Below are 72,089 nucleotides of genomic sequence, written 5' to 3' on the forward strand. Positions count from 1 at the left end.
TACACCGCAACCGTTGTGCCGCCGAACATTCTACGCAACACCCCATCGGTATGTCAGGAACCTTTTCGGACTTACTGTTTATTTCTCCAAAATATACAACCCTTTTCTAAAATCGCAACCTGGCAGCTACCCACCTGGTAAACTGCCTCACTTCCCTCAAATGACATTGCACCAGCTCTAGCTGCCTTTTCATTCAGTAAATGGCTTGAATCGAAACTGTTCTCCTAACCATTTAGAGCACTTGATTCTATTTCGATCCCGAGCTGACATAGGCTTAAAAGTTTGCCTGGCTAATATCTACAACTACCTAACAGCCAACTTCAGTAACGAACCAATCTACTAGTGCTGTAACTAAGAGGAGGCACCAAACCCAGGTATGAGTATTTATGTTACTGGCTAGGCTTCAACATCTGAAAGAGCGCTGCCGAAATGACAGATATTCAATACTGAAAAGTGGAAAGTTATTTTGCTCATCTCTTTCCATTTAATTTTTCGATAAATAATTGATAATATAAAAAGTTTGATTGATTAACGAGATTGTATCCACTGACTGCGTCTTCTTTTTAACATTCTCTTGTTCAAAGTGGTGTTGGCAATAATCATTGCTTTTGTGGGTGAGCTTCAGAACCGTTAAGTACTGAGGATACAGGACTGGAGATGCAGACTTGCCAATAGCGGCTTCCGGCGAATTGGGGGACACGGTCTTTCACAAAAACATCGACAGGGGAGCTTCAGGTATAGCGGGTCTCGTGTTGTTGGGGTGAAAGTCGCCCCGGCGAGCGTCATGCTGGGGTCCCGCCTATTGTTTCGTTTATCTCATGTTTCCGACCCGCACAGCCAAGCTGAAAGCAATCGCTGTGGATGGTGGAACTCTGCCAGTAGGATATTGGTGCATGGACCATGTTAAGAAAAGTGCATTAAGGAGAAACAGACTAGTGGCTAACCTCAAGTATAGATTTTTAGCTTTTCGCAGGACTTGGGGTGTGAGGTTAGCTACTGGGTGGGAGGACAGAGATTGGTGAAACTGATGTGGTGTCATGAGGTGGTAACAAAAGAAGGGAAGTTGAGCTCATAGTTTTCTTAACGTTTCACCTCTTCCTAGCGGGAGATTTTGTTAAAGAAGCAATAATGCCATTGGTAGACAAATACGTTTTACAGGACTGTAGGACAAGTTTTTCTTGGTGGGAAGAAAAAGGCAGTCAGTTCGTTACTGACTCAGAAGGGGCTTCATCATAGGGGTTGGGGCTGAACACATCGACTCTCCGGAGGCTGTGCTCCCATAAGGAAGCGCCGACTGGTGTACAGTATTCAAGTCCTTGGAAGAACGACTCTGCCGGATGGACTGGCCTAGCGGTTCTATGCGCTACAGTCTGGAACTGCGCGACCGCTACGGTGGCAGGTTCGAATCCTGCCTCGGGCATGGAAGTGCGTGATGTCCTTAGGTTAGTTGGATTTAAGTAGTTCGAAGTTCTAGGGGACTGATGACCTCAGAAGTTAAGTCCCATAGTGCTCAGAGCCATTTGAACCATTTTTGAAGAACGACTCTATCGTCGTACATCACAGTATCCGGATACAGTAACACCATTCGGCTCGTTTTATACTGAAGATTATTGTGACACAGCTAGCAGCTCTGGCATATGAGGGCGATCCGAAGTTCGTATTTCAGATTCATGATAGGATCTACTGTCCCTCATTCATCAGCACAGCGTCACGTGCATGGCCTTCTTCGGACTTCTGTTCAATTTGTCAGTCACTATAATGGGTGTGTATGGAGCTTAAGATAAATTTCATAAAGTCAGATGTAAGTTCAATGAAAGTACAAAATCCTCGAAGTTGCATTGAAGATTGATTTTACTTCAAATGGCGACCAGTTTTGGACTTCAGTGCATTTGAAACGTCCCCTTAGAAAAATTAGTGAATTACTCTGCTGGTAAACACCTTACGTTATTTGATTTTCAAACAGCTGAGCAAAACTGAACGTACTCAGACATTTCTGTCTTTACTTATTCTGATCATCACTAAACTGACACACAATAGTTTTAGCACAACGCAATCTGGCTTTTAATAATCCCTACAAAAGAATGGTCCTGGCTAACAATAACCTATGCCTTTCATGAATCACTTACCTCACAAAGATCTTCATTACTCGAACTACTGCAATACAGCGAGCGCCAATACTGCCAACTAAATAAAAGATTCAAACTACTGAAGGAACTAACTACTGATATGCATTGTTAGCAAATGAAAGATTTTGATAGAGAACAAACAATGTATTTACCTTAATAGTGTTCAAAAGTCATAATATATATAGCAGTTCATGACATCCAGTCCTACAAATTTACTGTCTCTGGTGGACACACGTCCAGATCATCCGCTCTCAAAACTCCGCCATCTCTCCCCCCACATCCACCACTGCTGGCGGCTCACCTCCAACTGTGCAACGCTACGCGCTGTTAACAGCCAACTGCCCAACACTACAACAGCGAATATTACAACAATGCCTACCAGCCACAGACTGCACACAGCACAGCCAGTGATTTTCATACAGAGCGCTAGGTGACGTTACCAACATAAAAACCTAAACTGCCTACTTACCCATTATCAAGCCAACCACGTAAGTCCGACCATAACAACTTAGTGTGTCTACCCTGGCCACATTGGTTGTATGAGTGGCTAAGTGCAAGGTACTTCTCGCATACGACAGTACAGTGCTGCGCGCAGCATACTGGAAGTGAGTGAGATTATTAGCAGTTCCGAATCCGAGAAACTTTGCCAAGCGATAGTTCCATTTTTCTGAAGCTCATGGTTAATTCTATTCTTTGGTAGTTACAAGACTGATTCACAAGTGTTTCCATTTAGCGCTTTCTTTTGTAATAACCCAAAGGAACCCTGGAAGATTTGCAAAACGAATAAGAAAATTTAAAGAAACTGAAAACCATAAAAATTATATTTAAAGCAAAAATAAACGACAAACAATAAAAAGGGTATTTACAGATAAGAAGCGACTAAAAAGTTCAAAACGAATGGCAGGATACTGGCCAATTCTGAAAGAAAACCTATTGCTGAGCATGACAAGAAAATGATTGACTGAAGTGGTCCAATGAAAACATAAAAGAAGAAGAAGAAACTAAAGGGATCATTCAAATCCTGTTTCATTATTACTTTTTTTAGTTTTATGATAATATACTACTTCCCCACTTTGAAATTCTTTAAGACTTGCTGATACGGCCGCAACATTCCATTGCATTAATAGTCCTTTTGCCCACAGTAACCCAGTATTGCATCTCAGGGGTGCGTCTGTATCAAGATTCAATCTGATTCAGTTAAATTCACTTACACACACGTGAGGTTTGGAACATGTGCTACTGCAATGCCTAAAGTGAACCCTATATGTCGATGGTTGCAATGTAGGAAATTATTGCAAACTCGTGATACCTAGCATTTCCCGGTCTAATACAGAAACAGGTAAATTCAGTCTTTTTGTGAAGTCTACACTCACTCCTTCAGTATTTATCAAAGCATCGCGTACACACTTAATTCATCAGAATGATAAAATAAGAGCATATGGACTATCAGACCAATTGTGTGATTGGATTGAAGAGTTCCTAGATAACAGAACGCAGCATGTCATTCTCAATGGAGAGAAGTCTTCCGAAGTAAGAGTGATTTCAGGTGTGCCGCAGGGGAATGTCGTAGGACCGTTGCTATTCACAATATATATAAATGACCTTGTGGATGATATCGGAAGTTCACTGATGCTTTTTGCGTATGATGCTGTGGCATATCGAGAGGTTGTAACAATGGAAAATTGTACTGAAATGCAGGAGGATCTGCAGCGAATCGACGCATGGTACAGGGAATGGCAATTGAATCTCAATGTAGTCATGTGTAATGTGCTGCGAATACACAGAAACAAAGATCCCATATTATTTAGCTACAAAATAGCAGGCCAGCAACTGGAAGCAGTTAATTCCATAAATTATCTGGCAGTAGGCATTAGGGGTGATTTAAAATGGAATGACCGTATAAAGTTGATCGTCGGTAAAGCAGGTGCTAGACTGAGGTTCATTGGATCCGAAGACAAAGGAAGTAGGTTACAGTACGCTTGTTCACCCACTGCTTGAATACTGCTCAGCAGTGTGGGGTCCGTACCAGATAGGGTTGATAGAAGAGCTAGAGAAGATCCAACGGAGAGCAGCGCGCTTCGTTACAGGATCATTTAGTAATCGCGAAAGCGTTACGGAGATGATAGATGAACTCCCGTGGAAGACTCTGCAGGAGAGACGCTCAGTAGCTCGGTACGGCCTTTTGTTGAAGTTTCGAGAACATACCTTGAAAGGTGGCTACACTGAGCCACAGCGCCAGAGATTGCGCCAAAGAGTATTATTCAGCCGCCTCCACTGGCAGTGCCTGTCGAGGACTCGTAATAGTCAGTGCTTGTTGAGATGTGAAGAGTGCTTGTTAAGAATTCGTAGCAGGGAGTGCTTGCTGAGATGTGATACTGAAAGGTTCTTGTTGAGATGTGGTAGTAGCGAGTCGGTGTGGAGAGATTGTAATGTTTAGAGTGCCTTTCATCAATATAAACGAAGGTAAAAAAAAAAAAAAAATTTCTTTTCTCTCTCATTATTTCAGTGTCCTGAATAATGTGTCATTACAGGTTCAGTCAACAAAGCATCTGGCTTGTGTTCTTGTATTAGAGTGTAATTCTGCTTTCCTTACGCAATTATAGTATTTCTATTTTTTTAATTACTTCAGTATAAAAGGTATTTGAAATTTCTTGTCTTGTTGAAGAAGAGCCGTGCCAGATGTGTACGTTGAGTCACACTCCCACACACAGAACAATTAAACTTGTGCTCTGGTTTCGTAGGTTTTATAGTTGCTGGGGACTTAATTAATTAATTGTGTTAACAGGAAATTTTCATTTCATTCTTTGTTGTTGTTCTATGCAGTCAGATTGCGTACTAAGACTAGTCAGGGCCAACCGTTTACGAGACACAGCGTAATCGGACATACAGCTACTAAAAACCAAAAATATTTTCATTTTTAATAATTAAGCCCCCATGCACGTGGCGACCGCTGCTTCGGATCGTCCCTTGGAATTCTTCTGATTGTAAAAATAGTACACAGTAGTATTGTTGTAGTAATTTGTAGTTTAGTAATTGTAGTCTATATTGCATGTGTAGATTTGGTAATTGGCATTCTTCTAATGGTATTTTTCAAATTTTTTTTTTTTGTTGGCTTGTCTACGGGTTTGATAATTTAGTGCAATTATTTCAATTGTTAGTTAATCGTGTTTGAGGGAAGCATATCGTGAGAATGACATTATTGATGATAAAGAGTCATCGTGTGTAATTTTCGTACAGTGACGAGTTTTGTACGATTTGTAAATGATTACGCGATCGATGAAAAAGGCAAAAATGATGAATAGCCAGAATAACGAAATTGTTAACATGGCGAACTCGCCAACAGAGGAAAACAGTGTCATGAATAATGTAGTGGAAAACAATTTAATAAGTAGGGAAAATAGTCCGGAAACAGTTCAAAATTTTTCACAATCGAAAAATTCTCAGATTGCGTGGTTAACGACAGAAGAAATGGAGCAGTTGATGGGTGCAATATTAAATTTGGGATCTCGGTTAGACTTACAAATGGGAACAATGGAGCATTTACGATCTGAATTAAAAACACAGATGGGAACAATGGAAACACGGTTAGACTCACTGGGATCACAAATAGGAACAATTAAAACAGAGATGGGAACTTTACGATCTGAATTAAAAACTGATATGGGAACAATGGAAACACGGTTTGGATCTGAATTAAAAACAGAGATGGGAACTTTGGAAACACGGTTAGATTCACGAATAGGGACATGTTTCAAAAATATGAAAGATGAATTAAAGAAAGAAATCAGAGAAGTACAACAGATTTTGAATGCTCACAATAATAGATTAGTTGCAGTAGAGATTACACAAGGACAGAGATTCGGATGATACAGCTCCATTACCATTCGCAGAAACCGAAGAGTACCAGAACATAAATAAACATGTTGAAAATCAGGGAAAATTTAATGAACGCGTCAAAAGGGAATTTGAGGCATTACGAAAGCAAGTCAAACAAATTGAAGGCGAAATCGTAGGAAAAGACAGCAAAAGAAATTTGGAATCACAGATAGCAGAGGGCTTTGAAGAAAATAATTTGTTTCATTTGCGGGATGCAACAAGAGAGCGCCCTGCGCGTGAACTTTACAATAATCGACATTCGGACTGGGACAGACGCGGTAGGTCTTTGTCGCCACGAGGCGAAAACTTTGACTATAAACACTTTTTGACTGTTCGGAAATTTAAGATCTTCCGTAACTCTAAGAATGACATACATCCATGTTCATGGTTAGATCAATTTACGTACGCACTTCCGCCAGATGTGCCACAAAGTCACAAACTAGAAATTTTGTGCGGCTATTAAAGTCCTCAGGGGATTCACTACTCTAAGTGAATATGTGCCGTAGCGAGCATAGGGCCCCGAGCTGTAGTGGTGCTATTTCTCTTTTAGTTTTCTGTACCGCTGCCTACTCTTTTACTATTCTTTGCATCTGTCAAAACCAACTCTTCGACTATCAATCTATCTAGAGAGTAAGTAAACATTAACCGGATATGACTATGTTACCCAAAAGTGATTTCGTAAATTACCGTTTGGACTTACTGTATCTTCAGCAGCATTCATTCGTAGCTTAAACGAAATTTTACCTGTTTATCTTCGTGACAATATTACTTCATATGTTGACGATATTCTTATTACTAAACATTCTTGGAGTGAGCACAACAAAATTTTGGATTCATTATTACGTATTTTTGCAAGAGTTGGCATTACAGTGAACTTGGAAAAATCTGAATTTGGTCGTTCTCAGGTGAAATTTCTCGGTCACATTATTTCTACAGAAGGTATTCTTCCTGATCCAGAAAAACTTGACGCTATTCGTAATTATGCTGTTGCTACCACAAAACGTGATGTTCGTAGTTTCCTTGGTGTCTGTAATTTTCTTAGACGCTTTGTTAGATTGGACAGTTTGGCAACACCTCGTTTTTGCGAACTATCTGGAAAGTTCTTTTTAAACTAAAATCGGTCGACAACTCTGTTTGGTTAGTTTATATTCCTGATGAGTGGGTTAATAAGCTGATTTGGTATACGCATTTCAGTTATGCACACTTTGGTCCCAGAAAATGCTTTCATAAATTACGGGAAAATTGCTACTTCAGTACCATGGAAAAACGTATTCGATCTGTTCTGGCCAAATGCAAATTATGTCAAAAGGCTAAGCCGCCAAAAATTTCTCACAGAGCACCGTTGTTTCCTATCATTCCAGTGAAGTTAAAGGACATGGCTGCAGTCGATTTGTTCGGTCCAGTGGTTCGTCCTACTAATGGTTTTTTGTACGTTTTCGTAGCAGTGGAGTTGACATCAAAATATGTGTGTTTTACACCGTTACGCAAAGCAACAGCTCATTCAGTTTCTAACGCTTTCATCAAACATTTTCTTAAAGAAGTGGGTCATGTTGATAAGGTTATATCAGATAATGTATCACAGTTTCGCTCTAAAATTTGGCTTCATACTCTACGGCGTCGTAAAATTAAACCAATCTTCATTTCACTTTTTCACCCTCAATCTAACGCTTCAGAGAGATGGATGAAGGAAATCAATAAATTGTGTCGTCTTTATTGTCATCAGAATCATAGAACTTGGGATGAGTATCTTCATATTTTTCAAAACATTCTGAATGAACTTCCTAATGACTCAACTTCTTTACCGCCTATACTGATATTAAAAAACAAAGCACCGACAAATCGCATATCTGAAATCATTCCTTTTCCGCCTTCACGGAAACTGCGGCATTCTGAGGTTGTGAACATGGCTCTACAAAATATTGCATCTGCGGCTGCTAGAAGAGAGAAATCAGCAAAACGTCCTGGTCGTTTAAAAACTTTTTCAGTTGGCCAGAAAGTGTTCATTAAGTCTCATCGTTTGTCTCACAAAGGAAAAGGCTTATGTCGCAAATTTTTTCTGCTTTATAACGGTCCATATAGAATTCGCAAAATTATTCATGATAACACTGTTGAAGTAGAAACTCTTAAATCACGACGCTCTAAGGGAATACATCATATATCTAACGTTAAAATTTTTGTGGAATGACATACTTTAGAGAAACTAACAGCTACATGTAAACATACAGAGAAGACAAGGATACCGCCGTGTGTTTTGGCGGCGGCATATACTCAAAGCAACAGTCAAGTCTGCGCGCCGCACAAGGCAGTCGTTGACCGCAAACAATTACTTCCTACGTCACGCGCCTACAGCTGATCGAGCGCTCAGTGCGAATGCACTGACAGCCGTAAACAAATACACAGTCTAATTTCTCCGACTAAATTCAGTATAAAGCTATAGTGAGTTGATGAATTATGTTATTAACGTTCAGTATTTTTCAGGATACGGTTCTATAAAATATTTAAGAACTTCAGGTAAATTCTGTGTGTCTCCGACGTTAAGAGAACGTGCTACCGAGAAAATTTCAGAAAGAATGTAATTTCCAAGAAGAAACTAATAAACTAAAAAAGGTAACTATTACTTGAGTTTATTTTTCAGGTAACATATTTCCACTTAGGTACGTACTTTAGACGTAATTTGCTGCTCGCAATTACGTGATTCATACTTTGTGCTAATTTCATGTTCTATGATTTTACTTGTGAAGCGACGTGCTTGCATACATTAACTGATTTTGACAATGATTAATGATTGAATAGGGTTGTTATTTGTATATATTATGCATCGCTTGGCTGCACTGCTTTTTCACTGATGTCATATTTTTCTATTATGTGCATGCTGTGCTTATTTATTTAAATTATAATTGTCACCTGATTAATTGTGCTAATGTGGTTAGGTATGTAAGTTATACTTTGTGATTTATCTGCTTTCGCCTTCATGTTTACTTATTAAGATTACATATGAACATTTATTTGCTTATGCTGATATGATGCTAATGAACTGTTTATTACATAAGATATATGTTTACTGCTATGCGTATGGGTTTCATATTTATACATTTCTGTTTGTTGTCATAACTACTCTTTAATTTGGTATATAGAAATGCTGATACACTGTGTACAAACATAGAGTTTAGGTCACACTATTGTATTAATTATAGATTGTTCGCTTGGCAGAGCCTCGTTGCAAGAATTGTGCTGCATCCACTTGTTGACATTCTGTTCACTACTGATATATTTACTCGCTATTGCATGTTTTGCTTACGCTCAGTGCCTTATATTTTTAAGATAAGAAAATGAACTGCTATAATTCGACGAACGACATTAGTACAAGAAACTTCATAGAAGTCACATGAGCTGAGGTTTTATGGAAGCTGTATAAATTTATGCTAATAGGAAGGAAGCTAACGACATGACATACCAAAACTAGGTTTAGACCATTGACAGTTATTACACTGCATTTTTCGTGAGCGGTTGAAATAGGAAGTGACACTTGACACAAGAAATACTCCACATGTTTGCTTCTGCCATAATTCTTGAAGTGGTGTACACACTGTAAAATATTATGATTATTCACACTCCGTAATCGTACTTAATTACTGAGAGTTATTTGAACTAAAGACTGTTAGAGGTCATGTATGCATTTCTTTTGTTTATAATTCATAATGAGTGGAAGATTTGGGTCAGATGGATTACACAGAGGTTGTGTATTGGCAATGTGTCTTCGGATTGTATAGGATGATGAGGTTTTGCATTAGGATTTTATCTGTACTTGTTCGAGGAGACTGACTAGAGGAAAGAGTTGTTATGGAAGTGAAATGATATTGGTAATAAGGTTTATATGTATCGACGTATTGAAGAGGTACTATTGAGGTATTATTGAGATTATATGAAGTTGATGATTATTGGAGTTTTTGTGGACAAGAGGTAAGGTAAATGATATTGATGATAAGATTTATATGTATCGACATAAGAGGTATTATTGAAGTATTGAGATTATGTGATGCTGATGATTATTGGAGTTTTGGTGTATAAGAGGTAAAGTAAGTGAGGAGCATTTTTTTTTTTTTTTTTTGTTGGTCTATATGGAACAAGGAGGATGAAGATAGCAGACTAGAACACTAAAGTAGAAGGAAGATTGCCTACACACACTTGTTAAATCAATAAGCAGTACATTTTTTTTTGAAGAGAGAAAGCATTTGCATATCATGGCTCACTGACAGTTGTTCAGCAACCGTACATTTTGATCTGGCTTGGCAAACATTGGTCTTGACATGATGACTATGACGTTGACTTAACTATTATTGACTGTTATACATTGCTGCCACTACTACTTGATACACATGATGAACATCAAATTTTGACAGAATTGCATTTACACAGTTAACACTATTCAATTACACAGTAGTACTTAATGTGGATGAAAGATGAGTGAGTGTGTTTTGTGTGTTTTCCTTTCCTAATCCTACTCATCTATCTCCTAAATATTATTTTATTTGTATGTAGTGGCTTGCACTGACACCCATAAATATTATAGGTTTACTGATATTTGAGTATTTGTAATAGTTCATATGACAATTATCTGATATCATTTGTGTGTTTATTAGAATTTATATGTTTAGTGTGTAAAAGCATTTGTATGTGTATTCAAACTATTGTTCATGCCTGAACAGTCTGATTCGTGATGGTGAATATTATGAACTGTTACCTGCACTTCTTCAACATAATGGGTGCCACTTAGAAATGATTAATTTCTGCTGATGAACTGTGTGATTAGTGATAGTGAATATTATGGACTGTTACTTGTACTTTTTCTACATGATTGGTGCCACTAGGACATGTTTAATTTCTGCTTATAAACTCTGATGAGCAGTGTGATCAGTGATAGTGAATATTATGGACTGTTACTTGTACTTTTTCTACATGATTGGTGCCACTAGGACATGTTTAATTTCTGCTTATAAACTCTGATGAACAGTGTGATCAGTGATAGTGAATATTATGGACTGCTCTCTGCACCTGCTCAACATTACTGGGTGCCACTGATGGACTGCTTCTACTGAAATGTTGTCACTTGTTGCTCTCTGCACCTGCTCAACATTGCTAGGTGCCACTGATGGACTGCTTGTACTGAAATAATGACTTGTTGGTGTCTGCACCTGTTCAACATTGCCGGGTGCCACTGATGGAACTGTTTCTACTGAAATGAAGTCACTTGTGGGTGTCTGCACCTGTCAACATCACTGGGTGCCACTAATGGAACTGCTTCTACTGAAATGAAGTCACCTGTTGCTGTGTGCACCTGTTCAACATTGCTAGGTGCAACTGATGGACTGCTTTTATTGAAATGATGTCACTTGTTGGTGTCTGCACCTGTTCAACAATGCTGGGTGCCTCTGACGGACTGCTTCTACTGACATAATGTCACTTGTTGGTGTCTGCACCTATTCAACATTGCTGGGTGCAACTGATGGAACTGATTCTACTGACATAATGTCATTTGTTGGTGTCTGCACCTACTCAACATTGCTGAGTGCCACTAATGGAACTGTTTCTGCTGAGTAATGTCATTTGTTGGTGTCTGCACCTGCTCAACATTACTGGGTGCCACTGATGGACTGTTTTTTGCTGAAATAATGTGACTTGTTGCTGTCTGCACCTGATCAACATTGCTGGGTGCCACTGATGGACTGCTTGTACTGAAATAATGTCACTTGTTGGTGTCTGCACCTGTTCAACAGTGCTGGGTGCCACGGACGGACTGCTTCTACTGACATAATGTCATTTATTGGTGTCTGCACCTACTCAACATTGCTGGGTGCCACTAATGGAACTGCTTCTGCTGAGAAATGTGACTTGTTGCTGTATGCACCTGTTCAACATTACTGGGTGCCACTGATGGAACTGCTTTTACTGAAATGTTGTCACTTGTTGCTGTGTGTACCTGTTCAACATTGCTGGGTGCCACTAATGGAACTGCTTCTACTGACATAATGTCACTTGTTGGTGTCTGCACCTGTTCAACATTACTGGGTGCCACTAATGGAACTGCTTCTACTGAAATGAAGTCACTTGTTGGTGTCTGCACATGTTCAACATTGCTGGGTGCCACTGATGAAACTGCTTTTACTAAAATGATGTCACTTGTTGGTGTTGGCACCTGTTGACCATCGCTGAGTGCTACTACTGGAACTAATCATTGAAAGCATTTTATGTGAACATTTGTATAAACTGATTTTTTGTGTATTGTGTGAACTATTATGTAAAGCCACATGTATGAAAGAATTTGTATTGCTTACTGTATTTCATATATTAGGTTACTGAAAGGTCAGTGCAAAGCCAAAAATTTTATCTAGTTATGTGATATTTAGGTATTAATATTATCTTTTATTTTGTCTGTATTTTTGGGGACGAATTTGGTGGTATTTTCACCACCAATGCTGGCGAAAATACCATCAAATTCTGGCCCGTGGAGGAGGGGCATATGAAAGGTGGCTACACTGAGCCACAGCGCCAGAGATTGCGCCAAAGAGTATTATTCAGCCGCCTCCACTGGCAGTGCCTGTCGAGGACTCGTAATAGTCAGTGCTTGTTGAGATGTGAAGAGTGCTTGTTAAGAACTCGTAGCAGGGAGTGCTTGCTGAGATGTGATACTGAAAGGTTCTTGTTGAGATGTGGTAGTAGCGAGTCGGTGTGGAGAGATTGTAATGTTTAGAGTGCCTTTCATCAATATAAACGAAGGTAAAAAAAAAATTCTTTTCTCTCTCATTATTTCAGTGTCCTGAATAATGTGTCATTACAGGTTCAGTCAACAAAGCATCTGGCTTGTGTTCTTGTATTAGAGTGTAATTCTGCTTTCCTTACGCAATTATAGTATTTCTATTTTTTTAATTACTTCAGTATAAATGGTATTTGAAATTTCTTGTCTTGTTGAAGAAGAACCGTGCCAGATGTGTACGTTGAGTCACACTCCCACACACAGAACAATTACACTTGTGATCTGGTTTCGTAGGTTTTATAGTTGCTGGGGACTTAATTAATTAATTGTGTTAACAGGAAATTTTCATTTCATTCTTTGTTGTTGTTCTATGCAGTCAGATTGCGTACTAAGACCAGTCAGGGCCAACCGTTTACGAGACTTGCGTAATCGGACCTACAGCTACAAAAAAATAAAAAATTATTTTCAAATTTAATAATTAAGCCCCCATGCAACCTTCACCGAAGAGTCAAGTAGTATATTGCTCCCTCCTACGTATGTCTCGCGAAGAGACCGTGAGGATAAAGTCAGAGAGATTAGAGCCCACACAGAAGCATACCGACAATCCTTCTTTCCACGAACAATACGAGACTGGAATGGAAGGGGGAACCGATAGAGGTACTCAAAGTACCCTCCGCCACACACCGTCAGGTGGCTTGCGGAGTATGGGTGTAGATGTGATTTCCTGTCAGGAAGGTCGCAGTTCGTAGTAATAAACGGCAAAACATCGAGTAAAACTGAAGTGATATCAGGTGTTCCCCAGGGAAGCGTCCTGGGACCTCTGCTGTTCCTGATCTATATAAATGACAATCTGGGTGACAATCTGAGCAGTTCTCTTAGGTTGTTCGCAGATGATGCTATAATTTACCGTCTAGTAAGGTCATCCGAAGACCAGTATCAGTTGCAAAGCGATTTAGAAAAGATTACCGTATGGTGTGGCAGGTGGCAGTTGACGCTAAATAACGAAAAGTGTGAGGTGATCCACACGAGTTCCAAAAGAACTCCGTTGGAATTCGATTACTCGATAAATAGTACAATTCTCAAGGCTGTCAATTCGACTAAGTACCTGGGTGTTAAAATTACGAACAACTTCAGTTGGAAAGACCACATAGATAATATTGTGGGGAAGGCGAGCCAAAGGTTGCGTTTCATTGGCAGGACGCTTAGAAGATGTAACAAGTCCACTAAAGAGACAGCTTACACTACACTCGTTCGTCCTCTGTTAGAATATTGCTGCGCGGTGTGGGATCCTTACCAGGTGAGATTGACGGAGGACATCGAAAGGGTGCAAAAAAGGGCAGCTCGTTTTGTATTATCACGTAATAGGGGAGAGAGTATCGCAGATATGATACGCGAATTGGGACGGAAGTCATTAAAGCAAAGACGTTTTTCGTCGCGGCGAGATCTATTTACGAAATTTCAGTCACCAACTTTCTCTTCCGAATGCGAAAACATTTTGTTGAGCCCATCCTACATAGCTAGGAATGATCATCAAAATAAAATAAGAAAAATCAGAGCTCGAACAGAAAGGTTTAGGTGTTCGTTTTTCCCGCGCGCTGTTCGGGAGTGGAATGGTAGAAAGATAGTATGATTGTGGTTCGATGAACTCTCTGCCAAACACTTAAATGTGAATTGCAGAGTAGTCATGTAGATGTAGATGTAGAAAGACTTCATACACAATATATTGGAAGCAAAATGTTTGAGGAAAATGAAGTATCACAAAACACTCACAGTGCAAAACGTATCTAAGGGAGCGCACTGGAACAGTCATGACCAAAGGGTACAGAAGGCGAGGGACTGAGAAAGGTCGCTATATTGAGAAGTCGTCGTCCTTACTGAATTGTGGTGAAGCGTTAACAAGCTGTAAATGAAAACTGAGGCCACTTCATGGGTGTAGCTCTCTTCATGTGCTGTGGACCGAGGACGCGTTAAGCCCTTTACAATGGGATGGATGGAAATGGACACAGGCAAATGCTAATACGCAGACAATGTGTCAGTGCTCACTCCCATTCGCTGGTATCTGAGAAAAAGCGTTTATACTACAGGAAAAGGAAGAGAAGACGAGATGACCATCATAGCCTATGAACACTGCGTGACGAGGTACTGGCAGAACTGAAGCTGTGAGGATGGGTCTGAGTCATGGTTGGGTAACTTAGATGGCAGAGCACTTGCTCGTGAAAGGCAAAGGTCCTGAGTGCGAGTCTCGGTCCGGCTCACAGGTTTCATCTGCCAGGAAGTTTCACATCGGAGTGAATGAGCTCACTATTGGGGAATGTGTAAATGCTGTGGCTGAAGGGTCAGTGGTTTCTAAAAAATGCTTCAAATGGCTCTGAGCACTATGGGACTTAACATCTGAGGTCATCAGTCCCCTAGAACTTAGAACTACTTAAATCCAACTAACCTAAGTACATCACGCACTTCCATGCCCGAGGCAGGATTCGAACCTGTCACCGTAGCGGTCGCGCGATTCCAGACTGAAGCGCCTAGTTCCGCTCGGCCACACTGGCCGGCTCAGTTGTTTCTGCTACGACATTTTTTCGTACGTTTGAAGTGTTTGCATGGGAAGACCCAACATGTGAATGAGTCCTTCAATAATGCTGTGTAGTGCTGTGCGCTTAAAAATACTTTCATTGCAGTTCCTGATGCTGTAATAGCTTTTAACGGTGGGAACTATCAAAGACTGACAGCTCTGTAGAAGTTATGGGTAAAATTTGGACAGAGAACTGCTAAAGGACTGCGGGGACTGAATGAGCTTTGTGTACATGAAGCAAAGTTTGATGTTCAGCATGTGGCAATAGAAGCAAGAAAGAAAAGATGAAAGCAAGCACTGGGTGATTGTGACACTGTAAGATTGTGACACTGTAAATAACACAGAATTTGGGCCAGAACAATTGTGACAGTTCTAGTGCATAAAATCTCAGGAATGTAAGTTTCTATAAGAATTTGTACTTTTTAAAAAAGAAAAAAACTTTTAAACCTCAGTATCTCGGAACTAAATTTTTGACTTAATGACCCGCTTTCTCAGAAAGTACTGCTGGTAGAGACATGACATTTTTAGAGCATGCTAAGTATGAGAACCATCACTTATGGAACGCGAATAATAAAAATACACTCCTGGAAATGGAAAAAAGAACACATTGACACCGGTGTGTCAGACCCACCATACTTGCTCCGGACACTGCGAGAGGGCTGTACAAGCAATGATAACACGCACGGCACAGCGGACACACCAGGAACCGCGGTGTTGGCCGTCGAATGGCGCCAGCTGCGCAGCATTTGTGCACCGCCGCCGTCAGTGTCAGCCAGTTTGCCGTGGCATACGGAGCTCCATCGCAGTCTTTAACACTGGTAGCATGCCGCGACAGCGTGGACGTGAACCGTATGTGCAGTTGACGGACTTTGAGCGAGGGCGTATAGTGGGCATGCCGGAGGCCGGGTGGACGTACCGCCGAATTGCTCAACACGTGGGGCGTGAGGTCTCCACAGTACATCGATGTTGTCGCCAGTGGTCGGCGGAAGGTGCACGTGCCCGTCGACCTGGGACCGGACCGCAGCGACGCACGGATGCACGCCAAGACCGTAGGATCCTACGCAGTGCCGTAGGGGACCGCACCGCCACTTCCCAGCAAATAAGGGACACTGTTGCTCCTGGGGTATCGGCGAGGACCATTCGCAACCGTCTCCATGAAGCTGGGCTACGGTCCCGCACACCGTTAGGCCGTCTTCCGCTCACGCTCCAACATCGTGCAGCCCGCCTCCAGTGGTGTCGCGACAGGCGTGAATGGAGGGACGAATGGAGACGTGTCGTCTTCAGCGATGAGAGTCGCTTCTGCCTTGGTGCCAATGATGGTCGTATGCGTGTTTGGCGCCGTGCAGGTGAGCGCCACAATCAGGACTGCATACGACCGAGGCACACAGGGCCAACACCCGGCATCATGGTGTGGGGAGCGATCTCCTACACTGGCCGTACACCACTGGTGATCGTCGAGGGGACACTGAATAGTGCACGGTACATCCAAACCGTCATCGAACCCATCGTTCTACCATTCCTAGACCGGCAAGGGAACTTGCTGCTCCAACAGGACAATGCACGTCCGCATGTATCCCGTGCCACCCAACGTGCTCTAGAAGGTATAAGTCAACTACCCTGGCCAGCAAGATCTCCGGATCTGTCCCCCATTGAGCATGTTTGGGACTGGATGAAGCGTCGTCTCACGCGGTCTGCACGTCCAGCACGAACGCTGGTCCAACTGAGGCGTCAGGTGGAAATGGCATGGCAAGCCGTTCCACAGGACTACATCCAGCATCTCTACGATCGTCTCCATGGGAGAATAGCAGCCTGCATTGCTGCGAAAGGTGGATATACACTGTACTAGTGCCGACATTGTGCATGCTCTATTGCCTGTGTCTATGTGCCTGTGGTTCTGTCAGTGTGATCATGTGATGTATCTGACCCCAGGAATGTGTCAATAAAGTTTCCCCTTCCTGGGACAATGAATTCACGGTGTTCTTATTTCAATTTCCGGGAGTGTATCCTACGTTGTTTGATTTTTATGTTCATTTATTTATAAAATTCTGCCAAAAAAGTCAATGTTCGAGAAAAAAAGATAACATGCCTCACAATACAATTTTTGCAATAATTCTAGTCAGTATATCTACAATAGTGTGTTCAGTAATTATGGAAAGTTGGTGTCTTGAAAACTTTCCAAGATAATAGGTCACAAAGTGTGATAATATAACATTGGCAGCATGGAACATAAAATGTCCTCCTAGGGGATGCTCAATGCCCTGGCTATTGCCAGCCCCTCACCTCCCAGTATGGAATGTATACACCCCAACTTTCTGCTTGTAGTGTTATTCATGTGAAGGAGAGCGAAAGTTTTCTAAATGTTTGCGAATCGTGTAACTGAGGCGGCACTGGGTACCAGCCCTGTGTTCACCTAGTGGGGTGCGGGTAACCGGCTGAAAACCACAACCTGGTTGCCTGGCACACGGACCCTCGCCGTTACTCCGCCGGGCAGGGTAGACCCGGCACCGGTGTACTTCCCCTTCCTGTAAACGGCACTTCAACATGCAAAGCTCCCCGGATGGATCACCGAGCGAGGTGGCGCAGTGGTTAGCACACTGGACTCGCATTCGGGAGGACGACGGTTCAATCCCGTCTCCGGCCATCCTGATTTAGGTTTTCCGTGATTTCCCTAAATCGCTTCAGGCAAATGCCGGGATGGTTCCTTTGAAAGGGCACGGCCGATTTCCTTCCCCATCCTTCCCTCACCCGAGCTTGCGCTCCGTCTCTAATGACCTCGTTGTCGACGGGACGTTAAACACTAATATCCTCCTCCTCCTCCGGATGGATCGACACTGGACTCGCATTCGGGAGGACGACGGTTCAAACCCGCGTTCGGCCATCCTGATTTAGGTTTTCCGTGATTTCCCTAAATCACTCCAGGCAAATGCCGGGATGGTTCCTCTGAAAGGGCACGGCCGACTTCCTTCCCCATCCTTCCCTAATCCGATGAGACCGATGACCACGCTGTCTAGTCTCCTTCTCCAAAACCAACCAACCAACCGGATGGATCAAAGCACTTCTAAGGAAGGTAATCTCTATAAAATAAGATTACTGAAGTGTGAAATTCACATTCGACCTGTCACATAGGCTACTTGATACAATCTGCTGTGTAGCGCAATCGAAGGTAAAGCTTTGTCTTTTAACATCAAAAGTCTCTGATATGACACTAATACATCAGATCCTATGAACTTAAGCAACGAGCATGATCAACTCCTTCACATATTTTTAATGTTAACCAGTTTAATAGACACACATTCGCGCTCGTTTACTTTCAAGGAAATTTACTGTGCTTTTCCTTCTAATAAAATGAATTACGAAGTTTGTGCAAAGTTTGTGCATTTTCACTCCGTTACCGGCTGAGGCAAGTATCTAGCCAATTTTTTTTCCTTTTTCGCGCCCTTAGCATGACTTTAAAGTACTTCAACAATTGTCTACCAGTCATGTAAAGGGGCGATCGAAAAGTTCCCGTTTGAAGGTGTTACAGCCACGTGCACGTAACGTAGCTCGAGCCCAATGCGGCTATGTAAGCACCAACACATAGGGATTGTGTAACGTCGAGAGTCAATACGCGATAACTTTATTGCAGTAAGGTACTTTGCAGAACAGCCCATAGCAGTGGAGCCTTTGGTTGTGAAGGAGACAGCCAGTTGTGTCTTAGCAATGACTAATTTGTACCTGTCGCTATGCTAGCCACGGGAGGAGGTATCTGTGTCACTACGAGCGACTGAATATTCAAACCCCTAAGAATCTAAATAAACTATATTAAATATTATCTAATATTGTTCAAAGTCGATACACCGCCTTTTGTTATTCAAGAGAATATGGTATAAAAATTTCAGCCTTCTATCTGTCATAGTTTCGGAGTTGGGGGAAGTTACTTAAAACAGCCCAAACCGACAATTAGACTAAAAACTCAGTTAGGAATAATAACAGTTTGTCTTTTAGTATCATTTGAAATCATTACTGGAGTTCACAAAACGTCACGTCAATTTATTTTGATTTTCAGATTTATTTATTCTCGAATCAGAAACATACAAATTTACAGTAGCCATACACATCAATAAATATGTACATATATATACACAAATTGTATTTATATTACATGTGCCCAGTACTTTGCAACCTCCAAGGCGCTTGGAGTGGCTTGCAGGAGATCAATCTTCGTGCAGGATGTAGGGCACAAAAGGCACTGGAGCATGTGGCTTGCGATTTTTTCTTGTCCACAATCACAGGATGTATCTTCTGTTATGAAGCCCCATCTCTTCAGGTTGTCTCTGGATCGTCCAACTCCTGACGTAATCTGCTTAAAGATTTCCACACCAGCCAGCTCTCGTTGTGTCCAGGTGGTAGTTCTTCAGCTTCTGGCGTCCACCCGCCCAGGTGAGGCGTCGACTTCCTCCATAACTCCAGCCTTGCCTTCTCTGGTGAAATGGTGAGCTTCTCGGGTGTTCTCAGGAAGCTCTTTCGCGATCTCAGCCGTTGCTGTGGTGGATTATGTCCGTGCAGTGGATGGGGGCTGTCCTGTTCCACTTTCAGTCTCTCCTTGTTGGCAGCCACTGTTCTGCGTACCCATGGTGGCGCTATTCCAGCCAGGCAGTAGAGCTTATCAGTTGGGGCAGGTCTTAAGCAACCTGTGATCAACCTGCAGGTTTCGTTGACAGGAGAAGCATATTCAGCAGTAGAAAAGCACAGTGCCATTGCAGAACAGCGAATAGTTTGTGGATGAGTTCCCCACTGTGTCCCCGCTAGTTTGCGAATTAGGTTGTTTCGAGCGGAGATTTTCATTTTGGTGTTCTTGCAGTGAGTTTTGAATGTCAGAGATCTATCGAGAGTGACTCCCAAGTATTTAGGTGCGTGATGATGCTGTAGTTGTATGCCTGACCATGCAATATGTAGCTCACGATTAGCTTCCCTGTTCCTTAAATGAAAGGCATACACTTGGGTCTTCGAAGGGTTTGGTCTGAGTTGGTTCCGATTGTAGTAGTTTGACAGTGTTCTAAATGCTGTTGTCAGGTTTCTTTCCACTCTTTCAAAGCATGAGCTCTGCGTAGCAAGGGATAAGTCATCTGCATATAAGAATCTCCTTGTGCCTGGGGTCAATGGCTGGTCGTTGGTATAGATGTTGAAGAGAAGTGGAGCTAAGACGCTTCCCTGAGGTGGACCATTTTTCTGCGCTCTCCAGCGACTGCGTTGTCCTTGAAATTCAACAAAAAACCTGCGGGTTTGGAGGAGGGTGCTGAGTAGTCTAACGAGGTGGGCGTTGTTGATCATATTGTATAGTTTTGCATGGAGTAACCGATGATGGACAGTATCGTATGCTGCTGTGAGACCCGCGAAGACCACGCCCGTTACTTGACGGGTTTCAAAACCATCCTCTATGGACTGAGTGATATTCAAAAGTTGCCCTGTGCAGCTTCTGTTTGGTCCAAATCCTGCTTGTTCGGGTATGAGAAGAGGGTCTATTACTGGTAGGATTCTATTCAGAATCATACGTTCGAACAGTTTATAAAGGTGACTCAAAAGGCTAACTGGTTAAAAACGTTAACTTCTTTTCATTTTCGTTAATATCCAGAAAAGATTATTATTTAATTAATATCTATTTGTTTTGTTGCTGTGGAATGAAGGAGAATGAGTGAGTGTGTGTATGTGGGACACAGGTAGAAATTGTATTGTATTGTATATTGTACCACATTACATAACTGTGTACTGGGAAAGTTGTGTTATCCCCTCATTGCTGATGACGTATGTCTAAGAGTACTTACTTTTGTAAGAAGGCAACCAGAGTAGCTGTTTGCAGAGTAATAGTTTTCTAAATAAATTCCCAGATTAGTTTTCCTTTCGTTTAGTTTTGTTAAACATTATATTAATATTTGGATATTGAAATGACGTAAATGCAGCTGGGAATGGTGATTGGCATAGGAGAGTTTTGGCGTGAGAATGATCTCGAACGATTTTTCTGATTGACTGGTCACTTTGATCAACCAATCAGAGTTTAGGAGTTCCCGCTCACTGCCAGGTAGTTACAGGCTGTGGAAGGAGCAGCAGAGGAGGAGTCGCTGGGTACCTATTGAACGCGCAGGTCATGTCGAACGTGTCCATCTGGATAATGTGTAAAATGAAGAGGTTATTGGAATTTCGCGTCCAGATTATGTTGCCATAGAAGCAGTTGCATTTACGGACAGTTTTTTGAAATTTGGAAGTTCTAGAATCGTTTTGTTGGAAAGATAAATGCGTGTGAACTGTCGGCCTTTGTAAAGTTCCGCGTGGCGTGTTTCGTATCCTTATATGGAATATTTGGCGAGCTATTTCTTTAATAGAAATTGACTGAAAAGGACTGAATGTGAAACTCAGATATAGTAGCGGAGTATTGACGGTGAAATCGCGTAATTCTTCTGGCTGCCTTGCGTGTGTACTGGGTTGCATGAACTGTGAACAGTGATGTTGTTCGCTCATTACATGTGGGCTGATGGCAGTTTTTTTTAACTGAAATGGAATAAAAGACTCGTTTCAGAATTTTGACGTCTTACTGAGAGAACGAAACTATTATATGAATTTATGGGGTAGCTTGCTAAGCAACGTAAGTATTGACGGCGTTTTCTTCAACGCTGCATTTACGTCGTCAGAGCAGTACATACGTATGCGAAGAAACGGGCTGGTGATCTGCCGCCGGACTGAGGTAGTTGAAACTTCTGCAGTGAACAGTACGACGAACGAGCTAAACTTTTACTACCCGCCCCGCCGCAATTGGTGTAGCATTCGTGTCTTTCCAACGTACGTGCGATAAATGAGGAAATAGGAACTACAACGACGTTATTACCAAATGAGTCAAAATAGGAGCAACGGGTTGTTATTCTTTCCTTGGCTGTCAAGGAAACAAGCACCAGCTGGCAGCCATCGGAAGCCGGCCGGAGTGACCGAGCGGTTCTAGGCGCTACAGTCAGGAACCGCACGACCGCTACGGTCGCAGGTTCGAATCCTGCCTCGGGCATGGATGTGTGTGATGTCCTTCAGTTAGTTAGGTTTAATTAGTTCTAAGTTCTAGGGGACTGGTGACCTCAGAAATTAAGCCCCATAGTGCTCAGAGCCATTTAAACCATTTTTGAGCCATCGGAAATCGAAGAACGTTTGTGGAGCAGTAAGTCTGTCGAAAACCACTGTCGTGCAATGGTGCGCGGCAAGTTCGGTGCTGATCGCGATTCGTCACAAGACGCCGGCCGATCATTCGTAACGCGGGAGTTACGCAGACTCAAATGGGAGGGACTTCAGCAGCCGCCCCCATAGTGTTGATAGCTTCCCATGCGATTATCACGCCTTCGGTTCTTCCAAAAAGGCCTTGACGGGTCGACGATTCATATCGTACGCGAATGTACAGCAGGCAGTTACGGATTTCTTCACGCAACAATTCACAGTGTTTTACGAAACGAGTATGTACAATCTGGTGCATCAGTGGAATGATTGACTCTGTGCTCTTGGCGCTTTTACCTGACTGGCGTACCCATTCTGGACTGTACGCCCTTCCAACATACACTTTTTGGTCGCTCCTTATATTTCGTTTCCATCGTCGTTTGTGCTGTGGATATCTGGGATCCCTCAAGCACATACGATATTTACAAGGGGTGTTCAATTAGTAATACAACTCAATTTTCTCTCGGCCAGTTTCGGTTGATAAAAATGCTGAATTTGTTGTGGGACATTAGGAATATTTCTGCTGCAGCCCCTGTACTTCCGTGAAGTTCCGACAGGTGGCGGCGCTATATATAGCCTTCAAAATGTCGTCTGCGTTCAAGCTGAGAGTTGTCATTCAGTTTCTTTTGGTGGGAAAGCCACAGTATAGCAGACATTCATAGGTGTTTGCAGAATGTTTACGGAGATCTGGCAGCGAACAAAAGCATGGTGTGTCGTTGGGCGAGGTTTCGCCATAAAGGCAACAAGGTCGTGCAAACCAGTCCGATCTCGCAGTCGCTCCCAGCCATGACTCCTGCAGTGTTGGAACATGCGGACACTGTCATTCGAGATGATCGACTGATCACAATGAGACATCTCGCTGCACATCTGGAAATCTCTCTAAGTAGAGCTCGCACATTGCAGTACTGACCTCGCCGCCCAACAGAAGACCATGAAGAGTAGCAGTTTACCATTTGTGCAGAATTGCTTGAGCGGTACGAGGCTCATCGTGGCGATCTTTTGTCGAACATGGTAGCAGGCGATGAAACATTGTTTCATCACTTCGATCCGGAAACAAAACCGCGAACCATAGAATGCACCACAAAACGTTTCCTGCGAAGAAAAAGCTCAAAGCGTCTCCCTCAGCCGGTAAAGACATCACAATAGTCTGCTGGGGCTCTGAAGGGGTTATCCTGTTTGACGTCCTCCTTCACTGTGCAACCATCAACTCTGAAGTGTATTGCGCTACCTTCAGAAAACGGAATAAACTACTTCAGCGTATTCGTCGCCATAAAAATGTAAACGAACTTCTCCTTGTACTTGACATTGCAAGGCCTTGCCCGAGTCTGTGCGCCTAGAGGAGCTCGCAAAACTTGACTGCACTGTTCTTCCTCATCCCCCCCTACAGCCCGGATGCCGCACCCTCCGAATTCCATCTGTTTGGCGCAATCAAGGATGAACACCGCGGAAAGCAGTACGTGGATGGTGCAACAAGACGTTGGCTGCGACGTCGACCAGCGGAGAGGTACCATGCCGACACACCGGCCATCCCAATAATATGGCTTAAGGCAGTCCCATTGAACGGAGATTATATTGAATAATAGGGTGAAGAATAATTTGGTATCCTACATAAAATCAACCGGAAGAAGGAAAGAAGGAAGTCTGGGTTTAACGTCCCGTCGACACCGATGTCATTAGAGACAGAGCATAAGCTCGGATTGTTTTCTTATCAAGCATGGGGGAGGAAATCTGCCTTGCCCTTTCAAAGGAACCATCCCGAATTTTGCCTGGAGCGACTTACGGGAATCACGGAAAACCTAAATCCGGATGGCCGGACGTGGGTTTGAACAGTTACCCTCCGAAATGCGAGTCCAGTGTACTAACCAGTACACCATCTCGCTTGGTCAAAATAAATCAGCTTTCAGGGAAAAAAAGTGTTGCATTACATACTCAACGCCGCTCGTATATCCTTACATCGGGAACATTACCTTCTCTTCAGTTCACTCCATTGCTCACGAAACTCGTGAGGAAGTACACAAGTAGACAAGACAACAGACGAAAGCTTCTACACTTCTAGCACCGTAACGGAGAGGATGCGAAATGCCTTTCTTGATCCATTAAAAGCCCGAGAAATAATGAAACTCGAGCGAACGCAAGTGAATGCGCACCAAACACGATCGAGTACCATTTACTAGCGCGCGCCTAGCGTTTAGACCAGAGAGAATTCAACTGCACTGTTACACGTTAGCCTGTGCTGCCTCCAGGGTAAAGTGGCTTGACTTGGAGCGTGTCGCTGGCCTGTGCTCCGAGCCTTTCCCACGTCCACCGCAGCTGGACAGAGGGGAGGCGTCCCCCGGCAGCGGCAGCGATCCGACCCGGACTGTAGTCTCGTTGTGTGTCGAGGCGACCGCCGCTGAGCACTGTGCGTGCGCCACGGAAGTCGCCCGCCCTCTCGCATTACGGGCAATCGCGCGGTAACTGCCCCTACCGTATCATTAGCCGGCAGCCAGCCTCGGCCATCAGCCGCTGCCGGCTGGGGCGCTCCCTGCCCATTTCCGTGCTTTTACCTCGGCGCTCTGTCTGCCCGTCGGGGCCCGCCCCAGGGGTGTTCCGCTAACCACCGTGATGCGGGGGGACGGCTACGAAATTCGCACCCCAAGCTCGGCCGCTCTCATCTCCTGGGTGGAAAAAACCTCTAGAAGAAAAAGTAGCTTTTAAAGGTAATGAGAAACGTCAGCTACAACGCCATTGTTTTCTGACATATAGGGTGTTTGGAAACTCCCGTTTCAGACTCCTAGGACTTCCAGAAGGTTGTGAGTAAATAATATTGAACAGGAACCCACGTCCGGAAACATACCGTTTCCCTTATACGGCGGTTTCAGTTCAGATGTGTGACACGTCCACGTGTTCTGAGTTAAAGAGGAAAGTTTGAGTTGCTTGTCCTGGTATACAGTAAGGTACACAGGATCATGTGTACTACGTCAGACGGTCACCTGACGTCACTTATCGTGTGCGTCGCTGCGATACCTATTCAACGAGTCTCCGTCATCGCTGACGTGGTTCGATACACGTCCCCGGAATACACAGGTAACGGAAAAGCTGCTCGGCGGCTGTATCACGAACGTTTTCCGTAACATAGCACGCCATCGCACAAACATTTCGCCCAAGTTACGTAGCGTCTCCGAGAATCAGGTACCTTCACCGTGAGGAGGTAGTGCCGTAGTCTCCCGTGGCAACGCCGCACTCCTCAATTTGAAGATGTATTACGTCACGTTGAACAGAACCCGTCAACGGTTACTCGTAAAATTGCGCGTCTGGGGCGTTCTGTTTGAGGAACAAACACATCCGTACCACTTACGAAAGGTAAACGCTTTGTGTCCAGCTGATTTTTCACAGCGCCTTGCGTACTGCACATGGTTCCTGCGCTTCTACCTCGACACATTCGTGTTTCCACGTCGGGTTCTGTTCACAGATGAATGTAAGTTCACTAGGAACTGTGCTCTAAATTCGCGAAGCATATGTGTTTGGCAAACGAAAACCCTCGTGCCATACATGTTACAGGATTTCAGCACCAGTTTGGTATTCACGTGTGGGTACGTATTCCGGGCGGTGATATGACTGTACTATACTTCCTTCCACTCAAGCTAACTGCTGCTACATATTTGATCTTCCTAAAAAAAATGGTTCAAATGGCTCTGAGCACTATGGGACTTAACTTCTGAGGTCATCAGTCCCCTAGAACTTGGAAGTACTTAAACCTAACTAACCTAAGGACATCACACACATCCATGCCCGAGGCAGGATTCGAACCTGCGACGGTAGCGGTCGCGCGGTTCCAGATTGTAGCGCCTAGAACCGCTCGGCTACTCTGGCCGGCTGATGTTCCTACAAAACGTATTTAACACGTTCTTGGAACCTGTGCCACTGAAGGTCCGTCAGGAAGCATAGTTTCAGCATGATGCTGCACTACCCCAGATTTTCACGTCCAGATGGAGACATCTCAACAGACGATATGGTGAAACATGGATAGGCTGAAGTGGTCCAAACGCGTGGCTTTCGCTGTCGTCAGATTTAGCTCGTATGGACTACTTCTTTTGGGTCGTATACAATGTTTCAGTTACGAGACTACTGTAGAGACAGAGGAAGATCTGCTGGTTCGAGTAGTGGTAACTGTATGAGAAACTGACTGAAGAACGACGGGCGGGATGGAGAATGTGTACAGGAACATGTTTATTTCATATTTTCTGTTACGTGTCTAGGACTTAGATATACAAAATAATTAAAACACAAGATGATAAATAAAAGTACAGTACAGTAGTACAAGGCACTGAAAATATTAACGTAATACAGCAAGACACATGCTTCGCGGCTACAGTGTGTGTAGCAACGTCTGTGGTCGCCACATCGAGCCGTGTTGTAATGCATCAATATTGTGCTGTACGTACGGTATGCTGGGTTCTATTTTTGTTTCAGAATAATGTTAAAGTGCTACTACAAACAAATGTGCTTGCGTGATAAATGGATGATTCGTTATGTTTCCTTTCGAACTGTTACCTGACGGTCGTACTGCATCGCGTCTAATTAACCCTCTCAAGCAGAAATGAACGAGGCTAGCATCTGAATTGATACCGTCGTAGAATGGAAACTGTACGCTTTAGGACATGGGTTCCCAGTAAAAACATTATGTATTCACCATCTTCTACATGTCCGAGAAGTTTGAAACGGGAATTTCCTAACATCCTGTGCAATATCCTGTAGGAAACAGGACTCCTTCTACATACGGGATGGAGAACAAATCGATAATAACGTTAGGGGGCACGTCAAATGGAGCAAAATTTTCCACATAAGTATTGCCCAAAAATGCTTCCTCTCACAGGTTTGGTCATGAAATGACAACCAATCAGTGTTGAGTGCACAGAAGCGTATAGAAATTAATCTTCAATAGTAAAAGTTTAAGCTCTGAAATAAAATCATGCAAGTGCTACCCAGTCGTCCTCACAGTAAACAGCTTTGCGTGTTATGTAACATTTTGTAGGGACTGACCGGTTTCTGCTCTGCTGGAACTCTCCACCAATTCTTCACGATGCAGTTCGACGACCTGCGCAGCGTAGTTAGATGCTATAAAACAACATTGAGAACTATTATATTTGTTGCTTAAAGTACAGGTTGTTGGTGCTTTTTCTGTGCCGACTGGCGGCTGCATTATTTGGAGAATAATCCGCTGAATCCCATAGCCGACTCATTGCTGCCACGGCCACTGTGTTGTCTTAGGGTGGAAGCCGGTGACTGCGATGCGACGGTTTTGACGCCCGCTGGCAGGAAACACATGCCCCGTCGGTAGCTCTCTTTTCGGAGACGTAGGTGTTTCGATTCACGCGCCGTTTTGCGGAGCTGTAGATCCCTCCCTCCCAGATAACTGCCCGCGTTGTGCCCTCAGGTGGACCGCGAAGTCGCGCGCCGTGTAGTAGCGCTTGAATGCAGAACTTCCCCGCCGGTACAGCGGGCCATCAGCCTCCTGCGACGCTGGGATTTAGGGCTGCTTCCGCTCTGGACCAGAGTAGTGTTGGTAGACCATCATTCTACCCATCAGCTGGAATCAGTCCGTCGTGGCTTCAGTTCGCTCGTCGTCTCGAAGGACAGCAAGTGCAAAACCAACACTACAACAATCTCACACAAGAGACATTACCATACCATAAATAGAGAATCGAGTGCGAACGACATAAACGCGATGAGTCTAACTGATTGAGAGGCAAAAGTTAGTGAGGGTGGAATATTTTATGACGCCAGTGACAGGTTCTGCTCTAAGACGCCATTCATAATGATCGAATTGATTCTGCTCTTCTCGATTCGTCAGCGTTCTTCACTTCAGCTACATTCGCTTAACGAATTTGTTACGGGGTCTTCACTTCTTAGTCAAACTCTCACTTGCGTCCTACATAGTCTCTCTTGTGTAACGTTACGGTAGTAACGAAGGTGGTCCTGTCTGCGCTGTTCTTATCAGTTTCGACGGAGTTGCTTGTAGTCTTAAAGATTGGCGAGGCGACTAACCGAATAGCGGTGTTGAAAAGTTTCTGCTGTTCGGCTGCCGACATTTCCGCTTGATTGAGTAGCGGCGGCAGGCAGATATTCTAAATTTTTACTCTTACGTTCCCGTACTAAGCCTGCGGCGTGACAATTCCTTTAGTAATTCGGCCACTGTGCGCAATGGAATACATTGTCACATTTCAATAACATCTTATTGTATTCCTGATTATTTTTATTAAACAAGAGTCACCTTTCCATGGTAGAAGTTACAGGAAGTAGAGGGCTCATAAATGGAAAATGATTTCACAATTACCACTTTTAAGCAAATTCAAAACTGGCATGGAATCTTATTGTAATGTGACCCATGAAATACAAACACAGAAAACTGACATAAAAGATTAACGTAGATTATGTGGCTCTTCCATTGAGCATCGTTCGGTAGACTGATAGGACAACAGACGCAGAGTTCCTTATCTGCACAGCTCGCATTTTCTAATAAGCAAGACAAGTAGCCCAATGAACTCCGCAGCCAAGTTGCACATGCGACTACGGAAATGCTAGCTGCTGAGCGTATGAGCTCTGAGATACGTGTAATAACTCAGGCTGCAGTAAAGTGGTGACACTCACATCTTCTAATAGCACAGTCGGCACGAGACGAGAGCCAGGAACCATATAATCAGAATTTCAGGAAATAAATCATCACTATGTCAGAAAGCAAGTGACCTCTACTCAATGTCCTCACTGCATACTCCATTGGGGGTGCGACACAGCCATGCTTGTAGCGATTATGATCAAACTAAATTATCTCAAAGCCTGCAAACAGAGAGAAATGTTGTGTGCAAATACTCAGAAACAGTTGCTAATGTTAGTTATGAGTTTGAGCGATCTTTCATTACTGATTGATGGAGTATACAGATTGTCTATGAAGTGTAGCGGAACTGATCAATAACTCATCTTTCACTACGTATAGCTCTTGTCGATACATGAAAATAAATGGATTCTTCAAGGCACACCTTAAGTTGACTATACGATATAGGCAAATCTGAAATTGTAATTTCACTTTCCCTAGTTCTAATGAAACCATGAAAATAATTTGTACACTTATATAGTGAAAATGTGTTTGGACATGGATTTAACATAAATAATACTAATTTTATTAAATTTCATAAAAACTTAATTATTTCTCATAGATTGGATTTACCCCGAAATTTAATTACTGAGTTTTATTTTCGTTCGAAATTATCAAGGTTAAAACTGTTAATTATAAATCTTAAAAAGTAACTTCGAAGAATAGATTGTCGATAAGAAACTCATTTGTTATGTAAAAGAATTTCTTTGGTAGATGTATTATCTTTGTTCTGCTGAGTTAGTTGGAAGATGGCGGGAAGTTGTTGCACTGCGTTTGTCATGTCGTATTCTGGGTCTCAGACATATTTTATGGTTGAAATTGTGATGTCTCATAATGAAAAAAATTAAATGCTCTTTCAAAAGATAAAGCGCCTGCAACAAATTACTTCAATATCACCCTGCTAACAGAAAGATACCTCTACTTGTTAACCTAATGAAGACACTGAAATACATCGAATAAAGACAATAAGTAATGAAAATTACTAAATTAATTTTTATCAAAATGTCTAATTTGTGAATAATTCATCCTCTGCTCGTATCTGTATTCAGTCGCAGAATATATCATACAAACAGGTGCAAAGAAATAATTTGTTAGGTTCAAACGACTCTGAGCACTAAGGGACTTAACTGCTGAGGTGATCAGTTCCCTAGAACTTAGAACTACTTAAACCGAACTAACCTAAGGACGTCACACACATCCATGCCCGAGGCAGGATTCGAACCTACGACCGTAGCGGTCGCGTGATTCCAGACTGAAGCGCCTAGAACCGCTCGGCTACAGCGGCCGGCCATTTGTTAGGTTTTCAACAAAAATTAAGTATTGTGTGTACAGGTGAAGAGGTCTGAAGGGGGAGGCAATATAAAGAGCTAGCTGAACAGATCTACTGCTGAAATAAGCTGAGAAATTTCTCTTGTTTCATCTGAACGGAAAGGCAGGATTCTTGTTGACATCCATTCTGAACAACTATTTGCTACATTTGAAGTTGGCACCTGGAAGGATAAGGCACCTTTTCACTCCTGCGTCGGGGATTAACTTGCGGAAATCGCAACTTCAGAATATTCCGAGTAAGCCCTGAGAACCGCCCCAGAACGCCATCCAACTTGAGCAACGCCTTTCTGTTACAATTTACAGTAGATATGGGATCTTCTAGAATCCCCAGTTTCGTATGAGAACCTTTCAGCCACCACCCAACATTCAGTACTGCCCACTATTATTTACAAAATAATTGTATCTGAACTGAACAGGATCCTGAAGCTATCGTTTCCGGTCATGTTAGGATGTTGTAACGCGTGTCAAAAATATATTTCATAATGGTCAGTAATCTAGGAATCGATAAATGTTGAAATAAGAAGGGAGTATAGAAATCATTATTAGATATATTCTCCCATTAGGGTACACAATGGGGCGCGCCCAGGGTAGAAAAACGGACAATTAGTCGGACAGAGTCGTACACGGAATTTGTCGTTTTGCATCGTCACAAAGTCTGAGAACAATTAAGACAGAGAGAGAGGAGAGGATGTCCGTAATGCTGAGCTGCGAGGTAGGGCCAGAGAGACAATCTGCAGGCTGTCTGAAGCTCTGGCCGCATCTCGCAGCCAACATGTGATTTTTGTCACACTTTTCTTGTTGGCTGTTCCGGTGGCGTGTAGGGGATTGTTGTCGATTGTGTTTTACGGTAACAAACATTTGCCGATGTGACGACTGTACACGTCACGCGGACCACAATAGTGTGTACATGAATATTGTGGTCAGTATTTAAGAAAAAAAAAATTTAAATCAACAGTAAAAATTCCAAGTATCCCCACACTGGCTATGCGACCTACACAGTGCAAATTTAAATTTCAACTTGCACCAGTTGAAGAGTGTAAAGAATGTGATTACTAAACAAATTAGTTAAAATATTGGCTTCAGCTGAACAGATGAAGCGAGAATTCTCTTCAAATTTCTGTTAATGACTGGTTACATTAGATGCGACTCATTTGTGATGTTTACTGGGTAAAGTTTGACTATTTAAATAAGTGTTCTGAAAGTGTATAATGCCATCAAGTTGTTAATATAATAAGATACATTACAGAAACAGCGCTACAATAAGATAGTCGAGTAATGTGCAACTGTAAGGGGCGAAAGTTATTGATGAAATATACAGGCTGCGTATTACAGTTTTTGCTAATGTACAGAAATCATGAATGAACTTTTAGTTCAGCAAATAAGCTAAATTACTAAGCGTTAACTAAAATAAGTATTAACTAACACGATGGCGAAGAAGAAAAAACTGCTCTTTTCTCAAATCACACCAAATACTCAATATTCTTGCCTCTATTACCGCTACAAAACTGCCACTGTGAAAGAAACTACCCGTATAGGCTTCAGAGGTGGCTACCTTTTCCATCTAGCCACATCTCACACTTGAGCAGTGACAGAGCAGACAAAACGCTAATGACAGACAGGATGTAGCAATTTCTCTCAGAATCGTAAGATCAGATAGGACAGCGATTTAAGAAGCACTACTAACTGTCTATGCTTGTTGTTTCTTTATTGGGATTCTATATCTGGAGGTGTAAAAGGAGCGTTTCGGGAGCAGACAAGAACGATGCAGCAAAAGACTATGGTGACGGTACCTCCCTTGGGACGGGCACAACGGTGTCTTTTCAGAGTTGGGCCGTGAACTCACACCAGGCAGAAAGCGGCAGGAAGGACTTTTCGTGCTGGCAGAAGGCCAGGTTCTGGATTCTAGCCAATCCTGACATAGGACAATGCTATCGGACGGAGCTACGGTGTTAAAATAACAACCTCCGTTGCTTCCACAAGCCTACAGCATAGAACTTTCGCAGGTAGACGAGAAAAACACCCTGGTGACGTGAAGGAATTAAGAGAAACATTATAAACTGATTCGATTGACCAATGTTGATGGCAAAGCGAGAGATGGGATAGAAAATTTGAGGAGGTGCGGAAAGCTATAGATAATCGCGTAGGAGAGCGTTTGTTAGAGAGATTAGCATTTGATATGGGAATTGAAGTAGAACGGACGACATTAACATTCGGATCGGCTGACTGTTACGTTTAGGACGGGGCACAGAAGTGAGCAGGCGTGCAACATCCCAGTGGTGTCGGGTGACGTCAACACAGGTGCAAAAGACCTACAGCGACGGAAGGCTCCCTCGAGCATTAAGGTTCGACACCTGCTGGCACAGCTTACGGTAAAAACACACTGCTGCAGCAGCAGGCCAGGGATAGACAGGGACAACGATTCGTTTCTTCGAATAGAAGCGGCGGCCTCCAGAACAGCCGGTCAACCCCGGTAAGAGAGTTACCCCTTCGCTGTTAATTCCTTGCCGTGCAATCACTCCGTACTTACGATGCCACTTCACTTCTTTAAGGATGATAGGATCGCATAATTTCCTGATTGATATCCTTACGTTCGATGTGATGAGTAACAGCTAGATCTCAACATAGAAAAACGTAACTTAAAGCGAATTAATAGCAAAAACAGTCCTATTGTAAGTAGGTTTTTATATTGGTAACGCCACCGCCACGTAGCGCTCTGTATGAAAATCACTGGCTGTGCTGTGTGCAGTCTGTGGCTGGGTGGAATTGTTGGAATTTGCTATTGTAGTGTTCGGCAGTTGGCTGTTAACAGCGCGTAGCTTTGCACAGTTGGAGGTGAGCCGCCAGCAGTGGTGGATGTGGGGAGAGAAATGGCGGAGTTTTGAGAGCGGATGATCTGGACGTGTGTCCATCAGAGACAGTGAATTTGTAAGACTGAATGCCATGAACTGCTATGTATATTATGACTTTTGAGCACTATTAAGGTAAATACATTGTTCTCTATCACAATCTTTCATTTGCTAACTATGCCTATCAGTAGTTAGTGCCTTCAGTAGTTTGCATCTTTTATTTAGCTGGCAGTAGTGGGGCTCGCTGCATTGCAGTAGTTTGAGTAATGAAAATTTTTGTGAGGTAAGTGATTTGTGAAAGGTATAGGTTAATGTTAGTCAGGGCCATTCATTTGTAGGGATTATTGAAAGTCAGATTGCGTTGCGCTAAAAAAAATTGTGTGTCAGTTTAAGCACAGTCATTTATAATTTTTCTAAGGGGACGTTTCACTGTAACTGTCGGTACAAAACTAACAACGTGCTGTTTGACTCAGTTACAGCAATTGCTCGTAAATATCTAGGCGTAGCGCTGCAAAGTGATATAAAATGTAATGAGTACGTCAGGTTAGTTGTCGGGAGAGCGAATGCTCGATTTCATTTTAATGAGGGAATTTTTGGAAGTGGAGCTCATCTACATTAAAAAACTAAAATTTTGTGACCACTACACCACCGCGTGGGTGAATGTCTCCTGGTGGTGTTGCGGGCACTTAATTCGGTAAGGAAAGAACATAAGCGGAGGAGGGACGAATGGGCTGTCATTACAAAGAAGATACGGGCCGCAAATGCGGAAACCCACTGATGTAAGCGCTTTTGTCGAAGGGCACATTGATGTGGCGCTGCGGCTGGAAAGGAGAATCTCTGAAACGGCGGAGCTAGTCGTCTGTTTGCGTACTAGTCTCTGAACACCTATGGAAAGTGGTTGAAAGTCGGTTAAACCACGACTAGGGCGTATGGTGTCGGACGACCATTTCTCATCACAAAAGGTAGAGTTCCGAGGATCCCCCACTGTGTAATCCAGGTTAGGCAGCGATTTCTGGAAGACCTGATGACAGATTACAATGGTGATACAGGAAAAAGTGTACCGGAGGTCACCGTTCGAAGGTCATTGTCGAAAAGTGCAGCTCCACATCACACGACAGCCCTCCTGTTCCTGAATCGACCCAACGACGTCATCAGTTACAATTTCACTGGGCACAGCATCATTGAATTTTCACCTTGGATCAATAGAAACGTGTCGCCTGTCGATTGAATCGGATTTCTCGTTACGCCAGGTGATTGGTGAGTCTTTACAAGCACATCCAGGCGAATCGCTGCCGAAACATGCACCGCGTCACAGATACGGGCCGGTGAGGGCAGAATTATGCTATGGTGTTCACTAAGTTGGGATTCCATGCGGTCTGCGGTGTTAATCGAGGGCATCATGACAGCAATGAACTACGTCAACATTATTGTGGGCCACCTGCATCGTTCCAGGCTTGAAGTCTCCCCCTAAGGCAATGACATCTTTCAGCAGGATAACTGTCCGTGTTGAAAGGTCAGAATCGTGGTTAAGTGGTTCGACAAGCTTTATAATGAACTCGGACTGATGTCTTGGGTAGCAAAAGTCCCTGATCTGTAACAATTAGAACACATCGGGCGCCAGCTGCGTGGCCGCAAACCACCACACCGTTAATTTGCGGAACTGCTTGATCCGTGCGTCGACGTCTGGTGCCTCATCATTGTGGAATCCTGTCAAGGACTTTGAGAATCCATGCCAAGCTGAAGCTCTCTTGTACTTTGTTTGAAAAGTGGAACAACACACTGTTAGATAGGTCATACTGTTTTGAATTATCTGCGTGTCAGGGAGACGGCGTATAGGATGCTAGTGCCACTCAGTATTGAACACTGATCGAGTATATGAGGTCTCCCACCATATCGGATTAAATTAGCATATCGAAGCAATTGAGAGGCGTGCTGCTAGATTTACGCTGAAGCACCAAAGTAACTGGCATTCAAGTACAGAGATACGTAAACAGGCACAATACGGCGCTGCAGTCGGAAACGCCTATATAAAACAACAAGTGTCTGGTGCAGTTGTTAGATCGGTTACTGCTGCTACAATGGCGGGTTCTCGATGTTTAAGAGAGTTGGAAGGTGTGTTATAGTCGGCGTATGAGCGATGGAACGCAGAATCTCAGAGATAGCGATTAACTGGGGATCTTCCCCTACGACAATTTCACGAGCGTACCGTGAATATCAGGAATCAGGTAAAACATCAAATCTCCGACTTCGCTGCGGCAGGAAAAAGATCCTGCAAGAATGGGTCCAACGACGACTGGAGAGAATCGTTCAACGTTACAGAAGAGCAATCCTTGCGCAAATTTGTGCATATTTCGATGCTTGGCCATCAACAAGTGTCAGCGTGCGTATCATTGAACGAAACATCATCGATATGGGCTTTCGGAGCCGAAGACCCATTCGTGTACCCTTGATGAGTGCACGACACAGCTTTGCGCCTCACCTGGGCCCACTGTTCATGACTGAAAACATGTTGCCTGGTCGGAAGAGTCTCGTTTCAAGTTCTATCGATCGGATGGACGTGCACAGGTATGGAGACAACCTCATGAATCCATGGACACTGCACGTCAGCAGGGGACTGTTCAAGCTGGTGCAGATTCTGTAATGATGTGGGGCGTGTGCAGTTGGAGTGATATGGGACACCTGATACGTCTAGATACGACTCTGACAGGTGACACGTACGTAAGAATATTGTCTGAGCACCTGCATCCTTTCAAGTCCATTGTGCATAGTGACGGACTTGGGAAATTCCAGCAAGACAATGCGACACTTCACATGTCCAGAATTTCTACAGAGTGGCTCCAGGAACACTCTTCTGAGCTTAAACACTCCCGCTGACCACCAAACTCCCCAGACATTAACATCATTGAGCATATCTGGGATGCCTTGCAACGTGCTGTTCAGAAGAGATCTCCACCCTCTCGAAATCTTATGGATTTATGGACAGCCCTGCAGGATTCATGGCGTCAATTCCATCCCTCCATCACTAATTCAAACATTAGACGAGTCCATGTCACGTCGTGTTGTGGCACCTTTGCGTGCTCGTGGGAGCCCTACAGGATATTAGGCAGGTGTACCAAATTCTTTGGCTCTTTAGTGTATTACTGTTATATTCTACCAGCAAACAAGCATTACGGAAACGCTTTATGAGCTGAAATGGGAATTCCTGGAGTGAATATGACGCTTTTTTCGCGAGGCACTATTACGGAAATTTAGAGAAGAGGCATTTAAGGTTGACTGCAGATAGATTCTAATGCCACCGACGTACATTTTGCGTAAGATCTACGAAGGTGAGACGAGAGAAATTAGGACTCATACTGAGGATTACAGACAGCTGTTTTCCTCCACACTGTTATCGAGTGGAACAGAAAACCTCCATCAATACCGTACGGTGGCTTTTGGAATACGAATATTGATGTACATGTAGATAAATGGTTACAGTTGCAATTATTTTTGACAGAACAGCCACAAGAGTGCAGTGTTGTTCTTCGTGTTAAGTGTTGTTACTAATCGTGGTAGGGTACATAAGGGGGCGTGAACGGCGCTAGGTGTAGAGTGATTATTGTTAAGGACAGGTAGGCGTCATGCACTCGTATGAGACAGCGTTATCAGCCTGAGAGACAGTATAAAAAGGGCCTCATTGTTGGTCATCACTTGGGCGGCTGGTTGAATCGTGCGGTATCCAGATTTGTGGGGCGTGTGATGTGACTATGGCACGACTTTGGACTGCATGGGAATACGTCAACAGGCATTCTCGTCGCCAAGGTTCTCATCAACAACGTCTGACCATATATGGGAGGATCGCCGCCTTGTGAACCAAACACTACGTAACCCTTTCACATTTGGGCTATCATATGAGAGCAAGTGATGACGTTCCTGCAACATTCTGTGTCATCAAAAATGGTTGAAATGGCTCTGAGCACTATGCGACTCAACTGCTGTGGTCATAAGTCCCCTAGAACTTAGAACTACTTAAACCTAACTAACCTAAGGACAGCACACAACACCCAGCCATCACGAGGCAGAGAAAATCCCTGACCCCGCCGGGAATCGAACCCGGGAACCCGGGCGTGGGAAGCGAGAACGCTACCGCACGACCACGAGATGCGGGCCTGTGTCATCCTGCACCCTTGGTCAGACCTAGCAGCTGCCAGCCTGGGGCTGCCGTTGACACCACAAAGCAGACAGCTGCGTTTCTTGTAGTGCCTGACGTGGGAGCACGGACTGCTGACGAATGACGTTACGTTCAGCGCTGAAACGCGGTTCTGCGCTACCCGTGATGAATGTCGTAAGCGAGAATCTTGGCGACATTGCGTGAGGTCTCAATTCTTCCAATGTTCTCGAGAGGTCCAATGGTGTTACTCGTGGCTCTGACGTCAGGTCAAGGCCGGCAGTGACTGAAGGAACTGTGAAGCAGAAGCGTAATTCACGGATATGCTGCATCCTTACACGTTACGTACAACATTGAGGTGACAAAGGCCATGTGGTAGTGATACGCACATCCACAGATGCCGGTAGTACCACGTACACAAGGTGTAAAATGACACTGCATTGGCGAAACTGTCCTTTGTACTCAAGTAATTCATGTGAAAAGATTTGCGATGCAATTATGACCGCACGACGATAACTGACAGACTTCGAAAGTGGAATGGTCGTTGGAGATAGATGCTTGTGAAATTACATTACGGAAATCGTTAGGGAATTCAATATTCCAACATACACGACGTTAAGAGTGTGCTGAGAATACGACGTTTCAAACATTACCTCTCACCACGGACAATGCAGTGGCCGACAGCCTTCAGTTAACGACCGAGAGCAGTGGCGTTCGCCGACAATTGTCAGGGCTACAATATTAGTAAAAGTGCGTGAAATAACCTCCTAAATCAGTGTGAGACGTATGACTTTACGATAGTGCGGAGAAATTTGGCTTCAGTGGGCTATGGCAGCAGACGATCGACGCGAGTGCCTTTGATGACGGAACGATATCGCTGCAGCGCCTCTCCTGGGCTCTTGACCAATTCGATTTGACCCTAGACGACTGGGAAACAATGGCCTCGTCAGGTGTGTTCCGATTTCAGTTGGTAAGAATTGATGGTAGGGTTCGAGTGTGGCGCAGACCGCACGAAAGCCTGGACCCAAGTTGTCAACATGTTACCTCGCTAGCTGGTGGTGGCTCCATAATTGTGTCGGCTGTGTTTACATAGAGTGGACTGGGTCCTCTGTTCCAACTGAACCAATTGTTGACTGGAAATGGTAATGTTCGGCTACTTGGAGATCATTTGCATCCATTCATGGACTTCATTTTCCCAAACAACGATGGAATTTTAGTGGATGACAGTAAGTCATGTCACTGGGCCACAATTGTTCGCGACTAAACAACATTGTGGACAATTCGAGAGAATGATTTGGAAACCTATCAGTCATTTATGGGGCATAATATAGAGGTCAGTTCGTGTGCTTAACCCTGCACCAGCAATACTTTCGCAGTTATGGGCAGTTATAGATGCAGCATGGTTCAATGCAGGAAATTTCCAACGACTTGTTGAGTCCATGCTGCGTCGAGTTACTGCAGTACACCTGGCAAAAGTAGGTCCGAAACGATATTAGGAGGTATCCCAGAACTTTTGTCACCTTAATGTACGCTGCAGTATCGTTGTACCATATTTCAAGAGAACAATGCTCATTCAAACACGACACGTGTTTCTATGAACTGTCTGCGTGATGTTGAGGTACTCCCACGGCCAGCTACACCCTCAGGTCTGTTCCCGACAGAACATTTGTGAACCGGCTTGGATGTCAACTTGGTCGCATATCAGTGAGCATTCAGAACTGTAGGCGCCCCGGTGGTCCCGGTCGCCTACAGTGGATAGGAGGCCGAGCGGTGAGCTCTCCAGTTGTCAGGATGCTAGGAAATGACTGTGGACGCGTGAGAAACGCCAAAGAAACATTATTAATTCATGACACCTTTATTCCTGCCGAGTAAAATGTGGACCACGTAACACAGGCTGGCTGAGCTTGGTGATATCAACGACTTTCCCCGAGTCCTCGCTGACTCGTAGTGATGACACCAGCTCCGGGCCGCACCAGTCTTGCTAGTGCAGCGTCGTGTGCTGTGACGTAGCGGAGGAATGTCCTTACTTCGTACTTCGGCCGCGCGTGGCTGGCGGCGCCCGGCTGGCCGGCCGGCTCGGCGCGGACAGCAGGCCGCTGCGCGTAGGAGGCTCCGGGTTGGAGTCCCGGCGCTGTCGGCACGAGAGGCGTTCTCGTAGTGCGGAGTGTATTCTACCCCACACCGTCTTCTTCCCTGCTCCTCCTGGTGGCTCGTCCGCAGTGGACGGGCGGAACGGGCTGCAGTCCCCCAGCGTCATCGACTCACCCGGTTGTGACGGCAGATGCACAGGGCCTAGGCCCCGCACGGTCTCGACGACGGCTCACTGATGTGGCCAGCATTGGCGGCGAGCGAGTCTGCCGCGGTGTCTGCTAATCCTGGGTTTATAATTGACAGTGGCAGCAGAGACGACCAGAGCTGGTACTGTGCCGTCACGCCTGCTGCTGGATGGGCCGCCCTTACTGCAACATCTCCTTAATAAAGATTAACGTGTCGATCACCGAGCTGAGCGCTACGCAGCGACCCAGTACACATCTAACTGCGAGTGCCTTGTTGCTATCAAAGCTGGCGTATTTAAAGGAAGCACGAGCGACGTCCTGACGTCATGCTCGTTTGTAATGAACGCATTCGTTCCACTTATACTGCTGATTCATCTGTCATACTCGCCCCTTAGGTGTTCTTGCGACAGACTTACGTATTGTTACGGCAGACTTGCACGAAGTTGTGAAATGCAGTACAGCTGACGCTATACCTCTGTCTTGCACTCTACGAAAGTCTCCGTCTAACACAAACCCGTGTGCTAAACGATTCTCTCTCGCTTATTGTGTGTAACCAGGCCATTGCCCCTGTGTGACGACACATTCCGATATATGTGCAATCCTCTTACCTCTTGGCTAACCTACTGCCTCTGGTTCTCGGCATAGGCAACGAAACTTTGACAATATTCCACGTTTCCAACATTTTATTATTCCTCGACACAGGAGAGCTTCTGTAAAGTTTGGAAGGTAGGAGACGAGATACTGGCAGAAGTAAAGATGTGAGGACCGGGCGTGAGTCGTGCTTCGGTAGCTCAGATGGTAGAGCACTTGCCCGCGAAAGGCAAAGGTCCCGAGTTCGAGTCTCGGTCGGGCACACAGTTTTAATCTGCCAGGAAGTTTCACTACAGAACTATTCTGTCAGCTGGCCTCAGGAGAGAATACCACACCTTTGGGACTCTCTTCCCGACCAAAGCAATTCATATATTCGGACCAGAGAGGGTACAACGTCATACTGATAAGTGAGCTCATGCTGCAACGCTCTTCCTAAATTTTACTCGATTTTGTAATGACTGAAATGGCAACACATACTATATCAGCTTGGTTTCATTTCGTTTCCATCTCCACTTCTGCTTGTTTTTTACTTTTTTTTGAGGTAGCAATGATGCCCATCACTATCAGTTTCACACTACTCAAACGAGTACATACGACATCGACCTAACAACCTTCAAAGACAGTCCACAATCAGTTATGTTTGCAACTTTTGACTGCGACGTTTCCAGCAGCTATATTCTCTATCTTGTTGGCGTCAGTCGGTAACAACTTAAATAGGAACTGTGCCATTTCCGCACTGAGGTTGCATACATGTTTGCTACTTTTGTACTTTACCGTCATTCTTCATACTGCATTCTACATCACTGCAGAAAAGATACGTGTGGTTCCGTCATATTTTCACTATCGATGCAGTGTAATGACTTGAAAACAACGTTTCGCTAAACCACATTGAAAATAGTTACACACCACAATATCGGGGTACCATCAGAGAAATGTTTCCTTCTTTGCTGGTGACTGGTATCTGTGTAATACAGTCTAAAGTGCGTGTCTCGCTCCCTGACATTCCTAAAAATCCAACTGCGCAATTTTTCTTTTTTATAGGAATACCACCAACAGTTTTCTGTGTTCTCTAGGGTGGAGTATTCGTGTCATCTTCATCTCAAAGAACACGTTCCCCAAAGTACACAAAGATCGACATATAAATTATACACACACGTCCGTAGTCAGTGACATAAGAAATACAATTTACGACCCCGTGTTGATTACAACCTATTTAATATGGTAATCATAGCTTCATAAACAACCCGCAAGTCCTCGAGACGTCTCCTGTGTGACTTTCTCTGTAGCTCGTCACAAACACTTCACTTTTATGGCCCTCCTGTCAGTACGGCGTTCAACATAAAGAACATATATTTGGTCTTGTGACAGTCACCATTTTGGTATATGTTTTCACAAGGTGGTGACATCGTTCCATCAAAGATTTTCTTGAGATTTTCATCTTGAAGTTCCAAATTGAGCCAGTTATTGTTGTATGTGAGAACACTTCAACAGTTTTTATGGCAACAAATAAATTTAGTTACTGTTGTGTAATCATTATTGCAAGTTCATTCTGGTATTAAAGTTTTATAAACAACTGTGTGCTTACAAGATCTTACCACGCCTGGAAATTGATTCCTTGCTGTCGTATGTTGACGTTATGTGAAATTCTGCTTTCACATTAAGTGCACAATCTTCATTACTAATCAAAACGTCCTCGGTCTCGGATTCGAACCCCGCCACCGCTTTAATTTTAAATAAAAATGAACAATGGTGGGCGGAGACTTCCGGCATAAGAAGTCATCCTCATTCTGCTAACTGCCTTATCGAAGACGGCGGAGGAGCGGACAGACGTTCAGGGCACACTCTTGCGCTTAGGGTGGGAAACTGACCCTAAAGGCGGAAGAATCAGCAATGATCAACGGCATGAGGATGCAGAAGGCAATGGCAACCACAGCATTAAAAGCACGTAATGTGCATCCACGGGAAACGTCGACTGTAACCGAAAAAGTGCCATGACGATTTTTCCATTGGCAGAAGTTTCCGCATTAGTCCCCGATTCAGATTTCCAGAAGGGAGCTGTCAAGGGATAGGTGACCATTAGAAAAAGACTGAATAACTAATGAAAGGATATCGTTGCGCAAGTCGGGGCGTGGATGTCAATAGTTTGAACACGGTAGGGGAGCTATAAAATCTGAAAAGGGAAATGTTAAGGCTCAGTCTACACTTGAGGGGTGGGGGTCAGTGAACTTAAATGGGAAGAAGACGAGGATTTCTGGTCAAATGAGTGTAGGATAATATCAACAGCAGCAGAAAATGTTGTAATGGGAATAGAATTCCTTATGAATAGGAAACAGGGCAGAGAGTGAGTTGGTGTGGACAGTTCAGTGCTAGTGCTGTTCTTATCAGAATCGACAGAAGACCAGCACAGAAAGCAGTAGTTAAGATATATATGCAGACGTAGAAAGCCGAAAATATACAGAGGAAGTATATAAGGAAAAAAATGGTTCAAAAGACTCTGAGCACTATGGGACTAAACTGCTGTGGTCATCAGTCCCCTAGAACTTAGAACTACTTAAACCTAACTAACCTAAGGACATCACACACATCCATGCCCGACACACGATTCTAACCTGCAACCGTAGCGATCGCGCTGTTCCAGACTGAAGCGCCTAGAACCATTCGGCCACAAAGGCCGGCCTATAAGGACATTGAACTAGTAATTCAGTACGCAAATACAGACGAGAATCTAATAGTCATCGGGGATTGGAATGCGATTTTAGAGGAAGGAGAAGAATAAAGGGTTACAAGAGAATATGGAGTTGGTAATAGGAATGAAAGAGGAGAGGGACTAATTGAGTTTCGCAATAAAATACAGCTGGTAACAGTAAATATTTATTGAAGAATCACAAGAGGAGGAGGTATGCTTGGAAAATACCGGGTGATACGGGAAGATTTCTGTTATATTACATCAAGGTCAGACAGGAATTCCGAAATCTGATACTGGATTGTACAGCGTACCCAGGAGCAGTCACAGACTCAGACCATAATTTAGTAGTATTTAAGAGTAGGCTGAAGACACTTGTTAGGAAGAATCAATGCTTAAAGAAGTGGGATACGGAAATACTAAGGAATGAGGAGATACGTTTGAAATTGCCTGGGGCTTTAGATACTGCGTTATGAAACAACTCAGTAGGCATTTCTGTTGAAGACGAATGGACAGCTCTTAATAGGTCAGTCACAGAAGATAGGAAAGAAAAACATACATGCAAAGAATCCAAAAGCGGAGGAACCTTGATTAACACAAGAAATTCTTCAGTTGATCGACGAACGAAGGAAGTACAAAAATGTTCAGGGAAATACAGGAGTAAAGAAACGTTAGTCACCGAGGAGTGAAATAAACAGGAAATGCAGAGAAGCTAAGGAAAACGTATTACAGGAAAAATGTTTGTAAATCGAAAAAGGAATGGTTGTCGGAAGGACTGACTCAGCATATAGGAAAAACAAAACTACCTTCTGTGAAATTAAAGCAGCGAATACTAACATTAAGAGTGGAAGGAGAATTCCATTGTTAACTGCAGAGGAGAGAGAAAATAGGTGGAAAGAGTAGATTGAAGGCCTCATGAGTGGGAAGACGTGTCTGACGACGTAATAAGAGAAGAAACAGGACTCGAATTAGGAGAGATAGGGGATCCAGTATTAGAATCAGAAGGTGAAAGAGATTTGGAAGACTTACTATCGAATAAGTCTGAAGGCATACATGACAGTCCATCAGAATTTCTGAAACCATTGGGGGAAGTGGCAACAAAGGAGCTGTTTGAGTTGTTGAGTAGAATGTATGAGTCTGACGATGTACCATATGACTTTCGAAAAAAACATCATCCACACAATTCCGGAGACTGGAAGAGCCGAAAAGTGCGAGAATTATCGCACAATCAGCTTAACAGCTAATGCTTTCATTCTACCGACAAGAATAATACACAGAAGAATGGAAAAGAAAACTGAGAATGTGTTAGATGACGATCATTTCAGCTTTAGGATGGGTAAAGGCTCCAGATAAGCAGTTATGACGTTGCAGTTGATAAAGGAAGGAATACTGAAGAAAAACCAAGACACATTCACAGGATATTTGTCGACCTGGAAAAAGGGTTCGGCAGTATCAAGTTTTGCAAGATATTTGAAATTCTGAAAAAAAAAATTCGTAACGTATAGGTAAAGACAGATAATATACAACACGTACATGAACTGAGAGGGAAGAATAACAGTGGGAGACCAATACCGAAGCGCTGGGGAAAAAAGGGTGCATGGCAGGGATGTAGTCTTTCAGCCCTACTGTTCAATCTGCACATCGAACAAGCAATTTTGGAAATAAAAGAAAGTTCAATAGTGGAATCAAAATTCAAGGTGAAAGGGTAAGATTCGCTGACGACATTGCTATCCTCAGAGAAAGTGAAGAAGACTTGGAGGATCTGTTGAATGGCATGAAGAATCTGGAAGGAGAGACAGCATTGGTCGTATTTTTTTGTTTTATTAACCGCAAAATCGATTTTCGGTCTCTAAGTGACCATCCTCAATGCTGTAATATAGAATTTAAATTGGTAGGCACTGGTGTCAACAAGCTTATAGCGATCACCAGTGCCTACCAATTTAAATTGTATATTACAGCGCTGAGGATGGTCACTTAGTGACCGAAAATCGATTTTGCGGTTAATAAAACAAAAAAATACGACCAATGCTGTCTCTTCTTCCAAATATATCAATTATCTGGTCGTGGTGCACAGGACACTCCATGGAGTCGCCAATCATGAAGAATCTATTAGGCAGAAAATAAGGATTGAGAGTAAGTCGAAGAAAGACGAAACTAAAAAAAGTAGCAGAAATGAAGACAGCGAGGGACATGACTTCGACGCTGGGGATCAAGAAGTAGATGAAGTTGGTGAATTCTGCTACGTAGGAAGCAAAATAACCCATGACAGTCGGAGCAAGGAGGACATCAAAAGAGACTAGCATTGCAAAACGGGAATTCCAGGCCGAAAGAAGTCTACTAGTATCAAACATAGGCCTTAGTTTGAGGAAGAAAGTCCGGAGAATATACTTTAGGAGAGCTCAGCATTGTATGGTAGTGAAGCATGGGCTGTGGGAAAGCCAGAAAAGAGAATCGAAGCATTTTAAATTTGGTGTTGCGGAAGAACTTTAAAAGTTAGGTGGACTGGCAAGATAAGGAGTGAGGAGGTTCACCGGAGAATCGCCGAGGAAAAGAATATAGGGGATAAACCAACAAGAAGAAGGGGCAGAATGGTGCGACATCTGTTACCACATCACGGAATAACTTCCATGGTACTAGAGGGAGCTGTAGAGGGTAAAAACTGCGGAGGATAAGAGAGACTGGAGGAATACACCCAGCAAATAATTGAAGACTAGGTTGCAAGTTCTACTTTGACATGAAGAGAATGGCACAGGAAGTGTCCCTGTAATTTACGATGTGCACAGTGTTACAAAATCTGTCCATATGTTCCGCATTCAGTGTTTTCTTAATCGCAATAAAAGCTACCGCACTATGACCACGAAAAAAAAAAAAAAATCTCTGTGTCGTAAGACCACCTCCTTCGTGTTCTACTGTTGGCGCTACGTATAATGGCAGGTAACGTACCCCAAACATTCGCTAAACCAAACTCTGCCCTTCTGTGTGCCACAGGTAGACCGTGATCACTCCAAATTACATGTTTCCAGTCATCCACCGTCCAGTGGCGTCCCTTTTCCCATCGTCTAAGCGTACTTGGCTTTGATTACAGAAATGTGTGGTTTATGAATAGATGCTCGACTTTTGTATCCCATTCTGTTTGGCTCCACAGGCACAGTCGTTGTGCTAGCGGCACTGCTGTTAGCCCTTTTGGAACTCAGAAATGATTCTGTGCACTAATTACATGGGATTCTTACAAGCACCCTCCACCATGGCTTACGGTCCCTGTCCCTGTGAACATGAGGTCTGCCTGATATTGCTTCAGCTGTCCCTTCTCGCTTCCACTTCATGAGCATATCACAAACAGCCGCCTCGGGCAGCTTTAGAGCGGTTGAAATGTCCCCGACGTATTTGTTGCTCACATGACATTCGACCAAAGTCTACACTCGAAATCACTGAGCTCTCCTCACCGACACATTCTCTACTGAGAAACCCAATACGCTCCGCCTCCTTTTACACTGGCGGCTCCACCTGTTGTGACATCTAGTGGCAATTCCGCATAACATAAGGTGACCGGATACTTTTGATCAGATAGTGTGTAAGAGAAAGCCTTGCAGGAACGCGCTTCGAGCTGCTGTCGCCGGAATGATACCTCGCACACCAATAGACTTGGACAGTAACGACTTGTCACGTTTCAGACCGGCACTTTCACACTGTGACCACACGGTCATGGTTACCGTCAGGCTTGACATTGCGACAAACTTGTCAGAGTACTGCTAGACACTGAAATTAGTAAACAAGGAAGAAAATGTGATTATTCATTGCTGATACGTGCACAGAAATCCATATTTATGTCTTAGATAATAAAAAAAACACACCTTCGTTTTGCGCGATTGATGAATTCATAGCTGTGTGACAAATTCTCACGCGCACATGTCACAGTGACGCTCTCAGAATCACGCAGTTAGGAATGTACCTGGGAGCACGTCAACCCGCGGACACCGAAGAAGACACCTGAAGAGTGCTCCGTAATTAGTCCCGATGGAACAGTAAACATTACATAAGTTCAATGTCCTTCTTCTTACGCTAACAATGGAAAATTGTACTGAAATGCAGGAGGATCTGCAACCAATTGACGCATGTTGTAGGGAATGGCAATTGAATCTCAATGTAGACAAGTGTAATGTGCTGCGAATACATAGAAAGATCCCTTATCATTTAGCTACAATATAGCAGGTGAGCAAATGGAAGCAGTTAATTCCATAAATTATCTGGGAGTAGGCATTAGGAGTGATTTAAAATGGAATGATCATATAATGTTGATCGTCGGTAAAGCAGATACCAGACTGAGATTCATTGGAAGAATCCTAAGGCAATGCAATCCGAAAACAAAGGAAGTAGGTTACAGTTCACTTTTTCACCCACTGCTTGAATATTGCTCACCAGTGTGGGATCCGTACCAGATGGGGTTGATAGAAGAGATAGAGAAGATCCAACGGAGAGGAGCGTGCTTCGTTACAGGATCATTTAGTAATCGCCAAAGCGTTACGTAGATGATAGACAAAGTCCAGTGGAAGACTCTGTAAGAGAGACGCTCAGTAGCTCGGTACGGGCTTTTGTTGAAGTTTCGAGAACATACCTTCACCGAGGAGTCAAGCAGTATATTGCTACCTCCTACGTATATCTCGCGAAGAAACCATGAGGATAAAAGCAGAGAGATTAGAGCCCACACAGAGGCATACCGACAATCTTTCTTTCCACCAACAATACGAGACTGGAATAGAAGGGAGAACCGATAGAGGTACTCAAAGTACCCTCCGCCACACACCGTCAGGTGGCTTGCGCAGTATGGATGTAGATGTAGAACTAGTTGTTTCCGAAAAATAATATCAAAGAGACTGAATTACAAAGGACTCTGAACATTTCTCTCCGTCAACTAACAACTCAACTCAGTCTTTAACCTGCTAGAATTCCCCGAATATTTAAAAATTTGAGTTTCTGGTAAATTCAATTGTCCAGAGAACTCCTGATTTTTTCAAGTTTTCCAGACAAGTCGCTACCCTGTTTAAAAGGATTTGTCGTTTTTTCTTAAGGGACTGTACTGTACTGTACCTCACCCGGGGAACGTAAGGTCCCGTAGCTGGAGTTGGGAACTGTTCTTTCGGAAGAAACAATCGCGGATGAGTTACGACCAAGAGGAAATTCTCGATGGGCCCAGGAAATCGCTCCCCGCAGGGAGGGCCGTTAGTGTGCTGTGAATTTCGGGGCGGCCCCCTGCCGGCACGTCAACATCAATAGCCGCCGGCCTCTGCGGTCGAGGGTTGTTACGCCGCCCCAAAACGCTCTCCAGATAAACGGCCCGGAGCGCAGAGATGTCCGCAAAAAACACAAGCCTGCTCCGGAGCTATACCACGTCCTCCTGCTCCAGCGGCTTAAAACAAATCCAAACTCTGAGCGCTTGTTACATTGCTATTCTGCAGGCGTAAGTGGTTGTTTATGGAGAACACGTTTATGTCTTACGTAAAGCAAAGAAAAGAATATAGACGGCGAAAACGAAAGCCTGAGACGACATCTCTGTACTTCCTGTTGCGATAACGATGACATTGGAGAGCTTAAGCTGTTAGACAACGTTCTTCTGCGCTGTGATAAATTTAGGATAATAACCATTTGTGAAAAAGCTAAAATAAATAATACGAGTATTTCAGTCTAAAATGTTTTGAGGGACAAAGTGCTACGGTAGTAGCTAAATGAAGAGGCCTAAAATTTATATAGGTGACAGCTGAAAAGCAGCCGCGGCAGTGAAGTGTGAAGTGTATTGCGGAGTAGATGCATGGTGTTGACTGGAATACTCTCTTTCAAATTCTGAAGGTGGCTGGGGTAAAATACAGGGAGCGAATGGCCATTTACAATTTGTACAGAAACCAGATGGCAGTTATAAGAGTCGGGGAGCATGAAAAGGAAGCGGGGGTTGGGAAGCGAGTGAGACAGGGTTGTAGCCTATCCCCGATATTACTCAATTTGTATATTGAGCAATAAGTAAAGGCAACAAAAGAAAAATTCGCAGTAGGAATTAAAATCCATGGAGAAGAAATAAAAAGTTTGAGGTTCGCCGATGACATTGTAATTCTGTCAGAGACAGCAATGGACGTGGAAGAGCAGCAGAACGGAATGGACAGTGTCATGAAAGGAGGGTATAAGATGAACATCAACAAAAGCAAAACGAGGATAATGGAATGTAGTCGAATTAAGTCGGGTGATGCTGAGGGTATTAGATTAGGAAATGAGACGCTTAAAGTAGTAAATTGGTTTTCCTATTTGGGGAGCAAAATAACTGATGATGGTCAAAGTAGAGAGGATATAAAATGTGGACTGGCGATGGCAACGAAAGCGTTTCTGAAGAAGAGAAATTTGTTAACTTCGAGTATAGATTTGTCAGGAAGTCTTTTCTGAAAGTATTTGTATGGAGTGTAGCCATGTATGGAAGTGAAACGTGGACGATAAATAGTTTAGACAAAAAGAGAATAGAAACTTTCGAAATGTGGTGCTAGAGAAAGATGCTGAAGATTAGATGGGTAGATCACATAACTAATGAGGAGGTACTGAATAGAATTGGGGAGAAGGGAAATTTGTGGCACAACTTGACTAGAAGATGGGATCGATTGGTAGGACATATTCTGTGGCATCAATGGGTCACCAATTTAGTATTGGACGGCAGCGTGGAGGGTAAAAATCGTAGAGGGAGACAAAGAGATGAATACACTAACCAGATTCAGAAGGATGTAGGTTGCAGTAGGTACTGGGAGATGAAAAAGCTTGCACAGGATAGAGGAGCATGGAGAGCTGCATCAAACCAGTCTCTGGACTGAAGACCACAACAGCAACAACATGCGTGGTGTTACAGACGGATGTTTTAAAAGTTTGGGAGATTGCAGAGGATCAAATTTGATAAAGAACCTACAGTATGAAATATGAAATACATTTTCTACGGCCATCGGAGGGCTGCTGAAAATCCAAGCACGAGCTGTACGAGAAGTAGCTAGGCGGGATCACCAAAGTTGAGCAGTTTTTTGGTGGGTGACCACCTGTAGGCTGCAGTTTGCTTTTTTCGCTTTCTGTGCTGTTTATGTTATTCGAGGCACATGGTGACAGCCCTTAAAGGGCTAGAAGTCTTGGAGGTCACCTTAGTGGATCACACACATTACCAGATTGTTCAAATGGCGCAAGGTATCTGAACGTGCTGAACAGTGCCTTTCCTGAACACCTAGAGGACGTCCACTTCCAGTAGCGTGATATTTTATGCTTTCAGAACGATGGTGCTCCAGAGCACTTGGAACTTCGGACAGAGGCATATCTCAAAGACTACTTCAGGCAGAAATAAATTGGAAGTGGATGTGCAGTTCGTTAGCCTGTGCGGTACCGTGACGTACTTGTCTTGAGACGTTTTTCATCTACCTCTGTATCATCTTCGGCAAGCCACCTCATGGTATGCTGCAGGGAGTACTACTGGGACCACTAAATGATCCTCCCAATCCTGTTGCACTCGAGAATGGTGCTTGGGAAGAACGACAGTCGTTAACCCCCTGTATTGGCTCTAATTTCTCGAATTTTCTCGCCGTTGATATTACGTGAGATGTATGAGGAGGGAGGTAATATGTTAGCAGACTTTTCCCGGAAAGTGCTCTCGAAATTTCAGTAGTAATCCTCTCCGTCATGCACAACGCCTCTCTTGTAACATCTGCCAATGGAGTTTCTTTAGCATTTCGGCAACGCTCTCGCTCCGGGTAAACGATCACGTGACGAAACGCGCCGCTCTTCGTTGGGTCTTCTCTCTCTCTTCTGTAAGTTCTATCTGGTAAACATCCAATATTGATGAATAATACGCATGACTAGGTCGAACCAGCGCCTTATAAGCCACTTCTTTCGTGGATGAGCTACATTTCCTGAAGAGTCATGCTATGGATCTGTCTGGCATCTGCTTTTCCTACTATTTACTTCATATGGTTATTCCAATTACGGTGGTTCTGGATGGTTACCCCCAGATATTTTACAGTACATAATTTTCCCAGTAGTTTCACATCAATAATGTAGTTCTGCAGCGGTGGCTTTCTTTTCCTGTGTATGGGCAATATGTTACATTTATTTGAGTTCAGGGTCAGCTGTCAGAACCTGCACCATTCACCAGTTCTCTGCAGGTCATCCTGCAATTTTTTTCTCTAGTGTTGCGTGAAGTTCCTTGTGTATTCAACACCAGTAGGAACGGTAGCTGAGCATACGAGCGCATCTTTGCAGCGTTTGATACCATAGCAGGGGAGTGCGGAATGCTGAAGATAATCTCTCAAAACATGATTCATCGTTACACATTATGTAACGAAATAGGTTGTCAGCACATTCAACATTTACCACTGAACATATAACCTTCAATAGTGAAGCCACGGATTCGGTTCACAGTATTTGATCGTACTCTACTTTCAATAAAGGCTTTTCAGACATAGGTTCGTGGCGTTTCGTTTAGCCAACTTAATGTGCAGAAAGTGCACAGTGCTGTAGAAATTTTATTTCACCTTTCCAGCTATATGTTGCGAGCACCAAAACGTTCAATCTTTCATCCTCTGCAATCTCCCAAATTTTCATAACCGTACTCTGTAATACACTGTATGTATACGAAGAATGAAAGAGAATCAATAGTAATATATAATTAAACAGCTATGGAATACGGAAAGGAGAAATATCAAGCCTTAATCGTCAAAAGATATAAGCCCAAAAATACAAAGAAACTTTAGTGAACGTCGATACTGGCTTGTTGCATATCGGTTTTGCGGTATCTACATCTACATCTATCAATGGATATTCTGCAAATCACATTTAAGTGCCTGGCAGAGGGTTCATCGAACCACCTTCACAATTCTCTATTATTCCAATCTCGTATAGAGCGCCGAAAGAATGAACTCCTGTGTCTTTCCGTACGAACTCTGATTTCCCTTGTTTTATCGTGGTGATTGATGTGTTGGCAAATGTGCCAACACCTTGTAGATAGAGGAGGCCGAAATGCACGCTATCCAACGCAGACGGGCGTGAATTCTGGAACAGGATAAGTAGTGAATGGTAGCAAGAAAAGTACGTGCTTTGGGAATACTTAACTTTTATATAGTCCTTTGGTTTACAACGTTCTTGATGAGACATTTCATACGATAACTATCAAACTATGTAAGGCTAATGGCGCCTTGCTAGGTCGTAGCCATTGACTTCGCTGAAGGCTATTCTAACTATCTGCTCTGCAAATGAGCGAGGCTTCGACAGTGTGCATCGCTAGCTACGTCGTCCGTACAACTGGGGCGAGTGCTAGTCCGTATATCGAGTCCTGCCTTGTGGTGGCGCTCGGTCTGCGATCACACAGTAGCGACACGCGGGTCCGACATGTACTAAAAGGACCGCGGCCGATTTAAGCTACCACCTAGCAAGTGTGGTGTCTGGCGGTGACACCACAGTGATCGCTCCTCCCTATGTAGGTCGGTGTCAACAAAACATTTTCTCATTCGTAGGAGAAAGTTGGTGATTTGAATTTCGTGAGAAGATTCCGTCGCAACGAAAAACGCCTTTCTTTTAGTGTCATCCAGCCCAAATCCTGCATCATTTCTGTGACACTCTCTCCCATATTTCGCGATAATACTAAACGTGCTGCCTTTCTTTGAACTTTTTCGATGTACTCCGTCAGTCCTATCTGGTAAGGATCCCACCCCGTGCAGCAGTATCCTAAAAGAGGACGGACAAGCGTAGTGTAGGCAGTCTCCTTAGTAGGTCTGTTAAATTTTCTAAGTGTCCTGCCAATAAAACGCAGTCTTTGGTTAGCCTTCCCCACAACATTTTCTATGTGTTCTTTCCAATTTAAGTTGTTCGTAATGGGAATCCCTAGGTATTTAGTTGAATTTACGGCTTTTAGATTAGACTGATTTCTCGTTTAACCGTAGTTTAACGAGCTCCTTTTAGCACTCATGTGGATGCCCTCACACTTTTCGTTACTTAGCGTCAACTGCCACTTTTCGCACCATTCAGATATCTTTCCGCAGTTTGTTTTGGTCTTCTGATGACTTTTTCTCTGCCTCGTGATGACTGGGTGTTCTGTGATGTCCTTAGGTTAGTTAGGTTTAAGTAGTTCTAAGTTCTAGGGGACTCTTGAGCATAGATCTTAAGTCCCTTAGTGCTCAGAGCCATCTTCTGATGACTTTATTAGTCGAAGAACGACAGCGTCATCTGCGAACGACAGAAGATGGCTGCTCAGTGTCTCCAAAATCGTTAATATAGATAAGGAACAGCAAAGGGCCTGTAACACTACCTTGGGGAACGCCAGAGATCACTTCTGTTTTACTCGATGACTTTCCGTCAATTACTACGAGCTGTGACCTCTGTGACAGGAAATCACAAATCCAGTCACATAACTGAGACGATGTTCCATAAGCACGCAATTTTACTATAAGCCGCATGTGTGGTACAGTGTCAAAAGCCTTCTGGAAATCCAAAAATACGGAATCGATCTGAAATCCCTTGTCAATAGCACTCAACACTTCAGGTGAATAAAGAGCTATTTGTGTTTCACAGGAGTGATTTAAGTTGCTTCACTACTCCGAGGACATTTACTTTTACGTTACTCATGTTGGCAGCTGTTCTCGATTCAAATTCTGGAATATTTACTTCGTCTTCTTTTGTGAAGGCATTTAGAAAGCCTGTGTTCAGTAAATCTGCTTTGGCAGCACTGTCTTCGATAATATCTCCACTGTTATCGCGCAGAGAAGGCATTGATTGTTTCTTGCCGAGTTGCCGCTAACATACTACACATACGACCAGAATCTCATTGGATTTTCGGCCACGTTTCGAGACAAGGTTTCGTTGTGGAAACTGTTACAGGCATCTCGCATTAAATTCCGCGCTAAATTTCGAGCTTTTGCAAGAGATGCCAATCTTGGGGATTTTGCGTCTGTTTCAATTTGGCATGTTTGTTTCTTTGTTTCTGCAGCTTATCGGCGGGGTCAAAGGTCACGCGCTCAGAGAGCTGACGTAACATGCTGTTGCATACTCTATGTCGACAGATTCTAGATGTACCCTTGTCCGGTTCTCAGCTACGCTACAGATCAATTTATTTATGAAAATACAAAGTACAGTCTCCAACAAATTTGACATATTCACAAGTACCTTTCCCTTTAATCCAAATAAATACAGTTTCATTTACAGATATCTTACGTCTATTACGTGTATACAAGGAAAAGGGTGAGGGTGACATGTATGTTGATTTGCCAAAGTCTTTATTTGCATTTTCACATATGTGGAATGTGCGGTAGGCTATGACGTCACGGTCGATGAAGCTTTCCAGTCCGGATACATTAGGTACGCCTGTACCACCTCGTACAATTGCAACGGTTAGCCAGCCGTTGCCATGAGAAAATGTATCATTCAGATCAATACTGAAATTCAGTCTACATCCACAGAAGACAGCAGGTCCATCTAGTAGAGAGTGTGCAGCGACAGATTTTATGGTATTTTTCTTCTTGTCAGCGGCAGATGTTGTCATTTCGACGTCTTCAATTGTTTTATATATTGGACTTCGGCCGCCTTATCGGCGGGGTCAAAGGTCACGCGCTCAGAGAGCTGACGTAACATGCTGTTGCATACTCTATGTCGACAGATTCTAGATGTACCCTTGTCCGGTTCTCAGCTACGCTACAGATCAATTTATTTATGAAAATACAAAGTACAGTCTCCAACAAATTTGACATATTCACAAGTACCTTTCCCTTTAATCCAAATAAATACAGTTTCATTTACAGATATCTTACGTCTATTACGTGTATACAAGGAAAAGGGTGAAGGTGACATGTATGTTGATTTGCCAAAGTCTTTATTTGCATTTTCACATATGTGGAATGTGCGGTAGGCTATGACGTCACGGTCGATGAAGCCTTCCAGTCCGGATACATTAGGTACGCCTGTACCACCTCGTACAATTGCAACGGTTAGCCAGCCGTTGCCATGAGAAAATGTATCATTCAGATCAATACTGAAATTCAGTCTACATCCACAGAAGACAGCAGGTCCATCTAGTAGAGAGTGTGCAGCGACAGATTTTATGGTATTTTTCTTCTTGTCAGCGGCAGATGTTGTCATTTCGATGTCTTCTATTGTTTTATATATTGTCTGTCTTGGACGGCGACGATATCTTCTGTTCGGAAATTATCTGGGAGCTATATAAAAAGCTTCCGGAGGATTCAAAGAGGTATGTAGGAAGCAATCATCGTAGCTTTCAAGCATTTCTAGAAAGGGTCGAAGACGAAGACCATTGGCGCGAAAGTCGTGCCAATTATCAAAATTTTGGTAACTGTAATAACCGAAACAATGACGAAAGAAATGACGGCGATGGATTTCGAGTCAATATAATACAGAGAGGAAGAGGCAGAGGAAGAGGCAGAGGAAATAATCCAGGTCGCGGTAGAGGGTATACCGCGCAAAATAATAACGACGCGGGAAACTAATTTCCGCGAACGTTGCGGGCCAAACGAAAGCGGACAATACATACCGGCCCCGATTTAAGAAAAAATATCGGACCGACAGTAATGCAATGAGACAGGCTAAGGACAGTCATGGAACGCCGCAAAGTGTTGTGGCGAAACAAGCGTCAGATGCGAGCCAGAATGAGTCATCTCAGCCGCACAGAGCGCTACATGTTAACAGGCGAGTGGAGCATCAGAGGGCAACGGCCCAGCCTAGCAGAACATCTGTTCGGAAAGAAGCCGCTAGCAATACGGCAGCAGTAGGTACGAACGTAGCCGTAAGAGCTGAGGAAAATTTTACGAGTGATAATTCCGTGGCAAAGGAAACAATAAATGAAACTGTGAACACACAGAGAGGTGCGGTTAGCAGTATTTGCGATAAGATAAAAGGCGATAATGAATTAGCAGAAGTAACTGATTGGCGTGTGCAGATCGATGATCTGTACAAGGGCCTAAAGCAATGTGAGTGGGAGGATTTTAAAAGGGAGTATGAGGCGAAGAAATTAGTTAATAGGAAAGGAATTGTTAGGGACGTCAATAAGGTGACGTGGCCCGAATTGGAAGAGGAGAGAATAAATAGCGCCGCGCAAAGTACCCGTGCCGCCAATAGGACGCAGATTAATGATAGGAAGGATTTGGAGGATGAAATCCTCAGCATTGACGAAGAAATAACTTCTGCTAACAGTCCGCCAATAGTACAAGCTGCTACCGAGAGGCACCGTGGAGAAGGGGTAGATGATTACCTGAAAGTAATTAAAGTCCACGAGGATTACACTAAATATGAAGTCACAGTAGATGTAAATAAAGCTGATGATGAGGCCGTTTTGCCAAAAGAGGAGATGGAATTAAAATCCAAGCCTGACGACAATACAGAGGAAGAACTCAGTGCCTGTCTCAGAAAAGCTTTTTTGTTAGAACCTGAAAGCGATCCGGAATGGTCGGATTCCGATGATAGTTCAGATGATGAAAGATACACAAATACAGACGAAAATGAATGTACTAACTCTCCCTATTGTGCAAAAGTAGCGTACTTAAGTGAATCTGATGTTGAGGAAGAGAGTAGTGGTGATTCTAGTGAAGATGAATTTTCAGGTGTAAAGGAAAATGAATATACTTTTACTGAAAGAGGGTATGAGAATATCAGTGAAAATAAAGGGGATGCAGTTAATTGCGATATTGTACCTAACGATGTCGACGTATCAAAACAAAATCCAGACGTTGAAACAGAACAAAGAAAGAAAGAGCCACCGGACAACTCAATGTTCATATTGCAACGAGTTCAAGTAAGCAAAGACTTTGAACTCCAGAAACCGAAAAAGCCGCCAGATATAAAAGGTTCACAGGTCAGGAACTTATCTTGTGGAAAAGACAGGAAGGGGCATGATTTAGAGTCTGGGGCAGATTTATATTGGACTTAGAGACTGTCATGAACACCTTACATCATGAATCTACTGGATTTCCACCGGAAGAAATTTTGTTACGCAGAAGTAGTAAAAGTTTAATTGAAGAAAAACTAGAGTTTCCACCTTGTACAAGTTTGGGATTGGATCAAAAGAAAGAATTGGTGATAAAAAGGGCAAAGCAAAAAGCTGAATCTAGATCTAAAAGACACAATAAAAATTTAAATTTTCAAAATTTAAAATTGGAGATTATGTTCTTTTAAAAACTCACGAAAAGTCTAGTGAACTAAACCATGAAATTTCAAAATTTAAATATGTTTATAATGGACCATATATAATACAGAATATTCCACACGACAATGCTTACTACCTGATCTACCCAAAATCCAAAAGACCTTTAGGTGTAAGAAATACTGTGGACCTGAAACTGTATGTTCCTAGGAACGAGTAAATGTGCTGTATCTTATGCTGAACACAAGTTATTCTAAATGTATCTAATCTTTGTAAATGTCTGTATACCCTTGAAAGTGTGCTAATGTAGTTATGTGAGTTTCAGATTACCAACTGTACTGTAACTGTAAAAATGTATGGAGAAAAGGACTGAAAAGAAAGGATAAATGCTATCAGCCAGATAAAAGATGGGACTGTCAAAAATGAAAATGGGCGGTGTATGAACCATAATATGAAGGACTGCCAAATACCAATGAGGGCAGATAAATAATCGATGGAAAATTGTAAATGTGATCCAGGAGATGTGACAATATGAAGTAAAAAGGACTGCCCAAATCCGCATAATAGGCAGCAAATACGTATAGTTAATTTTCTGAATATATGTGTGTGTGTTTTGTTTAGTGAGTAAGAAAATGGACTGCTATTCGAAGCAAGCAGCGACAAATTATCTTATAGTGTATACAAAATATGCAATTGTTTTTGTAGTTAAATGTTTGTATTCCAGAATTTTAAATTATTTCTTTGAGAAATTTAGAAAAAATGATTAAATTGCTATTTTGGTGATGTTATGATGGGAATTTGGACTGTGCAAAAGGCACTTGAGTAAATGACAAGTAATTATTCTTGATGTGTTAAAAAAGTGTAAACCTATATACAGTGAGTAAAAGGAAATATGTAGTGTAAATCTTTTTGGACAATTAAGTAAAGATTCAGAACCACTGTATAATTGTAAGATTTAGTGTTCCCATAAAATTTGGACTTAAGAAAATTTTCTGGAAACAGGGGCATGTGTAACGACAACTGTACATATAATAATTTTTTTTCTTTATGAATTTAGATAAATTAATTTAAGCAATGTTTTGAACTTATGTTTCGGTTCGTATCGTTATGTTAAAGAGACTGTGAGCAACTTTTGAAATGAATATTATTTATATTAGATTTCAAATAATGTGGTAATCAAAGGAAGGTGTATTTAATGTTAAAACTATTGTAAGATGTGAAAATTGTAATTTATACACTTGGTCCATACGTAGGTAATGCATTAGGATATGTGTAGTAGAAAACCTGTGGTGAATACCCTACCTGTAGGGGAGCGGGAAAAGGTGGAGGCAGGCGAGGCGGGAAAACGCACACTGGCGCGGTTCGGCACGACGGACACAGTAACACAGTCGGAGGCGAGCAACAGTCGGAAGTACACGTACTGTACCGAGGAGGCTACCCAGGAAAAGTGGATTCCATTGAGCCTCGGATGAACCGATTCCGACGACTACTTGGCATGGCTATGTTCTGAGGCACAAAGTTGGAAAGATTACGACGCTAAGAAGATGGAAAGTGCCGATGTGGTGTGAGCCTTAGCCGTGCTTGTATGTGTGCCGTGCTGCCCGCTATCTCGCTGCCCGCCAACCGCCGCACCGACTTGCACAGGTCAAACATTTATTTCATCTTTAGAAGTGTATCTGTGTGGACCAGTGTCGAAACTGTTTCTAACTGTTCAATAATAACGTGACTTTTACCAGAATTGCCTTAGCCATTACTGATCCTGATCACTGACCTAGACAGGATCCTTACCTGGTATTGTGCAATCCGAGTATCCTAAACTGAAAGTTTAATGTTAGTGTTAATGAAAATTATCAGCAGATTAATCTATGCCATAAAGGAGCCTAAAATTTCTATGTGTTATTGCAAATGTTGAGAAAGAACAAAAGTGTGACTAAATTGGAAGAGAGTTTTTGTTGGATTGAGTTAGCGATGTTATTTAATTAATCTGAGACAGAAATAATGACAGTTAAATAATTCAGAAGTGAGACAAAAGAGTAGTTATCCAGAGATTGATAATTTTGAGTGTTAATTTGTCTTCAGTACTTAATAGTTTCAGTATAACGACCATCACAGTTTCAGGCCCCCCCCCCCCTTCTCTTATCCATTCTTTCAAACCTTGAAGTGTACTGATCAGATTTGTCCAGTAAAGCTAAGTTCTATATTAGTGTTTTTCCATCCTTAATAGTGACATTGTGTGTGTACTTTCAAGATTGTCGATGCTGGGGCAATCTATGCCCGATTTCGGTCTGATCAATATACAAAATGCAGTTCGTAGTAATCATTGCTGTGTGGTGTTGTGTAAATGTAGTTCATCCAAATTAGTACAAAAGGAGAAAACTTTAGTTCAGTGGATTTTTCCGGTTTCAAACTTTGCCATATAACGCTTCATTACTACGAGTTACTATGCTTGTAAATGCACCCACTTGTACAAGGAAAAAATCACTCATTGCCTAAGTAGGCTGGCGACCGAATTGTTAATTATAGGTAGCATCTACTGTGTGTACTTCTTGTCCATGCGAAAGAGTAATTATACTTTACATTTACTTGATGCATCACCGTAGTTATTGACTGAATATAAGTCCGATCTTGCTTCTATTAGGTACACGCGGTCAACTTATGTACTAAAATCCTTATTTATAAGGTGAAGCCCGTGAACTTATTGCAGTACAGGCTTTATAGAGATAACGTACGTCCGAGAAGGGCGGTAGTGTTACAATATATATTTTTCACCTATTTTTAGAGGATTTCCGGATTACAGTATTCAATCTCGCTGCGACAACCCTGTGTTCGCTAGTCCCTGAATCTGTTTTGATGCTGGTTATTAACTCAGGATTATTTGTTACTAAGAGATCAAGTGTGTGTTCACAACAGTATACTATTCGCGTGGCCTCATGACCTAACTGCTCGAAATAATTTTCAGAGAATGCATTTATCACAATTTCGGTTGATATTTTATGCGTACGTCCGGGATTACGAGGGGAACAGGGTAGAGTAACTACCCAGGATCACTACTTCTGTGGTCCCTGACATTGTTTTATCCGCGCCACGTTGAAGCGTACTGTTACAGAGGACGCACGAAGGAAATGAGACGTTCGCCTTTGTTCAAGGTATGAACTTTGTGCTGTCGTAAAGGCACCGTGGGCTCAGAGGTAGCGTTTTGAGCAAAGTGACAAACTGAAAAATACGTTAAAAGAAAAATACCTGCGGAATAAATGCAACGGTAGAATAAAATATACTAATTTCTGCAATTTGGGCTCCTTAACATGGACTGAATCTGAAATACGTTAGAAACACTATGATCATGATACCGAAGCATTAACCGGGCATGTATCGGTAGATGTCACCATTTAACTCAGAGTAATCAGTGGGTAAAAACAACACTGTTGTAAACCCAAAACACATTTCAGATATTTGTACTGTTGTTGAGAGAGTTCATTAACCATATTCTGAACAAATTACCAAATTTTCTTACCCTAAAGAACAGACACCCGGAAATGAATACGCAACATCAGCCGTGCAACGAAGTCCCGAGGCTTAGGGCGTACGTAGTTCCGAAACGATACATTATCATTAAGCAGTTAAATTGCAGTCAGGCTAAACAGGAAATGCGCTATACAGCTTATGCAGAGATTTCTTTACTCTTGGCACTTATGATCACTGTATTCCCATTGTATCTAACTTTGGCCTCATGGGAGTTGATAAATATAGTACGTCGAACAAGTACCACAGCGTCTGAAATTTGGAGACTGCAATCTTACGAAGAGACAATCAGAAATACCTTGTGGCTCCACTGGAAGTTTCATTCTGCAGGACCTTCCTCCTACTCTTCAGAACTACTCGGGACCTGTGATTACGATGTCGGAGGGTGTGCTGAAAAGTGTGCTCTCCGCATTTTTTTATGTGGAAACTCTTTAAGATCTTTAAGTAATACAAACGTTATTAACGTCCTACATCTGTATATCTTCGTATCTACACACAACCGAAACCGGTTATAACAACGTCGAAGGGACCGACGGTTTATGGTCGTTATAGTCGATAGTCACGTAAACTGAGATTTTTGGTTTGTTTTATGATAAAAATTCATATCTGCAAATTTTAGGCTGCCATAGAATTAGCTCTTCTAAAAGTATCCGAGATACAGTACGCGAATAGTATTCACAAAGTGTAGTATCATTGGACAGAGACTGAAGAGAAATTTTTCTTATTTTTTTGCGTAGGTACAGCAATAAAATGCCAGCAAAGTGTAAAAACCGTTAACAAGTGAAGAAAGAAGTAGCAAAGATGTAAACTGTTCAGTAAAGTCGAACACGGTCTTGGATAATGAATGAGATAAATGTTGATCATGTTTAACGTTTACTGTAAGTGCTGTATGGTATTATAGTCATTAATGACACAACTTCGTGCCAGTTACTGGTTAAGAAAAGTAATCAATAGTAGCAGAATGAAAAGACAGTATTCTGTACATAAACTACATGAAGGCCTACACTATTTCCTATGTTTCTCCTTAAAATGTTGTACATACGCATTCCACTGAACCTAACACACTGAAAGTATCTAACACACATAACCATAAAACGTCGGTGACGGATACACTATTATTCCACTTCTCTACTTCAAAAAAACTGCACCCATCGGAATTTAATTTTCTAGCTTTCTGCAATCACAGCGAAGACAGTGTTCTCTAACATTCTTGTAACCATTTGCTCTAAATTTAAAATGCACTGTCCTACTTAAGGTAATAAGTTATCTTTGCTTTCTTTTCGCATTTAAGATTTGCATACGCATTCTGTATTTGATGATCCATTCCTTTTAACGTCTTATCTGAAACCAACGATCAGCAGAAAACAAGCGTTAGAAAATAAGCTCTACATCCTTATCAGTAATTCCTAAACACGTTGTAACGTATTACTATGTTTGCGACGTTGCTCGAGCCATATACGTTATCTCGTATTTCTAGCTGCTTCTCTCACACAAATAATGATAAAAATTCAGAAATTCAGGGTCTCCACCAGTTCAAGCCCTTCCTAACCATTTAGCAAAAACGGAGCTGGAAAATTATTAGTTTAGTTACTGTAATAATTTAATTACAAGTACGCAAATGTCTTTAAGCAGCCAGATAAATAGCACTCCATGTCATGTATGTTACAACTTGATTAATTCAGGAATGGAAATCAGAGTAAGGGGGTAAGATCGACACCAAAGAATTTATCTTTCACGTAAGCTATTTATTGTAACTAAATATTTGGTTGCACATCCTGATTACACATAACTGGTGCCTGACTCGAAATATTTAAGTAAGAATTACTTCAGAATGAAACAGAGCACAATTTAACTACAGCAAGAAGAAACACAGAAGACGGGGGTGGGAGACAATCATACTATCATCGCCTTTGCGTTCATGCCATAACAATATCTCAGTGGGATTCGCATTACGATTCTACGCATGTACTATTCTGGACAGATATTTAGCCAATGCACGAGGTTGTGCGATAATTATTCAACATACTAACTGCGTCTACTGCTTGCAAACGGCCGAACTAGAGCACGCGGTGTATTCTGAATTAAACTGTTGTGCTGCTTTGCAGAAATCGCACGAAAGAACAGATATCCTTGCAAAAATTATAGCTCATTAAACAAACAAACTGTTAAAATAAAGTCTATTGCGGTGCCGTGGTGGACCAGAAGGGTCATTGACTACCATACAGAAGTCCTAACTCAACCTGATTCCTATCACCTGAAACCCCCCTTAAGAGCTACGATCCGTACTCACCAAGCGTTAACCGAAGAGTGCCGCTTTCTCTCACGAGATTACCTAGCTTCCCGTGCAGCGGAAGCTACCAGAGGGGTAGCCCTCCGTCACCAACCTCACACACAAAAACAGCCTTCGACTAAGATGGGTAAACCTCTCTGTTCAGGAATTGGAAACCTAAGTTGGTCATCTTGTGCTCTCCTTTGAACGAGAAGCAACATCGTCTGCTCCCAGATGACCAGTTCTGCGATTCCCACTACACAAAACCGAAACCCACATTAAAACACACATATAATTATCAATAGGCCTTATTTGAGTGCTCAGTCTTTCTGGAAGAGTTCATGAATTGAGCTAAAATCAGGTATTAAAATGAATAGGTTGTACCGAATTCGACAAGCGTCTTATGAAACGACTTTACAGAGACGTTTCAACGTAACGACCAAAAATGTGCAATGGAAGTTACAGCAGATATATTTATCAGAAAAGGTAATAAGCGTACGTCGTTTGTCGCAATAAGCGATGTCTAACAAAGTGTTTTTTTTTATATCGTTTACTTAAGATTTAGACGGGACCGTTAGACTTCGCTGTTATAGCCAGTTCGTCGTTAAAAGCGATGTCGCCATAAAACGGTATAGCCTGTATTTGCAGCCCTCTGCAGCTAGAAAGCTCATAAATGTAGCATGTAACATGGCGATGTGTAAAGCAACTGTGCCGGTGCGTGATAAACAGCGTACTCTAATCGAGATTAGAATTCCAGGAGTTCATCCGTTCAACCTCTCCTTCAGCATGACAATACCAGACCACACGCGAGCGCTACGAAATCTAAAAAAATCAGACTCCCTGGGTTCACTGTCATCGATCATCCTCGATACAGTCCCGACTTTGCCCCTTCACGTTTTCATCTGTTTACAAAACCAGAGCGTCCTCGAGGACTTCATTTTGACAGTAATCAAGTGAGGCAAGCAGACGTGAGGTTGTGGCTCCGTCAACAAAGTCAACCATTCAACAGTGACGGTATCAACAAACTTGATCTCTCGTTGGGAGAAATGTGATAGTAGTCATGGCAACTATGTCGAGAAGTAAATACGTACGAGTATACATGAAGAAAAAGCTGCAAAATATTAATAACGTTTGTTTTTCTTCAGAAACTTAAATAGTTTTCAAATAAAAAATTTCGGAGGCATTAGTTTCGGCACACCCTCGTATATTCCACATCAGAGTGAAAGGTTCATTCTAGGAAGAGACCCTGGGCTTTTAAATTGTTATTAATGGGTGGATGGTTATCTGGAAAGTGATTTGCAGACAGAAACGGGGGGAAGTTAGCCAATGTGGAACCATTCTAGGCCATATGATATCTACAAATCTTTATGCAAAAGAGCTCCTGTGGGGTTAGAAAAATCATAAAATATTTAGTTTTGTGAAATACGACTTAATTAAAAGTTTGATCGGGGCAGTGCCAAATGAATCTAATGAAAAGAATGCCGTTCACGAATGGCAGAGTTTCAAACTCGATGCCAGATGCAGTTAAATTCATTCTGGATACTGAAAGTACTGTTCTCTATTCTGGTGGAAGCTGAAGTCGTCATCTTATTGAGTTTACATTCAAGGGATACCCTAAGTCACATTAGTTAACAACCGGATTCAGTTTTTCAGCGGGTTCTATGATAGTAGGATAGGTGCAGTGCAGTCTGGAGTATTGACTCTGGCTATTGCGGGTAGAGAGAGACAAGCAGTTCTGCATGTCAGGGAAAGACTGAGGTTGAATATCTGTACTACCTGCCTTACAACTTCCAGTTTTCGAACTTCAGTTACGAAATAAAGAAAATTATGGATGATAGGGTTGAACATCCCGTCGACGAAGTAGTCATAAGGTACCAAGAAAGATTCGGATTGGTAAGTGGTACTGGAGGAAACTGATCGTGCGTTTCCAAAGAAACCATTCTAACATTCCCCTATGCCATTCGCGAAAACAATGGAAAGCGTGAAGCTGTATGTCCATATTATAATTTCAAGCCCACCTTCTCTCGAACACAAGTTCAATGTTTTAACCACTATGCCACTTCGTTTAGCTGGTTTCACTGTAGTAGTGTGCATTACATTTACAAGCGAAACTTGAATTGTGTAGCATATGTTCCATAGCTGGCTCTTAAGCACTCATGTAACAAGAATTAAGTAACTACGTTTTAATTGGTAGTATGTGTTAACACTTCCTTAGTTGGTATGGATATGTAAAATATTTTGTTACACGTTATAATGCTTTCTGGTCCTGGGTGGACAAAAAAGTTAAGTGTCTGTGTAAGTTGGTACTGCATAATGTACTAATGAAGAAAACATTGAATTTTGTATGTAGCATACTTTTATTACATGCTCGGGAAAAGATTTTGGTCTTTGGTGACCTCTCTTCGTATTACTAAAATTCCTTCCTTATAGCACAGATTTCCGGAATATATTTTTCCGCCGATTATGGTAAATCAAGTGCTCAATAACTAAATAGTTTTTCTTACTTTCGTTCGTTTTTCTCTGACATTGGTTACTGTGTGGCGTACATCGCTTGGCTGAATAGCAGAAGCAGAACGCTACCTTGACACATGCTGCCGCCTTCTGGGAGGACAAAGGCTCGTGTCGCAGGAGTGTACATGTTTTCCGCGCTGTTATCAGCTACCATTGCAGCACCGCTGTACGCGTCTTCGCCGACACACACACACACACACACACACACACACACGCACGCACACAGCCATGGTGCTCTGCAGGTGACAGCCGTTCCGCTGTCGGCGTGCGCTGCGGACTTTAAACGAGAAGCTCAAACATAAACCACGAAGAAATCGCCGGCCGAAGTGGCCGCGCGGTTCTGGCGCTGCAGTCTAGAACCGCGAGACCGCTACGGTCGCAGGTTCGAATCCTGCCTGGGGCATGGATGTGTGTGGTGTCCTTAGGTTAGTTAGGTTTAACTAGTCTAAGTTCTAGGGGACTAATGACCTCAGCAGTTGAGTCCCATAGGGCTCAGAGCCATTTGAACCATTTTTGAACGAAGAAATCATCAGAAGTGTTCCTCACGTTGTTTGAGATACTTTTTTCCATTTTAAGGGCGGACAGCCTGTGAATGTCTAAACACATGGTATTACGAGCCCCCTCCCAACATAGAGGCTGATTTTTTTCCGTCGTATACAAACTGTAGGCATTGATGGATGGGAGGATACGAAGCAAGATGTCTAATGAAGCTGTGTCCGGAATTGCATGATTTCGATGCAAGAGACCATTTAGTTAATCTTGCTATGTTACAGAGACTGCGAATTGATATGCATTGTACTAAGCTGCCACAGTTCCAGTATGCATGGTTTCCTAGTAGGGGGGGGGGGGGGGTAGTGTTCCTCATACGTCACGCCATGGCGCCCTCTCCTACCATAGTAATTGTCAATGTTGTGTTCGATTCACTTCTCTTGCTGACTCACATTTTAGTGGATGTGGTACAGCGTTGCACAAAATGGTTCCGTATTCGAATCGAGAGCTTGCCGACATGGTGTTCACTTACGGAAAGGCAAATGGCAACGGGCAACGGGCTGCAAGGTTGTATCAAGAGACCTGTCGCCGCCGACAACAACCACAGCATTCAATGTTTGCAATAGTGTTTTGTCGTTTATCTGAGACAGGGTCGTCTCAGGAAGCAGGAAATCATGAAGGACGTACCAGAAATGTTGGGACACCAGACTTGGAGGAAAACTGTGGAAGGCGACCTCTGTGTCAGTACCAGCCAATTGGCCCACCAGTACCGGGTAAGCTAGGCGATCGTTTGGAACTTGCAGCGTGCGCAGGGCTTACAAACGACCGACGTTCCATATCGGGATCAGTTTTGTCGCTGATTTCTTCACCAGGCAACCACAGTTCCGCAATCTGTGTCATTTATCTTGTTTACAGATGAGGCCACCTTTACGCGGCGTGGTATCTTCAACTGTCTTAACAGTCATCTGTGCGATAGTATGCAGAACCTCCATAGTACAATGACAGCGATTCATCAGCATCGATGCAGCCGGAATGTGTCGACAGGGACAATTGGCGACTGTATTTTGCGACCAGTCTTCCTTTCATGTCGCCCAACGGCCCCGGACTATCGGCATTTCTTGCGGGTGACTTTATCTCCAGTGCTGGAAGGAGTGCCATTGATGATTCGAAGGGTTATGTGGCTGTTACATGTTGGTGCTCAAACCCACTTCGTCGCTAACGCCCGGACGCATATCAGTCGTGTCTTTCCTGGTCGATGGATGGATCGGGTGAGAGGGGGAGGGGGGGGGGGGGGGGGTTCAGTTGCATGGCCTGCTCGTTCACGGGATCTCAACCTGCAGTAGTAGGATTTCTAGTTATGGGGCCATCTCAAAAGTATAGTGTACGTAGAGCTTATCCAGCGCTTTCATGCTGCCTTTGACACTGTTCGGATGCAACATAGCTGATGTGAACGTGTGAGACAGTAAGTGCTATGGCGCTTACACGCCTGCGTTGAGGCACATGGAAAACATTTTAGACACATACTGTAACTGTGATTCATGATACAGCACGTATCAGATCGCAGTCTCTGTAACAATGTATAATCTAAATAGATGGTCTCTAGCACGAAAACCGTGCATTTCCAGACATAAGTTCATTAGACCTTCTTTGTTTCGTATCGTCTCATCGATCATCCATAGAGTTTGTGCACGGCGGAAAAAATGACCATGTATTTCCTTTTTGGGCTTCAGAGAACACGCTGGTTTCTTCTCGTCGGGAGGAGGAAATATTAGTAATGTTCAGCTTACTTTGTAGTAAGACACTGGACGTGGATTCGGGTAGAAAGGTGTACAAATCTCTGGGTGGCAATCCAGATTTAGTTTTTCAGTTGTTTGCCGAGGTGGACGAGGGCGAAAGTCGGGTCAACTTCCTTGTCCTGTCCGAGCTGAAGCTGCGTATTGGCGTACCGGCGACGGGGCGTCAAGCCATAATCTTCTCTTTGTCGTATTTATTCAGCTGTATTTCCGCTTATGTCACTTTCCAGTTTTTAGTTTATTGCTTCGTATCGTGGTAAGATTACGGCGATGATTGAAATCTGGGAATGATTCAGAGACTAAAAGGCTGTAGGTTATTTGGAGTCATTCCATTATCTAAGACTAATTGCGACAAACTTTGCATGTAAATCTGGACGTGGAGTACACTAATGTAAGGGTTTGGGTTTAGCATTCTATTACGAAAACCTTTGCTGCACAGGAGAATGAGGTAAATCACCGCAACTTAAAAAGATTTCTTGCAGGTGGGCAGAAAATTCCGGATGCTTGCCTTCATCGAAGAGCTTGCAATCCCGACTGATTGTGCAGGACGTTCGGATAGCTTACGGTCGCACAGCTCGAAGCTGCTTTATTATTTTTGGTGGTGGCAGAGAAATAGGAAATCCTGAATAACAGTTGTATAATACGAGGTGTAAGACCATGGCTAACTATTTATTGTTTTGTCGAAATGGGCGTATTTAATGTCGGAAACGAGTATAAGCAACACACATACAGACACACAGATCGAACAGACAGCTTGTCAGAGAGGGGTGAGGGGAGGGAGGAGGAGGGAGGGAGAAGAGAGGAGGGGGAAGGGAGAATGTGTGTTCGGAGTGAGTGAGGAGCCCGAAACCCAAAAGTGTATCATCCATAAATAACTACGTGCGCCAGGTTCACGAATGTCCGTACAGTGCTGTCATGACTTTATAATTAATTTTATTCATCTGTATGAAGTAGTGTCAACTATAAAGAAGCCGATATATATTACTGGCCATTACAATTGCTACACCACGAAGATGACGTGCTACAGAAGCGAAATTTAACCGACAGGAAGGAGGTGCATATCATTAGCTTTTCAGAGCATTCACACAAGGTTGGAGCCAGTGGCGACACCTACAACGTGCTGACATGAGGAAAGTTTCCAACCGATTTCTCATACACAAACAGCAGTCGACCGGCGTTGCCTGGTGAAACATTGTTGTGATGCCTCGTGTAAGGAGGAGAAATGGAGAAATGCGTACCATCACGTTTCCGACTTTGATAAAGGTCGGGTTGTAGCCTATCGCGATTGCGATTTATCGTATCGCGACATTGCCGCTCGCGTTGGTCGAGATGCAATGACTGTTAGCAGAATATGAAATCGGTGGATTCAGGAAGGTAATACGGAGCGCCGTGCTGGATCCCAACGGCCTCCTATCACTAGCAGTCGAGATCTTATCCGCATGGCTGTAACGGATCATGCAGCCACGTCTCGATCCCTGAGTCGACAGATGGTGATGTTTGCAAGACAACAACCATCTGCACGAACAGTTCGACGACGCTTGCAGCAGCATGGACTATAAGCTCGGAGACCATGGCTGCGGTAACCCTTGACGCTGCATGACAGACAGGAGCGCCTGCGATGGTGTACTCAACGACGAACCTGGATGCACGAATGGCAAAACGTCATTTTTTCGGATGAATCCAGGTTCTGTTTACAGCATCATGATGGTCACATCCGTGTTCGGTGACATCGCGCTGAACGCTCATTGGATGCGTGTATTCGTCATCGCGATACTGGCGTATCACCCGGCGTGATGGTATGGAGTGCCATTGGTTACTCGTCTCGGTCACCTCTTGTTCGCATTGACGGCACTTTGTGAACAGTGGACGTTACATTTCAAATGTGTTACGACCCGTGGCTCTACCCTTCATTCGATCCCTGGGAAACCTTACATTTCAGCAGGGTGATGCACGACCACATGTTGCAGGTCCTGTACTGGTCTTTCTGGATACAGAAAATGTTCGACTGCTGCCCTGGCCAGCTCATTCTCAAGATCTCTCACCAACTGAAAACGTCTGGTCAATGGTGGCCGAGCAAGTGGCTTGTCACAATACGCCAGTCACTACTCTTGATCAACTGTGGTATCTTGTTGAAGCAGCATGGGCAGCTTTACCTTTACACGCCATCCAAGCTCTGTTTGACTCAATGCCCAGGCGTGTCAAGGCCGTTATTACTGCCAGAGGTGGTTGTTCTGGGTACTGATTTCTCGTGAGCTATGCACCCAAATTGCGTGAAAATCTAATCACATGTCAGTTCTAGTTTGATTTATTTGCCCAATGAATACCCGTTTATCATCTGCATTTCTTCTTGGTATAGGAATTTTAATGGCCAGTAGTGTATTTCGGGAAGTAGTTACAATTTTTAGATATAATTACCAAAATCAGTTTCGTTTCTTTTACTTTTTACCAGAGATAGGAAGTGTAGGTGTTATAAATCATTGACATAGGAGGTCAAAATGGCATTACAATTCAAACCCAATACAGAAAAATGTTAGATTGTGACTGTATAACATGTAATGTTAGTCAGACCGTGATACAATCAGCATGTTTACGTTAAGGTTTTGTTGTCATATTTTTAAAGTGACTGTAAAGTTAAAAACAAAATGCGAATAGTACTTCACAAAAAAGAACATGTTCCATGAAAGCCTATGTGTTACGAAGCCTTAAGCCGTCGGCACACGGACCGTGCTTGGGAATGTCAACGTTGAGCGTGCGGCGTTCAAAGAGCTTCTGAATACTCAGAAACGATGTCGCTTGTGCTTTGGCGGTACGTATTCTCAACGTTATGTACGCAATGCAGCGCGGTCTAGCTGCAGTTGTCGGATATATCTTGCTCGTATATCGCAGTGTCTACCAAATGGACGGGCGTATAATTCGTGCGTTAGCTCTAGTAAAACGCACATTTGCTCCCTTATGCAGACGCTGGTTATGTTGTTTTCTCTGTAGTATATATAAATAAAAACTTCATAATCAAACAATGGAAAATCTACTATAAATTATGAAAAGGATAGTTGCTACTCACCATACAGAGGGTACACCGAATTGAGCATAGGCACAACAAAAAGACTGTCAGAAAGTGAGCTTTCGGCTAACAAGGCCTTCATTGGAAACAGAGAACATACCCACACTCAATCAAGCAAGGTGTGTGTGTGTGTGTGTGTGTGTGTGTGTGTGTGTGTGTGTGTGTGTTTTGTCAACTCTACTTCGGACGAAGGCCTTATTAGCCGTAAGCTTTTATCTGCGACTCATAACTTCGATATCCATGGAGATGTTATAAGGTGGTGATGAAATTACCGTGTGCAGTCAATAAGGATCGGCTTATAAAATTTCCATTAGAAAGAGTTTGACAGAAATTGACAATAGTTCTGCACGTAGGATAAAAATGCGTTCATCATTCTTCACTTCTTAGTAAAATCCTAAGGTCATTCATCCTTGAGCACTTTTCCTCTTCAGCAACAGAATCTTTACAACGTTGCAAATACAAAACTTAAAATAAGAAAGTGCGAAATATCTTAGTGCAAGTGATACAAGCTGTCTTGTAGATAAAGCCAATCGAGAGAAATCACTCCTGAGAAAGAGCGCACTCACACTTACATATCATCGAATATTATAGAACGTACTTTTTTAAACTAATAAGAAAATATCGAACCTACTAGAAAGCGCGAAAGGTAGTAAAAATATTTTTGAATCCAGCAAGAAGCGAACTAATAACTCATTGCCCTACATTTTCCATTTCTGTGACTCTGCTCATTGCGCTTTACAGACCATCAGTGTTGTTTGACCACAATATGAATGTTATCCTCTCCTGAAAGCTTTAATCGGAGAAATGTTATTAACTGACATTTAATTAAAACAAACTGTCCCATGAACATTGCATTTCTTTTGGATCCTCAGTGTGCAGTAGCCTTTAAACGGCGTTCTTTCATATTACGCAAGTTAAAAGAATTCCTTAACCACCAATATGGTGTTCCTCGTCATTTTTTTTTACAGAAATGTATACAATTAACAAAGGTTTTTCGAGAGATCCTCAGTTTGATGACGCTTAGAAACGCTACATACGGGATTCAGTTGAAAGCTAATATTGCGTCTCGCGAACCTGCACTGAAGATAGATCGTGTTCATGTAACGTAAGTTGAGTTCGTCCATTCGTTGGTCATCGTTCAACCGCATGTTCAGAATGGCTTAATTGAAGGTCGAGGAGGAGAAAGGAAAGTAATGGAAAAGGAAGGAACTCATGACGTCAGTTGTATCGGAACCTTACGCGGAATCATCGGTGACGA

This window comes from Schistocerca americana, chromosome 5 (genome assembly GCF_021461395.2).
Source record: "Schistocerca americana isolate TAMUIC-IGC-003095 chromosome 5, iqSchAmer2.1, whole genome shotgun sequence".
Lineage (NCBI taxonomy): Eukaryota > Metazoa > Arthropoda > Insecta > Orthoptera > Acrididae > Schistocerca > Schistocerca americana.